Source organism: Narcine bancroftii, chromosome 2, assembly GCF_036971445.1.
Source record: "Narcine bancroftii isolate sNarBan1 chromosome 2, sNarBan1.hap1, whole genome shotgun sequence".
Lineage (NCBI taxonomy): Eukaryota > Metazoa > Chordata > Chondrichthyes > Torpediniformes > Narcinidae > Narcine > Narcine bancroftii.
In genome coordinates, this window is record NC_091470.1 from 358,775,526 (window position 1) to 358,847,614 (window position 72,089).

General features: G+C 44.1%; 1 long non-coding RNA gene across 2 annotated transcripts; it reads left to right on the forward strand.

Annotated features, from left to right (window-relative positions):
• The first annotated feature begins 21,109 nt into the window (after positions 1-21,109).
• Positions 21,110-55,336, forward strand: LOC138755795 (uncharacterized). 2 transcript variants are annotated; one of them, XR_011352564.1, is made up of 3 exons: positions 21,110-21,358; positions 31,747-32,009; positions 47,325-55,336. It is a non-coding gene; the product is annotated as an uncharacterized lncRNA (long non-coding RNA). The 2 variants fall into 2 exon arrangements; XR_011352565.1 differs by lacking the exon at positions 21,110-21,358 and adding an exon at positions 29,140-29,553.
• The last annotated feature ends 16,753 nt before the right edge of the window (positions 55,337-72,089 follow it).

Here is a 72,089-nt window from a genome sequence, read left to right on the forward strand (position 1 = left end):
GGACATACCTGATCAACATTTTCACTTATCAAATTTAGGTAAATTGTTGTAAATTTGTATTTCACCTATTGCCTTCTCTGGACTCTTTTCTGAGAGTAAGATGATTAGATCTTTGTCTATCTCTCTCCTCATTTCTCCCCTTAGGACAGCAGAAACCTATGTAATCTCAAACATACAATCTTAGCATCGGTAGGTTAACCATTAAATTCTTGCCTCGCTCTCCATCTTTCTCTCTGTTTAAATCTTCCAGTAAAATGATCCTAGTGGCAGTAAACATATTGAGAACTCTCAACACCAATTCAATTCTGCCATTAAAAGATTGGAAATCAGTGACAATACAAAAACGAGCTGGAGAAATTCAGCAGGTCACACGGCATCCAGAGGGAGTAAAGGGTAACCAATATTTCAGAGTTGGAGGAAATTTACCAAGTTGTGGCCTGGATTGGAAATTTTGTCTTATGGGCCAAGGTTAACAGAGCAAGGGCTCTTCTCTTTGGAGGGAATAAAGATGAGAGGTGACTTAATAGATGTCTATATTTTATGAGAGGTATCAATAAGGTAGACAGCCAGTGCCTATCTCCTAGGAAGGGAGTAGCAAACACCAGAGGACATCTGTACAAACGGAAGGGAGGAACGTTCAGGAGAGACATCAAGGATAAGTCTTTTATACAGAGCAATGGGCTCCTGGAATGCCAAGTCAAGTCACCTTTATTATCATTCATACCATGCTCGCACGGTAAAGACAAGATAGCATTTCTCCAGGATCACAGAGCATAGAGTACACAGTAAAATTCCACAGTACTATCCACTATCCACTTATGTTCTAGGAGCCTGATGGCTTTGGGGGAAAAGAATTGTTGCCCAATCTGGACGTAAGGGCCGAGTGCTCCAGCGCATCCTACCAGATAGTAGAAGGAAGAACTGTTTATATGAGGGGTGAGTGGAGTCCTTCACAATGTTTATTGCCTCTTGCCTGCACCGAGTGTGGTAGATGTCCTTCATGGCAGGAAGAGAGACCCCAATGATATTTTCCGCTGACTTCACTCTCCTCTGCAGGGTCTGGCGGTCTGAGAAGGAACAACTTCCGAACCAGGTGGTGATGCAGGTGCACAAGATGCTCTCGATACATCCTCTGTAAAACGTAGTGAGGACGGAGGGTGGGAGATGAACTTTCCTCAGCCTTCGCAGGAAGTAGAGTCGCTGCTGGGCTTTCTTGGCTATAGAGCTGATATTAAGGGACCAGGTGAGATTCTCCACCAAGTGCACACCAAGGAACTTGATACTCAAGACGACTTCAATGCTGGAGCCTCCAGTGGTCAGCGGAGCATGTTTCCCCCACCCCACCCCTCCTGAAGTCAACAACCATCTCTTTTGCTTTATTAACATTCAGATACAGGTTGTGGGCTCTGCACCAGTCCATTAGCGACTGGACCTCATCTCTGTACGCTGCCTCCTCATTCTTACTGACCACAGTCGTGTCGTCAGCAAACTTGATGATGTGGTTCGAGCTGTATTTAGCTACACAGTCATGGGTCAGCAGAGTGAACAGCAGTGGGCTAAGGACACAGCTCCGGGGAGGGAGGAGCCTGTGCTCAGTGTGATAGTCTTGGAAAAGCTGTTACTGCTTGAGGTCTCCCCAAATGCATTGCATGGGGTGGTGGTGGTGGAGGCTGGAAGAATAGGGGCATTGAAAAGACAGGCACATAGATGAAAGTAAAATAAAACTTACGAGGTAGGAAGGCTTTAGCTATTTTGGTATATATAGGTCGGCAGAACATCGTGGGCTGAAGGGCCTGTACTGTGCTGTAGTGTTCTATGTTCAATAAGATCAGTAGCCTTTGTTTCTGCCATCAGGAAACTGCATGATTTAGATACTGTTTATCCAAAACAAATTCCTTATATTTCATTGCACATCTGAATTCTTCTTTGAAAGGCAATTCCAGAGAACATATTTCTGAGCAGCTACAAAATCACTGAATTATTTCACAATGGCAATGGAATAGTAGGCCAGTTCGCAGCCATTTGCACAGGATGAAATGCATTTTAGTGGGATGCATAAAAATCACATCACTGCAATTATTCAGAAATTCTACTGGGATGAATGTATCGTATCTCAATGAATAAATTGTATTTCAGCGATTAATATCCGTGATTTCCTTATCAGAGAAACAGCAGGCATTTACATCGAAACTAGTGAATGATTTTATTTTCTTTAAAACACTGCTCAGGTCATAACTTCCATCGGAAGTCCACAGTTTCTGCAGGAACTCAACGTTTAACAGTTGATCTGACTGAAATGCTTGCATGAAAAATAAATCCCTTGCCCAAAAATGTATATTTTTTTAACCAGGCGTCCGAAGCCGATTCCGACTTTTGAGACCCGTACTGCACAATTACACCCAATTAACCTACAGCCCCCGTATAGTTTAGAGGGTGGGAGGAAACTGGAGCCCCCGGAGGAAACCCAAGTAGACATGGAGAGAACGTACAAACTCCTTACAGATTTGAATGCAGGTGGCTGGCGCTGTAACGGCATTACACTAACCGCTATGCTGGCTGGTGCCACCCAGTCTTCATGCAATAAAGTGCAGTCTCGACTTCCCCCCCCCTCGCCCCAACAATTTCATTTTACTTTCAATATATATCAGATGAAGGAGCAACACTGCAACCCGAAACGTTCTCACTGACGCAATTCCACGAGGTTCTGGGTGCTGGGGACTAAATCACATCTCGTAAATTTTTTAAATGTTTAAAAGCACCAAAAACATTCATTAGGTCAAATATTTTCTGTCCCTGAGAATTCCATCTGGTTACATAATGTGCTCCACTGGCATGATGAACAGAGGTCAGATCTGGTCCTCATTTATTTCGATTGTAATGGATGGCTTAGTATTGAATCTGTGACATCTGTTGGCAACTGATTTCAGAAAGGAACTTGGTGAACTACAGCTGCTTCTCTGGGTAGAAACTGCTTCTCCCTGGGATAAGCAGATCCTCATTCAGATTTATTGTCAGTGTACATACATGACATCAAATGCAACCCTGTGGTTCTTTTCCCTGCGAGCCAGGCAGAATTTCGACTTATCGATCATGCAAAAACTGTATTCAAGGAAAGATACGTATACAAAAGAGAGAATGTAAACAAAGAAGGAAGTGCAAACAAACTGACTGTGCAATACAGAAAATAAATATTCAATGATAAATAATGCATAAATCAAGTATTCCAAATCTACTCCCACAAATCTAGTTCTAGTCTCACCTGCCAGTGGAAACAACCTCACTGGAGGAATCGTACAGGAGGGAGATAGATCAGCTCGTCGAATGGGGTAATGGCAACAACCTTGCACTCGATGTCAGCAAAACCAAGGAGATGATTGTGGACTTCAGGAAGAAGTCAGGAGGACCTCATCGAGGTCCCAGTGGAGGAGAGGGTCAAGAACTTCAAATTGCTGGGTGTCAACATCTCCAAGGATCTGTCCTGGAGCCTCCATGTTGACGCAATCACAAAGAAGGCTCGCCTGCGGCTATACTTTGTGAAATGTCTGAGGAGATTCGGTAAGCCACCGAAGACTCTCGTAAACTTCTGCTGGTGTACCGAGGAGAGCATTCTGGCTGGTTGCATCACTGCCTGGTATGGAGGCGCCAACCCTCAGGACAAGAATAAACTCCAGAGGGTTATTAACTTGGATTGGGACATCACAGGCACCAGAATTCACTCCATCGAGGACATCTACATGAGGCGGTGTCTTAAAAAAGCAGTCTCTATCCTCAAAGATGCCCACCACCCAGGCCCTGCCTCTTCACTCTGCCTCCATCAGGAAAGAGGTACAGGGACCTAAAGATGAGTACTTAGTGGCACAAGGACAGCTTCTTCCCCGTTGCCATCAGATTCCTGAATAATCAATGAACCAAAGACATGGCCTCACTTTTCATGCACTTATATTGTTATTTTATTTTATATTGTAATGTCGTAAGATGGTCGAAGTTATATGTCTTTGCGGGCAGCAACCTCCTTTGAAGAAGACCGCAGAGCCCACCTCACTGACAAAAGGCAAAGGAGGAAAAACCCAACACCCAACCCCAACCAACCAATTTTCCCCTGCAGCCGCTGCAACCGTGTCTGCCTGTCCCGCATCGGACTTGTCAGCCACAAACGAGCCTGCAGCAGACGTGGACTTTTACCCCCTCCATAAATCTTCATCCACGAAGCCAAGCCAAAGATAAAGTTTGTCCTGCTGTGTTTCCCCAGCATTGAGTTTTTCTTCAATCACAGTGTGTGCAAACTTTTGTGCTTTACTCCTGAATCTCCTCCAAAGCCAGCTTATCCCTCCTGAATATTGGATGGATTCTGGTGGTCTCCGACCTGAAGCGTTTGTGCTGTTTCTCTTTCCACAGACACTGCCTGAATAGCTGGATATTTTCAGCATTTTGGGTTTTGTTTTCAATTTCAGATTTTCTGCATCTGCTGCTTGTTTGAAATTCCCATAAATCGCAAAGCCTGGATCAAGGCAAAGGTTAAGAAATGACAACTCAGGGCACAATAAAGAAGCAAAAGGCAGATCAAGAGGAGCTGTGAAAGGTCGGAGAAAAGTTGCGCTTGCACAAGCTGTGGAATATACCAGACATAGATGAGAAGTGAAGGCTCCAACCCATTCTGCTCCCTCTCAAGCGGTGGTCTTGGCAATGGGTGAGCGTCCTCTATAATAAATAGCTCCCCATGCTCATCTGACTGAGCCACCCATCTCAACTGCATACAAAATTATGAGGGACATGGATAAGTGTAAATGCAAGCTGATCTTTTTTTCACTGAGAACTAGAGGACGACAGCATCGAGTCCACGCTGCTGAAGATCCAGCTGTGGGTCACGTCTCCAGAATGGAGGACCATCGCCTTCCCAAGATCGTGTTATATGGCGAGCTCTCCACTGGCCACCATGACAGAGGTGCACCAAAGAAAAGGTACAAGGACTGCCTAAAGAAATCTCTTGGTGCCTGCCCCATTGACCACCGCCAGTGGGCTGGTATCGCCTCAAATCGTGCATCTTGGCGCCTCACAGTTTGGGGGGCAGCAACCTCCTTTGAAGAAGACCGCAGAGCCCACCTCACTGACAAAAGGCAAAGGAGGAAAAACCCAACACCCAACCCCAACCCACCAATTTTCCCCTGCAGCCGCTGCAACCGTGTCTGCCTGTCCCGCATCGGACTTGTCAGCCACAAACGAGCCTGCAGCTGACGTGGACTTTTTACCCCCTCCATAAATCTTCGTCCGCGAAGCCAAGCCAAAGAAGAAAAAGAAAGAAGAGGACGAGGGTTACTGGTGGAAGGTGGACAGTTTAAAGGAAACTTCATGTGCAACATTATGTGGGAGTGGTGAATGGGGGCACGATTTCTACAAGAGGAATTAGAACAGGTATATGGATGGGACGGAGAGAGATGGACTGAGTGGAGGTCAGACTTTTGTGAGTATTTTTTTTGAGGATTCTTGTTGGTGAGATAAACGAAGGCAGCAGCATTTAAATCCTTCTTTTAAAGCAAAGAGCCAGCTGCCCGTTGCTGCTATGAAGTAGTGCAATCAAACCTGCAATATTGGTGGAAAGGGAAGCAGTAATGTCAGCACTTGTCACACACATGATGCCAGACCACTTGAGTATTGCATTTTTAATTATGTTTTCTATCTAATTAATTTTTCATTAATTTAGAAGCATGGCGCCCACGCTGCCCAATTACAAAAATGTGTCCGATTAACTGACTCTCCCTGCATGTCAGTGGAATGTGGAAGTAAGCACAGGGAGAACTCTTTACAGACAGCAGTGGACCTGGGGGGGGGATGGGTGGGGTCGCTGGCATTGTATCAGCATTGTGCTAACTGCCACGCTAACCGTGCCACCCCAAGAGAACGTGCGTCTGGGTTATTTTAGAGGTACAACATGGTAATGTGCCCTTCCAGCCCATGAGCCCGTGCCGTCCAAATACATCAATTAACCTACAACTCTTGAAATATGGGAGAAAACCACGCAGGTCACAGGGAGAACTTACAAACTCCTGACAGACAGTGCTAGATTTGAACCGGGGTGTAATAGAGATGCGCTAAGTGTCCTTTTATTTTATTTGAGCAATTGAACCTTCAGAGATAAATATTTAAAAAGCATTGAAATGCATCTGTCCAATTGCATCGTGGTTTTACCGAGTCATATTATAGAAGGAAAGGATTATTCACCCTATCTTCCATGCTTGAGGAAGTGCAGATTTTAGAAGTTAGATGATCCAAATACAAGCAGCAACAGGCATGGATTAGAAAATAATTTACGATTTAGGTTCCTGACCGAGGCTCCAATGGAGAGTAGGACTGACGGGAGCACAGAAGGAATCTTCTGCTTAATTAGCTCTCTGTCCCCAGCAGACAGCATTGGTGAAGGTTGGTTGTTTCTGGATGGATGGTGAGATTTTGTCCTTCAGCAGAATGAAGAGCATTGAAACACAGGGCCAGAAACGTGAGAAACTTATGCAAACTGAACAGAGAGGGCTTCAGATTCAGAATTGGAACACGTCATGACGTTCGGCGTTTTGAGGCAATCATAGCACAAACCTTCATATTATGAACCATCTTATGAAATTACTATATAAAAAAAATAGTGCAGACTATTCAGGAATCTGGTGGCTGTGGGGAAGAAGCTGTCCTTGTGCTGCTGAGTTCTCGTCTTTAGGCTTACACATCGACACTTTTGTGAATCAGTGATTAATTATTGTTTTCAGGTCGAGTTTTTTTTAATCGCGATCATGTTTCACGTTTTGAAACATTCAGCAGTTTTGTAATGGCACAGTCATTAACTTAATACAAGGATGGGGGAAATATAAGATGCATCATAATGTACCAATCTAACAATGTCTTGGATATTCTTGCTCAAAAATAAAGAGACCTCACAAGTGGGTAGGGTGGCAAAGAATGCGGAGGGTGGTGCGCTGGCCTTCATTAGTCAGAGTCCAAGATCCATGAGGTAATGTTGCACCTCTATAAACCTCTGGCTAGACCAAAGTTGGAACACTGCATTCAGTCCTGGATGCTTCATTACAGCAAGGACACCGAGGAGATTTATCAGGATGTTGCCTGAATTGGAGAACATGTCACATGAAGTAAGGTGTCTCTCTTTTGAGTGACGAAGGATGAAAGGTGACTTCCTAGAGATACACAAGATGATGAGGAGTCCAGATAGGATGGACAACCAGAACCTTTTCCTGGGGAGACAGTAGTAAATACCAAAGGATATCTCTTTAAGGTGAGTGATCTATAACCTATGCCCTATAACCTATATAACAAGATGAGGGGCACAAATAAGGCAGATTGCAGGACTATTTTAAAACTCAGGGTAAGGGGTTAGAGATTTACTAGGGATCTGAGGGGTACTTTTTTCTCCCAGGGAGTGGTGGAAACAGAGCTGCTGACAGCAGCTGAGTGGTGTCTAGATGAGCACCAAAGTGTTGAAGCCCATGGACTCAGTGCTGGAAGGTGAGTGCCCGCTAGTGGAAATGAATAAAATGGGCCGAATGACCTCGTTTCCGTGCTGCATGGCTCTGTGTCTCCAATGACAGGTATTCTAGGATGCCATGATCTGCGCTCCCTTGGATTGTACCCAAAGGAGCTATGCATGGGGAGTGACATCAACTCTGATGAGGAGATCAACCAAGGATGAGTTGCGAGAAGAATTCTAGAGTGATACAATCCCAGAGAGAAATAATCGTGCATCGTCTGCTTCCATTGCGGGAATCTCCCAGTGGCAACCCATTTCATTTCCCCATCCCTTTCCCCATTCCCATGCTGACATGTCTGTCTATGGTCTCATGCACTGCCAGACTGAGGCCACCCTAAAATTTAAGGAACAACATCTCATAATCCAATTAGATGGCATTACATCAACCTCCAGTTTCCATTAGCTCCCCTGCCCTTTGTCTCTCCCGTTCCCCTATCCCTATTTCTCATTTCCTCCAGCTGTCCTCTCTCTCTCTTCCCTTTTCCCTCTGTCTCCTTTCTTCGAGCTCTGCATTCACAGACCCGCCCCCTTCCCCGATCAATTTCTCACAAATCCTCTCTTGTCCTCCTATCCATGTCCAATGATGGCCTTTTGCCTGTTGGTCTGTGCTCCTCCCCCTGCCCCTTCTTCTCTAATCCCCACGCTTCTAATTCCAGAGTCTGTCTACTTTTTGCTCATAACTCAAAGGGTTCAGGCCCAAAAGGGAGAGATGGCGGCACATTCACATCATGAAGCTCAGAATCTGACAGGAATTTGTAAAATAAAGTTAAAGTACTTGTTTGTATTCAGATTTAACAGCACATATTACAGCTAGAGTAGTTGGACACTTCTGGAAATTTTTCAATGCTGAAGGTTTGATTCATTCATAGAGCTCATCTAAATTTGATCAAATCCCTCCGAAGTTGGAACAGACACCGTTGGCTTGCATTCGACTCACCCCGACTGGAAGGGTTCAGCGTCGGCGACGGGACCGTAAGCAACGACGGGGAAAGCGGGGAGGCCTGCATGCCAGGCTACAGCTAAAACCACTCAGGCCACTATTTTCCTTGTTAATGCTCGGTCTCTGGTGAACAAAATGGATGAGGTGAAGACCTGGGTCCTCACACAAGAAAGGCTCACAAACTGTAATGCAATGGTTATAGCGGAGTCATGGCTCAATAGCGAGATAACGGATAATGTGGTGGAATTGGAAGGTCGATCGATTTTCCGGACTGACAGAATAGGGGCAGCGATGGGAAAAAGTAAGGGAGGTGGGTGTGCATCTATGGAAATACACAGTGGTGCACGAACTTTAACAGTGTTGACACTCAATTGCAATGCAGATTGGAAGTATCTGGTTATCAAGTACAGGCCATTTTATCTACCGAGAGAATTTACTTGTACCATCACTGCAGCAGTTAAAATACCTCCGGATGCGAATGCTAATGCAGCCTTGAAAGTCCTTAGTGCTGCTATAGGCAAGTTGAAGACATTACATCCAGATGGTGCTTTTATTGTGTCTAGAGGTTTTAATCATTGTTATTGTAATTTACATTCTGTGCTCCGAAGATTTCATCTAAATGTGACATACAAGAAGGAATAAAACCTTGGATCAGGTTGACACAAATGTGGCTGACGCGTACTAAACTACTAGCCTCCCTCTCTTGGGTCATTCTGACCAGCTTTCACTATTTATGATTCCCAAGTACGGCCCAGTCATCAAACAGGTTAAATCCGTAACTAAGACTGTTAAGATCTGGCTGGAGGGGATGACTCTGTTCTTAAGCACATTTTCAAAATACAGACTGCAATGTGTTTGCCACTTGTGCCACAGTCGACTCTTAGGTCGATGCATACGCCAACTTTGTTATTGTTAGGTCGATGCATACGCCAACTTTGTTACTGTTAGGTCGATGCATACGCCAACTTTGTTACTGTTAGGTCGATGCATACGCCGTCTTTGTTACTGTTAGGTCGATGCATACGCCAACTTTGTTACTGTTAGGTCGATGCATACGGCAACTTTGTTACTGTTAGGTCGATGCATACGCCGTCTTTGTTACTGTTAGGCCGATGCATACGCCAACTTTGTTACTGTTAGGTCGATGCATACGCCAACTTTGTTACTGTTAGGTCGATGCATACGCCAACTTTGTTACTGTTAGGCCGATGCATACGCCATCTTTGTTACTGTTAGGCCGATGCATACGCCAACTTTGTTACTGTTAGGCCGATGCATACGCCAACTTTGTTACTGTTAGGCCGATGCATACGCCAACTTTGTTACTGTTAGGTCGATGCATACGCCAACTTTGTTACTGTTAGGTCGATGCATACGCCAACTTTGTTACTGTTAGGTCGATGCATACGCCAACTTTGTTACTGTTAGGCCGATGCATACGCCAACTTTGTTACTGTTAGGCCGATGCATACGCCAACTTTGTTACTGTTAGGCCGATGCATACGCCATCTATGTTACTGTTAGGCCGATTCATACGCCAACTTTGTTACTGTTAGGCCGATGCATACGCCATCTTTGTTACTGTTAGGCCGATGCATACGCCAACTTTGTTACTGTTAGGCCGATGCATACGCCAACTTTGTTACTGTTAGGCCGATGCATACGCCAACTTTGTTACTGTTAGGCCGATGCATACGCCAACTTTGTTACTGTTAGGCCGATGCATACGCCAACTTTGTTACTGTTAGGCCGATGCATACGCCAACTTTGTTACTGTTAGGCCGATGCATACGCCAACTTTGTTACTGTTAGGCCGATGCATACGCCATCTTTGTTACTGTTAGGCCGATGCATACGCCAACTTTGTTACTGTTAGGCCGATGCATACGCCAACTTTGTTACTGTTAGGCCGATGCATACGCCAACTTTGTTACTGTTAGGCCGATGCATACGCCAACTTTGTTACTGTTAGGTCGATGCATACGCCAACTTTATTATTGCGTATATAAAAAGGTGTGTGGACAGAGTAACATCACAGGACAAAACTAAAATATTTGCAAACCAGAAACCATGGGTGAACAGTGAGGTTCGCCATTTGATCAAGAGCCTCAGATCTGGAGACCGGGAGTTAGATGGATCAGCCAGGACCAACTTAAACAGGGGAATCTCCCGGGCTAGACATAAATACAAACAGAAGATTGTATCCTCGGACTCACGGCACACGTGGCAGGGAATGCAGATGATCACGAATTATAAATCATATGGTAATAGAGCCTTTCTCTAGCTGCGACCCCCTAGAATTCTCTGAGGTGCTTCATTATTTTTATGTTCATTTTGTGAATGGACAGAAGGTGGTTGGACCAGATGGCATACCTGGTTGTGTGCTTAGAGCCTGCTTAGATCAGCTAGCTGGGGTCTTTACGGACATTTTCAATCGGTCCCTGGCCAAGGCTGTTGTTCCAACAAGCCTGTGCTGAAGTGTTCTATCACCATGAGTCTAAATGACTACCATCCAGTTGCACTCGCCCACATCATTGCAAAGTGTTTTGAGAAGCTGGTTCTATCTCACTCGAAATCTTGTTTGCCTTCCACTATGAATGAACATCAATTCGCCTATCATACCAACGGGTCAACAGAGGATGCCATTTCAACAGTGCTACACTCTGATTCATCTTGATAGCCCTAACTCTTATGTTAGAATGCTACTCATTGATTACAATTTGGCTTTCAACCCTGTTGTACCATGAAAGCTGATAACCAAACTTTGATTGTACGGTATCAGCTCATCCCCTTGTAACTGGATGCCGGATTTCCTTACTAACAGACTTCATTCTGTCAGACTGGGCAATATTTTTTCCCCCCAATCTCACTTTGAATACCGGAATGCCCCAGGGTTGTGCGCTGACCCCCTTTTGTATTCCGTCTTTACCTCCGATTGCGTTCCTATGTATAGAAAAAATTTAATTATAAAATACGCAGATGAGACCACGGTAGTAGGCCTGATCACAGGGGACGATGAAATGGCCCATAGGGGTGAGGTTCAGCACCTAACTTTGTGGTGCGCCGAGAACAATCTGTTACTCAATACACAAAAGACCAAGGAGATCATTGTGGATTTTAGATGTGCAGGAAGCCACATTCACGCCCAGATTTACATCAATGGAGTGGTGACAGAGTGTTCATAGAGCTTTAAATTCCTTGGGTCCATATCTCTGCTGATCTCGCTTGGTCCTCGAATTCATCAATTTTGATCAAAAAGGCACAACAACGTTTTTATTTTTTGAGATGCATGAGAAAGATACGGTCTGCCCAAGACTACTGTTGGATTTCTATAGACGCACAAAGTGTCCTGGCAAACAGTATTTCGATGTGGAGCGGGAATTGTACTTGACAAGATCGTAAGGCACTCCAGTGTGCAGTGAAAACTGCCCAACGGATGGTTGGAATGCAATTGCCTCCCATCAAATCTATCTGTAGGGGACGATGTTCGGACAGGGCAAGAAATTTTATCAAAGACGCAACGCACCCTAACCATGAACTAGTTATTCTCCTACCTTCGGGCTGGCACGATAGGAGCTTTCGCTCGTGCACCACTAGGCTTAAAAAGAGCTTTTTTAATGAAGCCGTAACAACGTTCAACACCACTTCACAGCACTGAGTGGTGCTGCCCTTGTATTTTATAATCAGTAATTTTTAACAGTTCATTTTAGAATAGTGTGGTTTTAATTGTGTATGGTTTTATTGTATGTTTTTTTATTGTAATGTGTGTAACTCTATATTGAATTCTGGTTGATTCCGGTTGTGTTTCATAGGCTGGTCTACCAGCTCAATGACAAAAAAGTGTATTGTCATACTCATCCAAACACTTTCCGTAGATGCTGCGTGATCTGCTGAGATCCTCCAGCAATTTTGTGTTCTTACAGAAATAGTCATTATTGTGTTTTGAACTGAAAATAATCAATTATATGCTGTATAAAGGTGAAAAGATGATGAAATTGAATTTCCAAGCCAATGAGTGGATATTGAGGAGGTTGTCCTGCACCACCAAATGTTCCTGGAGTGTGCAGGAGAGCCATGGGTATTGATATTGAAAATTCCTATGACTAAGGATGTCGAATATCTTCACCGACCCACTCAATACTTCCAACAACAGCAATCCACCGTGAACAGGTCATCAGTTGTGGACAGTGCTTCTTGCTTTCTGAAACACCAAAGAACCATAGAACACCAGAGCACAGAAATGGACCCTTCGGCCCTTCTAGTCTGTGTTGTGCTCCCGGATCGTCCCCCTCCCATTCAGGTACCTATTCGATTTTTTCCTGACTATGAAAATTGAGCCCAATTCAGCTGGCAGCTCTCACCACACTCTGTGTGAAGAAACTGAAGCCTGAGCAACATGTTTAGGATTGAAAACACCAACAAAGGTCGTTAATTAAACTTGGTGCCTTCCACTTGGTGAATAATTCAATTGTCTGCATGCTTATTGGCCAGGAGTCAAACTCAGAACTGATTCTGAAGGAGCGTACACACAGCTAAAAACAGCAAACAGAAGAAAAATAAATGACAAACCACTTGCCGTTATTCTGAAAGAATGTCAGACACAGAAGAATTCAATTGGCACCCATTGGATTAATGGGACTATCCCATAAAATGGTGAAATCACACAAATGAATAACGGCAATTCACTCTGCACCAACACGTAACAGCCAGATGTGCCCGGTAGAACTATACCCTGTCATCATCACTTGGAAGCAGAAGATACAGGCCATTGTGTTTCTGCTGGATCCTTGAAGAAGTTTTCCAATTAATCTACTTTCTGCAGAGTCCCGCCATTCTCTCACCTTTTCATTTTTAGCAGTTCCTTTCTGAAATTTATCACTGGATCTCCACTCTTCAATATTTAGGTCATAAATTCCAGATCACAACCACTTCTATTCTCTGTTTTAAGGGAATTTTATTTTAAAGGGACTCATTATTTTAAATCTATCACTGATTGTTATAGATAACAACTTACAGTTAGTGGTTTCATTTCCAGAAGGATCCATGAATTTGAACATCTCAATTAGATCTCTCCCTGTTTATTTGGATAACCCCAACCTCTCTCAACTTCCAGAGGAAGTTAAGGCTCCATCCCTGAAACCACTGAAGTAAATCTCATCTGCACACTGCCTAAAACTTTGAACTCCTTTTGAGAGTTTGCAGCTTGAATAAGATACAATTATCCAGGTAACATCGGACTAGTGATTTATATCCGAGTCTCAACATGGACAAGATGAAGGAGATGATTGAGGATTTCAGGAGGACCAGGAACAATCACCCTCCCCCTCCACTACACATCAATAATTCTGTAGTGGACAGAGTGGTGTTACGATCCCAGAGACCCCCAAAACCCAGCAGCAATAGATATCCAGCAAGACAAATGGTTACTTAAACAAAAGTTGCTTTTAATTATCTTTAAACATGAAGACAGATCACACTTTAACTTATCACTATTGACTTAACTCATCTAACTTAACCTCCCTTTTAATTCTAAGTGCAAGTGTATGTAATGTGTGTGTGTAAGTTCAGAAAAGTTATTTGATTCACAGTCCAATCTCACTCTCATTCCTCCAAGTTCACTGGTTGCAGGCAATTCTTATAATGAGCACAGAATTTGACATTTATAAAGTTCACCAGGCTTTGGTGCTTGAAAGGTAAATGGTTACCGCTCAGAAAGATTCTTGTAGCTTTTCAGAGAGAGATTTGTTGTTCACTGGACACCCACAACTGATTCCTTTTTAATCAGCCACTTCAGTGTCTTGCAGATGAAACTTGCCCCCTCAGGGTTCTCCAGATGATAACCTCTTTCTTTCAGGTCACCACAGAGTTCCTCTTTGTTTCCTTTATTTCAACTGAAACATTATACAGCCAGTCCTCTCTTCTTGCATGATCGACAAGGGCTTTGTCCAGGCTGAACTAAGCACTCACAACCCATCTTCCAAATGGGGTTTTCCACAAGCTTGCCAGCTTGTCCTGTTCCAGTCCCAGCTGCTGCTGCTGAACTGTAGAACTGAATTCTCTCTCTCTCTCTCTCTCTCTCTCTCTCACACACACACACACACACACACACACACACACACACACACACACACACACACACACACACACACACACACACACACATACAGAGAGAAAATCTGTTTGGCTCTCTCTGCTTGCAAATCCACATGACCCTCCCAGAACAGCAAGTTCCCCTCCAGACAGTCTGTAGCTCTGACAAGTTCCTTCATCTGTATCCTTTTTGTAAACAACAATCCATTAATGAAGTCTTAGGCACTCTCCAAAGCCTCTGCAAAGGCTCTCGGTGCCGACATGTCTAGCATGAGCAGAGATCCAGTATTTTAAATAAGATCTGTTCTAAAGTGTTTGTATGTGACCTACACTAAAAAACCTGCCCCATTTATCTCCCAAAAACATATCTATATACAATACAAACACAACATAATCTGTCACAGTGAACAGCATTAAGTTCCTTGGAGTTCACCTAACTAGTGACCTATTCTGGACACTCAACATCTCACTTGTCAGGAAGGTGCAACAGTGACTGCATTTCCTGAGAAGACCGAAGCGGGCAAGGCCTCTGGCCAACATCATGTCAGCCTTCTTCAGAAGCTTTATTGAGAGTGTCCTGGCCGGCTCCATCACAGTGTAGTATGGTGCCTGCAGAGAAATGGATCAGAGGTCAATCCACAGGTCCATAAGAGTGGCAGAGAAGATCACTGGGGTCTCCCTCCCCCCACCCCCCCACTCCCGCCATCGACATGATCTATCGGTATCTTTGTCTGAAGGTGGCACGCAAAATTATTAATGACCCTTTCCACCCTGCATACAGCATCTTTCAGCTGCTCCTATCGGGAAAGAGATACGGGAGGATCAGAGCCAGCACCACCAGGCTGAGGAACAGCTTCTTCCCACAGGCAGTGAGAAGGCTGAACGGCCAAAGGGACTGCTCACACTGACCATCTGAGACTCTCATATGTAGAAAACAATATTTATTGATTGAGTTGTATATATGAATACAAGTCCACGTTATGTCTGGTTTGTGTGTACGTGTGTTATGTCTGGTCGTGTGTCTGCATGTTTTGCACCATCAACCGAAGAATGCTGTTTCGTCAGGTTATACTTGTGCATAACCACAATTAGGGCAAACATTCATTGGCTCGAGGACATAAGAAAATGGGAGCAAGAATAAGCCAGCGACTTCCTGAAGCTTGCCTGCCATTCAGTTAGATCAATGCCTTAGGTGCTCTGTGGTTAGTAAGGGATGACTTAAGATGGTAGGTGAGTGTTAAAAAAAAAAGGTTGAGACCCACTGAGTTAGATCTAAACAGGCCTCAACTCACCTCCTGTTCCTCTTGACCTTCAATACCATCATCTTTTACCCTCCCATCTGAATCCACCTCTTACCTATTAGCCTGTGCTCCTCCCCTTGCCCCGTCCTCCTCCCACCTCCCTCCACCTGCTAGTTTGTGCTTACACCTGGCGAAGGTCTCCGCCCCAAACAATTGGTTACTCTTTATTTCCTTCGTCGGCTGCACAGCCCACTGAACTTCTCCAGTATGCTTGTGTATTCCAATGCCTTCATACGTCAAAGAATTTTTCCCTCCCCACTTTAATTATTTCTAATAATCCAGCCTTTGCAACCCTCAGGGGTAGAGGACACCAGTGGTCCACCACACTCAGTGTAATGATGCTTCTTCTTTAAATGCCCATCCCCTTTTCTTGTAACTGTGTCTTCTCTTTGAGACTAACCCCTGGTTAAATAAAATATCTCAACATTGACCCTGTCATTCCCTCTTAGGATAAAAACACACCGAAATGGTGGAGGAACTCAGCTGGTCTTTCAGCATCTATTAAAAGCCAAGATATTTTGCCAACGTTTCGGGAATAAGCAGAATGAGCCAGAAGCAGGAAATTTCAGAAAAATCACCGAATTTAGACAGTGGCGGCTGGGGGAGGAATCCAGACCAACAAAAGGAGTTAATCGGACGTGATAAGGGGAGAGGTGAGAATTGATCGTGTCTGTGTGACAGCAGGCCAGGGAAGGGAGAGACAGAACTGGGGGAAGGTGACGGGGGAAGAAGAAAGGTGGGGGTGGGGAGGCAGTGAAGGGGATGTTAATGCCATTCGGATGGAAGGTGCCCAGTCAGAAGATGTTCCTCCATTTTGCAGGTGGTTTCAGTCTGGCAAGGCATGGGCAGACATGGGAATGGGGTGGGGAATTGAAAATCATTTCAATTTCGGGGTGATTTTGCTACCATCACGCCATCTGCAGACTCTCATGTTTCACTATGTCTGCTTAGGACATTTACTACCTCAGTAAGGTCACCCCTACTTCTTCATTCTGAAGAATACAGAGCTGATGGTTGAGCATCCACCCCTCTCCATTGCTTCTGCCTCTTGCAACATTATGGATTCTTATTCACACTGTAAACCCAAGAGTTTCAATTTACTCATCTGAATACAAGAAATAGGACAGAAATTGGCCAACTGGCTTAGCAATCCTGCTCCATTATTTAATGTTTATGGCTGATCTGGAAGTACAGTCCATAACTTTTAATTTCTCTAACATGAAAATGTCTTTTACACAATGTAGAAATGCACCTCATTCTTGCTTGCTGCAGCTTCAGAGCTACGTAAAGCACACAGCAAGCAGTAAGTAGAAAATAACAAAAGGAAAAAGACACTGGTGGTGAAAGATGTTTGGGTGCCTGCCTACATTTTGCTCACACCTCGATGAAGGGCTCAAGCCTGAAACGTTGGCTGTGTATCTTTATGAGAATAAAATACAAAAGTCTGCAGGCACCGTGATTGAAGTAACTACACAACGCTGGAGAAACTCGGCAGGTCAGTGCCCTCGTACAGCAAAGATAAAGATGAAGGGCTCAAGCCCAAAGCATTGGTAATGTACACTGTTTGATCAACTGAGTTTCTCCAGCATTGTATTTTTACTTCAGTCACGGCATCTGTAGACTTTCGTGTTTTCCCTCAGTAGAGAATATAAACTGAATACCAGCATTAATTGAATCCAGTGGAAATCTGTACAGGTGTGTTGAAGGGAAGTCGGCAGATTCTGACTTTTACCTTCCTTTCTTCTTCACAAAGACAATGTTTATTGCCCATCCCTAATTAAAGAAGGTGGGCCTTGTTTCAGGCAGATTCCTGATGGCACCCACACACGTCTTGGCCCAACCAAGTGACATTCTGTGACGGGTTGAGGAACTCTGGGTCCTGTTTGTCTTCAAGATGCTGCCCAAAAACTGTTGGAAAGTTTGAAGTTGTCTTATTTTTTTTTTCCCTCGACGGGCGATGAAGGAAAATCAGCTCCAGCTGGTTGGCTTCCGCTTCACGTGACACTTTCAAACTAACTCTTTCCATACAATGCAGGACTTCCAAAGTGTTAACAAAGTTCATTAATTTTGCCCAGATATAAATAGACTCCCTTTCTCAATCAACTCCAGAAAATAACAGCACAAGAGAGCTATTAAATTGTTATAGGTAATACAATCATCTGCCCTTTAATCTAACATTTGAACTAATCGATACAAAGTAGAGGATAATATTGTTCATGCTCGAATGCTCATTCAGAGCAGAGACAGCCTGACGACATTAATTGGGCTCTGTGTTTGGATTCCAGATTTGCTGCCTCTCTATCTAAAAATCATGCTGAACTATCACCATGCCACCTGGAAACTATTAGTTCCATGGCTTCAGACTTTTTCCTTGGAGAAGAGTGTGAAGCAATGGAAGGATCTTCAGGCTGATTGATATTTGGCCTTCTGCTGTGGCCATTGCTATTCCATCCAAGTAAAACATGAAAGTCTGCAGACTCCGTGATTGAGGAAAAAAAACACAACACTGGAGAAACTCCTCTGGTCAAACGGTGTCCTTGATGTAGCCCGATATTTCAGGCTTGATCTCTTCATCAAGGTATGAGAAAAAATGTAGACGGGCACCCGAACAAAATGGGAGGGGGAAGGGTGAGGGGGGCGGCAGAAGATAAAATGTGGATAGAGGAATAGAAGGCATACAAGCAATTGGGGAAGGAGGGAAAGGGGTGAAGACCTGAAGGAAAGAAGACAAAGGGAAAGGGAAAGGAGAGAGAACAGAGAGTAAGCGAGCAGAAACTGGAGAAGTCGATATGAATGCCATCTGGTTGGATGGTATTAACATTGATTGTATTCCACTCAATAAGGTTGACTTGTCATACATAGCCAGTTACAATGCTTCCAGTCATCGGGTGTGCAGTGTCCTTAGGCTCTGTTGTGATGCTATTTAATTCTAGATGCCCATACCTATGTTGTTAGAATGGAGTGTAGGGATTGAATGTGAGATCTTACTGAACGTCCAGCAAAGAATTTGGAGAGCGTCTTTATAAAACCATAGAGCAATAAAATATTACAGCACAGAAACAGGCCCTTCAGCCTAGTCCCACTGACCTGCACCCCATGCGTAGCCTTTCACACTCCTCCCGTCCATGTGCCTGTCCAAATTCTTCTTAAATTTTAAAATCGAGCCCAGATTCACCACTTTAACTGGCAGCTCATTAAAAACTCCCATCACAATGAGTGTGAGGAAGTTCTTCCTAATGTTCCCCTGTTATGCACTAAACCAGAAACAATGGGAATTCACCACAGACAATGGTATTTTCAAAACAATCATTTTTATTATTAATTATTAATAACTTTAAACTTAACTCTAACATAACCCCACTATACACAAATGTATATATGTGTATATGTTAAACCCCAAAGTATTACAATTTAAGCTAAATTTTGAAGAGATCATTTTAATGTTTCGTCTCAGAGAGCTTTTGTGTTGAAGCTCAAAGTCTTTACTGCTGTTCAAAAGCAATTATGGATTAAGTGTGAGGCATCAGATTTCTTTAAATTGGCACTCAAAAGCAATTGTGAGGTATTTTGAAACATCAAGTCATGAGAACTTAAAACTCACGAATTCCTTGTTGAGTTGTTTTCAGCGCAATGTTTCTTCATATGAGCAATATTTCCTCTCTTGCACGGAGGTTTCTGCATCTATGTTCCACAGGATGAATCTGTCCTCTTTTCGGCGACATTGAAGTGGCTCCTTTTCTTTCATGATGATTTCACAAACCCAAGCAAGGGCTGAATCAAATAACCATCAAAAAATGGTTATGTTTCAAATGCAGGATCACTTTTGCTTTCTTAATCATAAATGGCTATTTCCATGGTCCATAATGAGGCTGCCCTCTCTCTTTTAATGAGACAGTCGGTAATGGCTGTTCTCTTCAAAGCCACTTTTTTGTTGTTCCTCCTTTTCATAAGGAAAACACAAGCAGCTTTTCAACCGTGTCTTACTCACTGGATGGCCAAGCAACTGCTTCAGTCCTGCGTTACCTACAGGATGGCCTTCTAGTTTCAAAATGTCCCTGCTTTCAGTAATATCTTCTCCGAAATGTCTTTAGTCACGTGACATGTCATCATTATTGTCTTTGAAGTTTAAATTCCAAAGGTTTATGAGTCTCCAATCAGTCTGCTGACCACAAGCAAAATCCTGTCTTTGTTTAAATAGATGCCATCTGAGTCTCCATTCTAACAACTTCGGTAAGCAAGAAAAGAGCTTTTTGTTTAATTAGATATCCTCCTACTGGTATATTGGGCTTCATAATTCAAGGTATGGAGTACAGGAGTTGGATGTGATGGTGAAGTGGTATCAGACATTGGTGAGGCCAAATGTGGTGTACTGTTTGCAGTTTTAGTCACCTATCTATAGGGAAGATCTCAATAAAATTGAAAGAGTGCGGAGAAGATTTTAAAAGATTTTGCCTGGTCTTGAGGAACTGAGTTAGAGGAAAAGGTTAAACAGGTTAGGACTTTATTCCCTGGGGAGTAGAAGAATGAGGGGGGGGATTTGATAGAAGTATATAAAATTATGAGGGGTCTAGTCAGAGTAAATGCAGGCTTTTTTTTTCCCTGAGGTGGGGTGAGACAAGAACTAGAGGATATGGGTTAAGGGTGAAAGGTGAGGTGTTTAAGGGGAATATCAGTGGGAACTTTTACACGCGGAGAGTGGTGAGAGTGTGGGTCGTGCTGCCAGCTAAAGTGGTGAATGCAGGCTCCATTTTCACATTCAAAAAAATTTGGATGGTGGGGTGAGGAGGGGGAAGGGGGAAGGTCCGTGTGCTGGATAACAGCATTAGGCAGAATAATTGTTTGGTGTGGACTAGATGGGCTGAAGGGCTTGTTTCTGTGCTTTAGTGTTCTATGGCTATTTAGTGGAGTTCTTTGAGAATACAGCAAGTGCTGTGGATAGAGGAGAGCAAGTTGTGGTGGTGTACTTGGATTTCGAGGTGTTTGTCAAGGTGCCACATGTAAGACGTACATAAGATAAGGATGCATGACGTTGTAGGTAATATAGTGTAATGGCATGGATGGGGGATTGGTTAACCAATAGGTCACAGGGAATTGGGATAAATGGATGCTTCCCTTCTTGGCAATCAGTAGCGAGCAGAGTGCCACAGGGGTCAGTACTGGGGCCGCAAATTTTCGCAATATACATTAACAGTTTGGAGGAAGGAACCAAGTGTTTGCTAATAACCCTGAACTGAGTCAAAATGCAAATTGCATACACAGCCGGAATACAGATATTTTAAGTGAGTGGGCAAGTGTCTGGCAGATGGAGTACAAACTTGAGGCCATCCCCTCTAGAAAGAAATATAGTGGATCAGGTCATTACATAAATGGCGAAAGATTGCAGCAGGCTGTCGTGCAGAGGGACTTGGGACCTCCTTTGCAAAAGATCGCTTTGCAGGTGCAACAGGTGGTTTGAGCTTTTTGGCAACTTGGTTGACAAGGGTGGAGCTGCAGACGTTATAGGTATGGATTTCAGCAAGACTTTTGATAAGGTTTCACACAGAAGACTGTTCTGGGAGGTTAAATCGCGAGGGATTCCAGGTGAGATGGCAAACTGGATAGAAAATTGGCTTCATGTAAGAAAGTAGAGGGTGCTGATGGAAGGTTGTATGTCAGATTGGAGAACTGTGACGAGTGGTGTACCACAGGATTCAGTGCTGAAGCCATTGCTGTTTGTCATCTGTATCAATAATTTAGATGAAAACGTTCAGAACATGATGAGCAAGTTGGTGAATGACACTGAAGTGTCTGGTATTATAAACAGTGGAGTCACCAAAGATTGTAGCAGGAGCTTGGACAGGTGGGCAGAGGAATGGTTGATGGAATTTAATTTAAAGAAATGTGGGGTGTTGCATTTTGGGAAGTCGAAAATGGCTGGAACCTCCTCAGTGAGTGGTAAGGGTCTGGGAAATGTTGTAGACCAGTGGGGTCTATGAGTACAGGTACATAGTACCATGAAAGTATTGTCACAGGTAGATCAGATGGTCAAAAAGGCTTTCAGCACACTGGCCTTCATCAGCTAGGGCATTGAGTATGGACATTGAGAAGTCATGTGGCAGTTGTATAAGACATTGATGAAGCCCCATATTGTGTTCAATATTGGTGACTGCTGCAGGAAAGATATTGTCAAGCTGAAGAAGGTGCAGAGAAGAATTATGAGAATATTGATGGGACTCGGGGGGCTGATCTTTAGGGAGAGGGTCAGCAGACTAGGACTTTATTCCTTGGAGCACAGGAGGATGAAGAATGATTTCATAGACGTGTATGAAATGAGAGGAATAGATTGGGTGAATACAGAGAATCTTTTGCCCAGGGTAGGGGGGGATCCATACCCAGAGGACAGAGGTTCAAAGAGAGAGGGTGAGAGTTACATGGTGGGTGGTGGGTGTGTGCAATTGGCTGCTTGGAGAGGGTGGTTGAGGCAGATACTATTTGTAATGTTTAAGAAAAAATTGGATGGATACATGGATAGGATGGATATGGCCAAATGCAGATAGGTGGGACAAGTGTGCGTGGGACATTTCTGTCGGCATTGGCAAGTTAGGTTGAAAAGTCTGCTTCCGTGCTATGATCCCACTTATTGGAGTTTCAAAGAATGAGGGAGTTTGGATGCATTATAGAAACAGGTGAGATCATGAAAGATAAGAGGTTGTTTCGACTGGGAAGTGATACTAGAATTCACAGGCTCAGCCTCAAAGTTCAGAGGAATGAGTCTCTGGTTGACACTTCTGTTTAGGAATCTTGGTGGCAACCTGGTGGTAAGAAATCCTGTGGCACCTGTGCTTCTTTCTTGACGGCAGCAGCAAGAACAGAGCATGTCCTGGATGGTGTGGATCCTTGATCATTGCTGCTGCTCTCCGACGGCAATGTTCCACATAGGTGGGAGTTGGGGGCGTGGGGGACTTTTGCCTGTGTTGCACTGGGCTGAGTCCGCTACCTTTTGCAGGATTTTTGGCACAGAAGTTTTGGTTCCATCACCTGAACAGGTTTCTGTTGACAAATACAAAGACACTAAGGGTCAGTGGGCAAAGTAGAGTCGAGGCACAGAAGCAGCCACAATCATCTGGTATGGTGGAGCAAGGTGAAGAGGCCGTGCCGCCTGCTCCCACTCTATTTCTTAAAGCCTTTGGTATTCATTGATCAGTAAAGCCAATCGAAGCTGAGCTTTCACCGCAGTGCCCCAGTAAAGCGGTATGCTATCTTGGCCTGTCTTCATAGCTCAGAATGTGAAAATAGCAGTTCATTATATTTTCACGCATTTGGAAAAAGTTAGTCAAATTAAAATATAATGATTTACCTCTTCAGGGTAATCACTTACCAGTTTCTGTGAGTAATCATGTGGATAAAATAAACATTGCAATTATAAATTCATGAAAAGTTGCAAAATGCTGGTTGGCATTTGAGGAAGGGTTAGCATGGACATGATGGGTTAAAGAGCCGGTTTCTGTGCTGGATGACTCACTGTCACTTTTTTTTTAAATCAGTAGCTCTGTTTATGTTGCACAATGTTCCCTGGCAGTAATGACGCAGGGTAGAGATGAAGGCACTTGGAATGTTTGCCTTCATCAGTCAGGGCAGTGAGAGCAAGAGTTGGGACGTCATGTTGCAACTGCCCACGAAAGCACACATTGATGATTTCACATGGATCTCCCGGCAGTGGACAGCTTGACTTATAGGGAGAGATCAGATCAGCTTGGGCTTTCACCCCTTCTTCAGAGACGGAGAGATGCCTTTGCAGTGTAGAGGTATATAACCCTCTTGAGTGGCATTAATAAGATGAATGATTAGTATCTATTTACCACAGTAGGCAAATCTAAACATAGTCTAAGATGAAAAGAGAACAATTTACAGAGGAACTGAGGGGCAGGTTTTTCACCCAGAAGGTGGTGGGTCTATGGTACAAAATGCCAGAGGAAGTGGTGGAGGTCGGTCCAATTTTACAGGCATTTAGAAGGGTGCGTGATAAGAAAAGATTTCAAGACGTGGGAATGAAACACAACCAAATGAGACTGGTTCAGTTAGACAACTTGACCAGATGAATGAGGTTGGCTGAAAGTCAGCCGGTGACGTAGCATCAATAGAAAGTAAAGAGGACTGTCCATGTGGTGTCTGAGAGCAGATGTGTGGCAAATAGAGGGAGGAGATGCAGGTTCTTCAGCACAGCCCTTACTCACATCTCCTCAATTTCCCACACATCTGCCCTGGTCCCTCTGCCACAAGATGCAACAAGGTCAAGATTTTATTTTGTCATCACTTACCACCCCACTAGCCTCTGCATCCAACATAGTATCCATTTCCATTATACCCCTCCCCATCCTTCAGTCTCCTTTGCTCCTTTTCCCTTCCCTCTCCATTCAGAGTTACCCTGCCCACCACCACTCTCAGCTTTTGTATCTTCTGCCCTCCCACCTGTGTTCACTTGTGATTTCTTACCTGTTTGCCTGTACTCCTCCCTCTTCCTCTTCTTCCCTCCTCTCCTCTCTTCCCCCGACCTTTTATTCCGTTGCCTGCCCGCATTTTGCTCACACCTTGATGAAGGGCTCAAGCCGCCCAAAACATTGGCTACCCTTTACTTCCTATAGATGCTGTCTGATCTGTTGAGTTTCTCCAGCACTTTTCTGTATTACCCCGCAATCACGACTGCAGACATACAGCGCCGGAACAGGTTCTTTTGACCCATGAGCCTGTGCCACCCATTTAACCTACACCCCTGGTATGTTTCAAACTGTGGGAGGAAACCGGAACCCTGGCAGAAAACCCACGCAGACACGGGGAGAACGTACTGTGACAGATTATGTTGTTTTTTATATTGTATATAGATATGTTTTAAAGGAGATAAATTGTGGCAGGTTTTTTTTAATGTAGGTGACCTATAAACACTTCAAAACAGAACTCATTTAAAATGCCAGAGCTCTACTCAAGCTCAGCAGTTCAGCTGAGACTGTAACAAGACAAGCTGGCAAGCTTGTGAAAAACCCCATTTTGAAGATGAGTTGTGGGTGCTTAGTTCAGCCTGGTCCATACAAGAGGAGAGGACTGGCTGTCTAATGTTTCACTTCAAATAAAAGAAACAAAAAGGAACTCTGTGGTGTCCTGAAAGAAAGAGGTTATCATCTGGAGAACCGTGCAGGGGCAAGTTTCTTCGGCAAGACACTGAAGTGGCTGATTACAAGGAATCAGTTTGGGTCCAGCAAACAACAAATCTCTTTCTGAAAACTGACAAGAACTTTCCTGAGCAGTAACCATTTACCTTTCAAGTACCAAAGCCTTTCAAAGTTCATAAATGTTAAATTTTGTGCACAGTATAAGAATTTCCTGCAACTAGTGAACTTGGAGGAGTGAGAGTGAGATTGGACTGTGAATCAAGAACTTTTCTGAACTTACATACACATTACATGCACATGCGCTTAGATTTAGAAGGGGTTAAATTAGGTTAATAGTAATAAGTTAGAGATTGATCCTGTTTTCATGTTTATAGATCATTAAAAGCAACTTTTGTTTAAGTAACGATTTGTCTTGGTGAATTTCTGATGCTGCTGGGTTTTGGGGTCTTCTGGGCTCATAACAGTACAAACTCCTTACACTAGTCCAGATCGCTGACGCTGGTAAAGGCGTTGCGGTAACCGCTACCCTATGTTTAACAAAATTATTTTCTCAGCCAATTGTGGCTGTCACACTTGATGAGCGATGTAAACATTTTGGAGAGGGTGCAGAAAATATTTATCAGGAGATGTGAGATTTTTAAAGCAATATTTGACTGCAGAAGCTGGAGTTCAACTTAAAGTTCAAGTTTATTATTATATGACTGCACATCTACAACCAGACGAAAGAGTATTTCTCGCGACCACAGTACACACAAATACACATGGAATACACAGCACATAATCATCGCATGCATATGTAAAAAAAACCATAAACTATACGTGCGTAAATATTTCAGAGATTTTAATATTGGAGTAAAGAAGGTTGAGAGAAAATTTGATGAAGGTGTAAAAGATCATGACAGATTTCAATTGATGAATCACGGAGCAAATTTAAAATTTTGACACAAGTTTTAAATGGAATGTGTGGAAATGCAATTTTAACACAAGGTGGGGCAGAACTGGAATTCACTGCCTGTGTGACAACTGAAAACAGAATCAATCATAGCCTTTGAAAGGGAAGTGAACAAGAATTTTTTTTTTAGTGTAGACAATCAGAACAGTAACGGGTCCTTTCGAGCCTGTGCCATCCAATTACATCCAGTCGACCTACACCGCTGGTACATTTTGAAAGGTGGGAGGAAACCGGAGCACTTAGAGGAAACCGATGCAGACACGAGGAGAACATACAGAACAGCCTGAATATGCCTGAGATTGTCTGATCTCAGAAGCTAAGCAGGCTCAGGCCTGGTCAGGTCTTAAAGGGGAGACCACCTGGGAACACCAGGTGCTGACGGTTTCCATGAGGGGCGTTGGACAAAGTGGCAACTCTCTGTCTGCCTTACGGTAGACAAAAGTTAAAGAATTTCATGTATGTTACATTCTAAATGTAGTATTATATGACAATAATGAAACCTTTACTTTTGCAGGCAGCGTGGGATTCAAACACCTATCCTGTAAGAGTGTTGAGCTAACTGCTACACTAACTGTTTCACATCTTGTGTGAGAATCCTTTCGACATTTAAGGGGAAAGAGCATGGGCATGGAACTGACTGAGCTGCTTGAAGAAACGTTGACATAAACTCGATGGGCTGAACTGCCTCCCTCTGTATGATTTTTTTTAATTCAGATTTTTATCTGTACAACCTTGTTCCATGTCTGGGAGACCCTCACCACCCATTGGTTGAGAACCCCACAAGGCAATGCAAACTTGTTCTCAAGTTTTAGGCTATGTCTTAATCCTTTGGACTCCATGTCCTTGTTTTCAGGGACAACCAACAAGCGCATATACTCTGTGTCCCACTTTTCCTGGATTGGTTTGCGACCCAACCACCAGCAGGTTCGTACTGGTGTTTGGACTGTTTACCCATGGATCCAGTATGAAAGGTTAAAAATGGCCTGTCCAAGGGGTTAACATATGTGCAGAAGAAATAGTTTCACCATGTTTGGAAAGGGTTTTTAAATGGTTAAACATTACAAATGTATACATACCATTATGCAAAGATGGAGGGAAGAAACTGATCCATCTTTCTGAAAATTGGCCATTGGCCATCAGCCAAAAGTCATTATATGGGCAGAAAGTTTGCAGAATGAATTACCCAAAATTCCCAATCCTTCAACCGGCCTTCACAAATCTTTTCCTCCATGTCACTCTGCACCCTGCCCTCAAGTGACGTTTGCATAGTTCCCAACTCTGGAAATTGATTTTTCAGTCACCTTCTGGGTGTGCTCTGCGAGCAAGCCATCAGCAGTTCCTCTTCGTGTGTCCAGCAGAGTGACACAATGATCCAAAACCCTCACAGTGATGGTGGTCTTGAATCTCAACTGAAGTCCTGCTGCAGGTACTGCCAAACTGCAGATATATGCCTTAACCTGACCTAACAAGAGAGAGAGAGAGAAAATGAGAGAGAAGTAAAAACAAAATTAAACTCGAAAGTCTACAGACACCGTGAGTTAAGTAAAAACATAATGCCAAAACAGTGGACTTTATGTAGGACAGATAAAGATACGTAATCAACATTTTGGGCTTGAGCCCTTCATCGAGCGAGAGAGAGAGAGAGAGAGAGAGAGAGAGAGAGAGTGGGGAGGATAAGATACTAACATTTATAGATCATAAAACCATGCAGCATGGGAACTGGCCCTTCAGCCCAAGTGTCCAAGTGTCTGGACTGAATATGGTGCCCAAACTAATCCAAAACTCTGCTGCTTGCAAAGGATACATATCCCTCGATCCCCTGCATGTTCCTTTGTTAAGATTTGGAGTTATGTCTCTGTGTTACTTAGGAGGCTTCTTAAATAACTTAGAGATGCAAGATTCAAATAAAAAAGAGATTTTACTTCCACCATCTCAGGAAACTGTTCACACATACCTATGCATACACCCACAGTGGGGCACTACAGTTACTACAGTGAGAAGAGTTCATCCTTATACAGTTATAAAATAGTTCTCATTATCCTGACTATATAACACCCTATATTCTTGCACTTCCTGTGTTGAACTGCAGGTCTCCTTTCAACTGCTCCTCACTCCGTTGGTCTCTTCTGGTCCCCTCCCTACTGGTTTCTACTGGTTCTCTTCCTGCTGGTTACTCTCCCCACTGGTCTCTACTCATCTCCTCCCTGCTGATCTCTACTTGTTGGTCCCTGCTGGTCGCCACTCATTTCCTCTCCGCTAGTTACTTCTGGCCCCCTCCCTGCTGCTTCCATCTCTTCAGTTCCTTCACTATTTTCCCCTCCCTGTTGGACCCCTCCCTGCTGGTCTCTCATGCCATGACTGGTCTGAAGCCTGCAGGCTAATGATGCTAAAAATCCCAGAGTGCACCTTTGGAGCTCCAAACTGAGGGAACAAGCCCATCATGGGGTGACAGAACAGAGTGTGGAAATGAAGTTCTCAGCAAAGACACAGTGAACAAAACTTTCCCTCCAAAAGCAGCAACCACTTCCAATTAACACTGGTCCGGTTTCCGTTCCCTTCTATCCCCCTTTCATTGTACCCGATGCACTCAGGTCTGCCATGAAACACAACCCTGCGTGTAACTAGCACTCGGTTTGTGTGATTAGTAGGTTAATGTGGAGCTCACCGCTACCGAAACCATTCCACACACACACACAGATAACCTCACTTGGAACATTGTGAGCAGTTTTGCATCCTCATCTAAGAAAGGACGGGCTGATGTTAGAGAGGGTTCAGAGGAGATTCACAAGGATGATTCCAGGAGTGAAAGGGTTATCATGAGACGAATGTTTGATGACTTTTGCCCTGTACTCATTGGAATTTAGGAGAATGAGGGGGGAATCTCATTGAAACATTTCGAATGTTAAAAGGCATGGACAGAGTAGATGTAGAAAGGTTGTTTACCTTGGTGGGAGAGTCTAGGGCAAGAGGAAAAAACTTTAGGATTGAACAGAGATGCGGAGGGATTTCTTTCATCGGAGGGGTGGTAAATCAATGAAGTTTGTTGCCACAATTGGTTGAGAAGGCTAGGTCATTGGGTGTATTTGAGGCACAGGTTCCTGATTATGGGGAGAAGGGCAGGCAGTGGGGGCTGAGTGGGGAAATGGGTCAGCTCATGTTTAAATGGCGAGGCCGTCTCAATGGGCTGAATAGCCCATGTCTTATGGTCTTTTAAACCTAGCCAAGTGGCGTACAAAAGTCGGTGGGTTATAAAACCGTCCATCTCTGCTTTTTCAGCTGTTCCCCATTTGCAACCAAACTCACCCATCTTAAAACTATTGTTTCAATTCCTATCCTAAAGGAGTGTGCATATCCTCCAACCCCACATAAGAAAAAAAAATGCTCCAACTAATTGCTTTTCTCAATGGAATTGATCGTTCAATATTTATTTTGAGACAGTTCTGTAAGAAGTGATGGGGCTCCAATGAACAGGAGTTATCGTATTTCTGCTCTGTCGCAGACAGAAAAAAAAAACATTCATCCTCTTGGCCTGGACAAGATTTAAACTCAGTCCCCGTGGTCAATCATTGTGAATTCATCTTTTACACGACAATATTTTAATTGTAAGAGAAAAAAATCTATAATCTATTGTTACCATATAACAAACACATCATCAATGCAATTGATTAACTTCAGGACAAATGGTGGGATTTGTTTCAGCTCTGAGTACAAATATTAAGGTTAAAAGCTGAATGAACATGCTTTTGATTATTCTTGACTGGATGGAAGATCTTTCTGGGGTTGGGCTGGCTCTGAATTACGATGAAAGTATAGAATTTCTTTGTTTTTTGGTTAGAACTGTGTTATGAATATTAATTCTGTCCACCAAATCAGGTTCATTGATAAGAATGTCCCACATGCATTCAAGTTTGTTTATTGTTACATGTTTGGAGGTACAGTGAAAAGGTTTGTTTTGAGTGCTATCCAGGAAGTTAACCCGTACAGAAGTACAGGTGGCGAGCTGTTGATGACTCAAGGAGGGGAATCCGTGCAGGCTGTGGGCTGCTAGCAACTGTGGAAGGCAGTGAACCCTGCAGGCATTGAGAAGGAGGACCCTTGCAATGACTCTCCTTGCCCCTGACAACAGAGAGATCCCTCTGTAATCACCAAAATCAAACTTGTCTCTTTTCTTGATCACGATTATAGCATCTCTGAATCCTATGGCAGACCTTCCCCTTCCCAGATGCTGAAGATGAGGCCAGTTTATCTAGAAACATCTCCTTATCAAATGTTGGACTCGGCAAGGATGTCATCTACTATGGAGATCTTATTGCTGTTCACTTTCCTTTTGTCCTATCAAACAACTCCCTTTCTGTTGGAGTTGAGCTACCACATAGCTAGTTCCACTTGACTGTTCTTTGGCCAATGTTCCTCTAAACTTTTTTTCTGTCTGTGGACCTGCCTAAATATCTTTCTAACATTGTAATTGTACCCACATTTAAAACTTCCTATGGTGAATCATAGCTCTCTGAGCAATAAAGTAACCCCTCAGATCCATATTAAACCTTTTCCCCTTCATGTTAATCCCATGCCCTCCCTTTGTAGCCTCTTCCACCCTGACAAAAAAGACTGTAATTCTTATCCTTCATGATTTTAAATAATTTCACCCCTTGCCCTCCTACACTCCAGGAATATAGTCCCAGCCTGTCCAGCCTCTCCTAGTAACTCAATTCCTCCAGTCCAATAACAGCCCTGAGAATTGTTTCCAATTTAATATCCACTTTTCTGCAGCTAGAAAACAGAGAGCACACAGTATTCCAAACGAAGCCTTACCAGTGTAAAAAGAGCTTTTGGCATATTGACCTTCATAAATCAAAGTATTGAGTGTAGGATTTGGATTGTTGTGTTAAAGTTATATAAGACATTGATTAAGCCAAATTTGGAGGATTGTGTGAAGTTTTGGCCACCTAACTACAGGAAAGATATCAATAAGATTGAAAGAGTGTTGAGAAGATTTACTAGGATGTTGCTGGGCCTTGAGTTATAGGGAAAGGTTAAACTGTTTAAAGCAGTGGTTCTCAACCTTTTTCTTTCCACTCACCTTCCACTTTAAGTAATACCTATGCCATTGGTGCTCTGTGATTAGTAAGGTGGTAGGTGGTAGGTGGGTGGAAAGAAAAAAGGTTGCAAACCACTGTTTTATTTGTACCAAATTGACTCATTATGTGGACGGTTTCATAACTCAAAAGGAAATGGGCCAATTACAATTTTTCTCAGGCAAAATATTTCATTAACAATTGGGTTGAGAGCAGGGATTCTCAACCTTCCCTTCCCACTCACATCCCACCTTAAGCAACCCCTTAGAGCACTGATGGCACAGGGACGGGAAGGTTGAGAATCACTGATTTAGAACTTTATTCCCTGAAGCATAGAGGGTGTAGATATATTTGATAGAGGTATACAAAATTATGAGGGGTATAGGTAGAGTAAATGCAGGTAAATTGAGGTTAGGTGAGATACAAACCAGAGGACATGGGCTAAGGGTAAAAGGGGAAAAGTTTTGGGAGAATATTAAGGGGAGCTTCTTCACGCAGAGAGTGATGGGAGTATGAACTGAGTTGCCATCTGAATGGGTGAATGCAGGCTCAATTTTCACATTTAAGAAGAATTTTAACACATACATGGATAGGAGGGATACGGAGGACTATGGTCTGGGTGCAGGTCTGGGGGACTAGGCAGAATAGTAGTTCAGTATATTCTAGAAGGACCAAAGGGTCTGCTTTCTTTGGCTTTATGGTTCTATGTTTCACCTGTAGGTCAATTCAACTCATGGCAGATAGACAAGTGGCTCCCATGGACTGAGACTTCATTCATCTGAAGGGTATAACAGGATCCAACCAATTGACCACAGCACAGCAGGACACTGCACTCACCCAGCCTCTCACCTTGCAAAAGCCTAATGCCCAGGAGACCCCCAGCAAGCCTGGGGGAGAGCGTAGTAACATGGATGGATTATGTTAGCTTCAGATCAAGGTTTCTCGTGGCTTGGTTTGGAACAGAGGGTCATCCTTGTCAAAAGGTACGGCCACTATTATACCATCAATTTAATCTTTTTTTTGAACTGAATTATAAATGAAACACTGTAATTTTCATTAGTCACATAGGAAACAATTAACTGAATATTATCCTGACAAATTATTTGAAGCCATAGTGGGGAAATGATTACCATGAAAGATGTTATTGGACATCATGAATTTTTAAAGTGCAAAAATGTTGATTGCATTACCAAGGTCAATGAACATTATCTGGAAGTGATTACCAACTACTATGAGCAAGGGGATGAATTAAGCATTCTGTTCTTATAAAAGGCAGTGGGCAGTAATGCGATTGTATGCTTATAAATTCTCTTCTCTTGCGCATAGCATCTTCTCCAAGTTTGGTGCGAGAAATCAAATCTCCATCCTAAACGTTATAGAGAAATTCAGTGGGGTAAAACAGTTAGTGACATGACCAGCACCCAAGATAATTCAGTAGACTGATTTACACATTGTCTGATTTTCTCCAGCAGTGAAATATTTGATTCAAATTTCCTTTATTGTCATGTAATTAAAAAAAACGTGTAATATTACATGAAGTAGAAAGCAATGCTGGAGAAACTCAGCAGGCCAAGAAGTGTCCTTTATATAGTAAAGGTTGATGCATGATCAGTTAACCAAAAAACTGAAGTCCTGCAACTGAAGGCTTTTATTAGCTAGAGATGGACAGTTGGCTCACACTGTCCTGGGCTCGAACTGGGGGCAGGGTGGTGGCATGACAGCCTTTATGGGGAATAAAGGGGAGGAGTCACGAGCTGGCCAGTGAGAGCAGGGTCATCATTTTGGGTAGATGAGATTGGAACGGTGGGTCATGAGTTAAAGGTTAGGGGGCAAAAGTTTAGAAGTAACATGAGAGGGAGCTTCTTCACTCAGAGAGTGCTGGCTGAGTGGAGTTTCCTTCCGGAAGAGATGGTTGTGGCAAAGTCAATTTTGTCATTTAAAAAAAAGTTGGATAGGTGCATGGATGTGAGTGGATTGGAGGGTTCTGGGCAGGGTGCAGGCAAGTGGGACTAGAGGAGATCACTTAAATCGGTATGGGCTAGAGGGGCCGAGATGGCCTGTTTCCATACGGTAATTGTTATATGGTTATATGGCTTTGGCTTGGCTTCGCAGACGAAGATTTATGGAGGGGGTAAAAGTCCACGTCAGCTGCAGGCTCGTTTGTGGCTGACAAGTCCGATGCGGGACAGGCAGACACGGTTGCAGCGGCTGCAGGGGAAAATTGGTTGGTTGGGGTTGGGTGTTGGGTTTTTCCTCCTTTGCCTTTTGTCAGTGAGGTGGGCTCTGCGGTCTTCTTCAAAGGAGGTTGCTGCCCGCCAAACTGTGAGGCGCCAAGATGCACGGTTTGAGGCGATATCAGCCCACTGGCGGTGGTCAATGTGGCAGGCACCAAGAGATTTCTTAAGGCAGTCCTTGTACCTTTTCTTTGGTGCACCTCTGTCACGGTGGCCAGTGGAGAGCTCGCCATATAACATGATCTTGGGAAGGCGATGGTCCTCCATTCTGGAGACGTGACCCATCCAGCGCAGCTGGATCTTCAGCAGCGTGGACTCGATGCTGTCGACCTCTGCCATCTCGAGTACTTCGACGTTAGGGATGAAAGCGCTCCAATGGATGTTGAAGATGGAGCGGAGACAACGCTGGTGGAAGCGTTCTAGGAGATCAAAGGTATTTACATAAACAAGCGGTTTCACCACAAAGGTAAAAATACATAACCAACATTTCAGGCTGAGCGCTTCATCAAGGTAAGGAAAAAAATGTTGGTAGACATCTGAAAAAAAGAGTTTGAGGAGAGGAGGGATGGTCGCAAAGGCAGGAAGTGATAGGTGGAGAAGGGAGGGAGGGGACAGCAGCAATCAAGGGGAGGAGGGATGGCTGGGTGAAAGGAGGGAGGAGAACTGGAAAGGGGAAGGGAGAAGAGGATCACAGGTTAGCAGAAACCGGAAAAGTCGATGTTGGAAGACCAGATGGAAAATCAGGTGTTGTTCCTCCAATTTGCGGATGGTCTTGGTGGCTCAGTACGTAAGGCCATGGACAGGCTTGTGAGTGTGAGCGTGTGACACAGAACTGAAATGGTTGGCTACTGGGAGGTCCCTGTCACTGGGGAGGATGGAGCGAAGGTGCTTGGTGAAGCGATATCCCAATCTGCGCCCTGTCTCTCCAATGTAGAGAAGGCCATAAAGGAAGCATCAGATGCAGTAAATCAGTCCTGCAGGTGTACCAGTGAGGCATTGCTACACTTTAAAGGCCTGTTTGGGGCCATGGACTGTGGTGAAGAAGTAGGTGTAGGCCCAAGTGTGGCACCACCTGCGGCCACAGGGAAAGGTGTTGGGGTGAGTGGGAATTGGTGGGGAGGGATGAGTTTACAAGAGAGTCATGAAGGGAGAGGTCCCTGTGGAAGGCAGAGAGAGGAGGAGATGGGAAGATGTATCTGGTGGTGGGATCCTGTTGTAAATGCCAGAAATTCCAGAGGATAATGTGTTGGATGCGGAGGCTGGTGAGGTGGTAGGTGAGGATAAGGGGAAGGGGTTTTATTTTTGTTGCATCTGGGGGCAGAGTTTGCCTTCAGTAGAAATTTGCCATCAGCAGAAATTGCTCGACACCTCTTACAGTTAGAGTAAAAGAAGCAAAAGAGAGGTGTTTCACCCCCCACCCCCCTAGTGACCGAGTGCCCATGGATTCGCCTCCAGTGTTTCCACGGCCTCTGCAGCCACACAAATTCCAGTCCAATCCATCGGCAATCCAAGCTACAGATCAAAGCCTCTGACTCAATCTGAAAGCCTTCAGTACACTTTGCACCATTTCACATCCTGGTTCCGATACCTAGTACCCCTTCAGCCAGTCCGCAGCCTGGTGTGGTATCCTTGCCTCATGTCACCACAGCCACCTGTGCCTTCTTCAGCCACACAACCCCATTCCCCCCCACCCCCCGACCCCTGCTGGTCTGCTGGCATGGTCACCATCCTGTGGGTTTCCTCCTCTGCTTCTCCTTCTTAAATGGGGAGTGGTCATCCTGTTTTCTAGTCTTCAACTTCCCTGGAGTCTTCACCTCCTTGAAGTCGGGCAGCATCCGTGGATAGAGAGAAAATACTGACTGAAAGCTGGAGGAGGGGTCATCAACCTGAAGAGCCAGTTCTGGCAAACGCACACAGAATGCTGGAGGAACTCAAGTGGGTCAGGCACCATCCATGGAAAACAATCCATGTTCCGGGCCGAAAACCCTTCATTGGAAAGCTGCGCCATTTCCCTTTTCCAGCATCTGCTGACATCCTGTTCATTCCATTGTCTCTTTTCACAGATACTGTCTGATCCACCAAGTGTCCCCACCATTTTATTTCAGATATCCAGCACCTATTTTAAGTTTCTCCCCATTGAGAAATTGATTAGGCTAGAGACCAGCACGACTAGGAAATTTAAATCCAACCCAAATCGTAACTTAGGTTTAGCCAATCCAAACCCAGCCCAAGCCACGATAATTGACATATGACCATCAGGAAGGGGGTACTGGAACATCAAAATCAGGACTGGCAGCTTCTTCCCACAGACAGTGAGATTGTTGAATGGTATCCTGTCACTGAGCATATCACTCCATATAACCGTATAACAATTACAGCACAGAAACAGGCCAATTTGGCCCTTCTAGTCCAAAGTATTTCAATCTTTTTATTTAAAATTATATCTTTATGTACAGTATATATGAGGTTAAGGGTGTAGGGAGCTCTGAGGAGAAGGAGTACCTTTGGTGTTGATAGCTGCACCTCACTAAGGTGGGGATGGTAGGCATCACTGGACCTCACTCATCTCCTAACTCTCTCACTTGTTCGCTTCTTGTGCCACACCCTGGAAACCGCTTCAGCTAGCAGCGAAAACAAGTGAGGGGTGGTGTCATTACTACACCACAAGGTGATCATCCCAACGGCGGAGCAGGCGGAAGAGGGGACATCTCCCAACGGCTGCAAAGGTGGATAAGGATGCCCAACAAGGGTAGGGAGGCTTGTGAGCATGCCGCAAGAACTGCCGTGGACCCACAATACTCAGGGCCTGTCTATCTAGCATGTGAAGCCTGGATTCGGCGGACTGTGTGGAAGAAACCATTACTGGTTCGACAGGCGGAAAGGCGAATCTCAGCAATGAATCATGCAGCGCTAAGAGGGCGCAGTGAGGCACACTCAGAACACTGCTGGCCATCCTCTGCATCCTGACCCATCTCCAGCCATCTCGACTATGTCTTGCCACTGGGGTCCAAATAGGCTGGGGCAAGAGAGTGAGGCTGACGACCTGAGCAACTCTCCCTCACTTTAATCCAAGTCAAGCGCAAGTCATGACTTAAACCCAATTTGATCTTGAAGTCAAGGTCATCTTCGACTATGAAGGACGAACAATATGAAGTTATTAGATGATATGTGTTCTGTGCATTTATGTGTGGGCACCGTGATTCAGATGTTAAAAACGTTGAGCTTGAACACGACTTATATCCCAGAAGCATTGGCAGAAAAGTAGCAAAAGGGATTTATTTTGCTGAGTCTAAATTGCTTTTGGTCATAGAACAGAGGGTGAATGCAGTAATGCTAAGCAAATAAAAATGGAGCCACCCCAACCCAACGTGAAGCTGACTACGTGCACAAGTCAGCCTGAAGCTCTCACATTGTCAGGTCCTGCCCTGTTCAGTGCTGTACTATCAGATGAAGGTAAATAGTTGAGGGAGATACTGTAGCGAATTGAATTACTATCCAGCACCTATCGGGAACCGGCAAAGTGACCAGAAGTAGAATGGTGTCAACTTCCAGTTCAAGTGTGGTTGAGTATAATTTGAGTTCAATGAAAACTTGTTCTCCAACCTAGCATTTGCAGATGGGCCCTTAAATTTGAAATGTTTCCTTCTGCTGTCAGTGTCCCATTTCCGAGAATACAGGCTACTAACTAGTCACTTCCAAGGGTTCACTTCTCCTGCTTGATTCTTGGATTATTTTTAATATAGTGAATATTAAACAGAATACGACCTATATTTACTCCCTCCCCCATCCCCTTGCCAAAGTAATCCTTTATACAGAAGCTTCCAGCGCTTTATGACATTTGAAGTGGGTGCTGAATGGCCGATAAAACTGATGTGATTTATTATTTTTATTTTATGACACATTGATAGGGTCGTCAAAGAATGGCTATAGAACTCTAATCTTAGAGATTTGTACAGTACTGCCTTATTATGTCTTGTATAATTGTTTAAGATGCTTTAGAGTGTGCATTAAAAGGAAAAATAATTACCAAATATGCGATATGGTAAGAGAAACTGACGCTAAATAAGGGCTGTATGTACTTGTTCCAACTTAAATACAAATTTGAGTTAAAGACAACCCTCGGTAATGGAAATCGTATTTAACCCGGGGACTGCCCGTATTTATTTTCCATAATTTTATTTTTCCATTTGCTTGAAGTTTCCAGTTGCTTTAATTCTGGATAACGGAGATTTTACTGTACATAGTATAAAGAAAAAGAAATAGATGGGATGGGATGAAAGAGGAGATAGAAAGCACATGTGAAATATGGGTTGATTGGACCAAATTACATCTTGTTTTAAAACAACTAATGCTTGTTGAAATTCATGTGACTTTCGCAGTAATTTCAGGTGGGTGAAATCCCTCAGTCCAGTTAGCCAATCATTCCACAATATTTTCCTGTATGTTTTTCTAATGGCCTTCAATCCCTTTTGTTGATAATACCTACAAATTCCTTCTTGATACTTATTAATGTTACTTTAGCCACTGCTTATGTTGGCAAATACTCTTCCGACTAACTCTCCTTTCAGGGTGAAGTTTCCTCGTCCACGTTCCATTTTTTTCTCTCAAGTTGCTCACCTTGCTTTGTAAAACATTTCGTTGGGATTCTAAAGACAACAGTATTCCTTGCTTGCATTGCATTTATCCAAACTTTCCATAATTTAAACCAATTTTACAAAATTACATGTCCTGTGGCGGTACACCATTAGGCAGGCAAACTGGCCTCGCTTGTCACGCACGTGGCGGGGCAGCCGGCCAAAATGGCGCCTTCGGGGGTTTCCTCCTGACCTCGGCACCGGGCTCAGAAGCCAACACTTGGCAACCCACGTGATGCCCCAGTGACATCGGGGGCCCCCCGGCGCGGTTCTCACCCAGGTCCGGGCTGGGAGTACAAGACCAGCCAGACAGCCTGCAATAAATCGGTTTTGCTCACTGAATTCAACCCATCTGGTTGTGCAATCCGTCAGTTAGCAGTGTAGCTGCCGCTACAATTGCTGACCCCGATAGGTTCAAACGTCTTTGAACCTGACATGATCATCCCTTCAATCAACGCTATAGCCATCAAGCTTCCTGACTTCTGGGTTCAGGAGCCAGAGACCTGGTTCAGCCATGCAGAGGCTCAGTTTCACCTCTGCCAGATTTCATCGGGTTTGACCAAGTTTTACCATGTTGTTGCCGCCCTGGACCAGGCCACCGCCAAACAAGTGCTGCACCTCATTCAGCACCCACTCGCGGAAGATAAATACAGGACCATCAAGCGGGTGCTCACTGGCTCCCTCGGCCTCGCCAACATGCCACTTGGATGCTGCGCTTTGATGCCTTGGGGGACAGAACTCCAATCGAGTTGATGGACAAGATGCTCGCGCTCATGGGCGATCACACCAACTGCCCAACCTTCGAGCACATCTTCCTCGACCATCTGCCTGAAGACATCCGGCCGTAACTGTCCCAGGAGAGCTTCGTCAACCCTAGGAAGGTCACTCAAAAGGGTCAGGAGCTATGGCTCGAATGATTCCCGGAGGGCTCAGCAGTCCAGTAGGTTACAAGTCACGGGGATGACCACGCCAAGCCTTCCTCAAGTGCAGCAGGGGCCTCAAAAAGCATAGCCAGAAGCAAGTCATCCACTTCAGGCCTCTGATTCTTCCACCAGAGCTGGGGAACCAAGGCTCAGAAATGTCATCAGCCTTGCTCATTCCAGGGAAACGAGCAGGCCGACCTCTGCTAATGGCTGCAGTGGCTGACGAACAACACAGCTTTCTCTACCTGCAGGATTCAGTCAGCGGCCGACGCTTCCTCGTCGACACCGGGGTCCAGATTAGCGTCATCACAGCCACAGCCATCGAGTCCCAGAACTGGCCTCAATGACCTCCCCTTCGTGCAGCCAATTCGACGGAGATTCGAACGAATGGAGACAAGACCGTCCATTCCCAGATCGGCTAGTAGAAGTTCTCTTGGAGGTTCACCATTTCGTCCCTCCCAACTGCCATCCTGGGTGTTGACTTCCTCCTCGCCCATGGACTCCTGGTCGACATTCAAGTTAGGCGATTGGCAGATGCCCGTACCTTCCAATTTGTTCGGCTCAACGCCTCCCATAAGGCACAACCACAGATGGCCACAGTCAACACGCCCAAGGATGAGTTCCAGTGTATCCTGGACGAGTTCCCGTCCCTCCTCAAGCCGCAGTTCTCTGCCGCCTCACCACGCCATGGGGTGTTTCATTACATCCCCACCCAAGGCCCGTCGGTTCATGCCAAGGCACGTCGGCTCCCACCGGATAAGCTCCAGATAGTGAATGAAGAGTTCTCACATCTTCAGGAGCTGGGGATCATTCAACGCTCTGACAGTCCTTGGACCTCACTACTCCACCTGGTCCCAAAGGCCTCTGGTGGCTGACGCCCCTGCAGAGATTATCGATGGCTTAACGACACGAAAGTACATGACCGTTACCCGATCCCTCACATCCAGGACTTTACAGCCAACCTGCATGGCGCGAGGGTATTCTTCAAGGTCGACCTGGTGTGCGGGTATCACCAAATCCCGGTGTACCCCGAGGACATACCCAAAATTGCCATCATCACCTCCTTCAGCTTGTTCGAGTACCTACGCATGCCGTTCGGGCTCAAGAAGGCTGCCCAGACCTTCCAGGGCCTCATGGACACAATGGGCAGGGATTTGAATTTCGTATTCATTTACCTGGATGACATCCTGGTTGCCAGCTGAGACTGGGCACAACGCAAGTCTCACCTGCGCACTCTCTTCTCCCGACTGGCTGACTTCGGCCTAACGATCAATCCAGCCAAATGCCATTTCAGGAAAGTGTCCATGCAGTTCCTGGGCCATACCATCACGGCCAAAGGAGCTACACCTGCTGCTATGAAGATCGCTGCAGTCAGGGAGTTCCCACAATCGGACAACCTCAAGGGGTTACAGGAGTTTGCGGGTATAGTCAATTTCTATAACCGCTTCATTCCAGGCGCTGCACGCATCATGCGCATCATGCAGTCTCATTGTGGCCAAAGACAAGACACTCGCTTTGACTCCATAGGCCAGCAGGGCATTCGAAGACACAAAGATACCCTCACGAAGGCTACCCTGCTCGTCCACCCATGCATTGACATGCATATGGTGCTCTCCGTTGATGCCTCTGCCATGGCCGTCGGTGCCATCCTGGAGCAGCAGGTGAACAGACAGTGGAAACCACTGGCATTCTTTAGCTAATTTCTTCACCCGCCAGAGTGCAAGTATATTGCTTTCGATCGTGAGTTGCTGGGCATGTACTTGACAGTGAGTCATTTCTGCTATTACCGACCACAAACCCCTCACTCAAGTGCTTGCTATGGCAAGAGATCCCTGGTCGGCCCACCAACAGCATCACCTCTCTTTCAGGTCAGAGTTCACCACCGACATTCGACACAAGGCAGGGAAAGACAATGTAGTTGCCGACGCACTCTCACGACTGGCCATTTGAGCGCTGACACCCAGCCTCGACTTCGACCAGCTCACCCTGGACAAGAAGTCCGATGAGGAGGCGTGGGCCTTCAGGACTGCCATCACGGACCTGCAGTTCCAGGACCTCATGACTCCTCACGGTGAGGGCACCGTCTTGTGCGATGTCTCCATGGGCACCCCGCGACCAGTGGTTCTCCAGCAGTGGCGCAGGCAAGTCTTTCACCATATCCATGGCCTTTCCCACCCTTCCATCAGGTCCACGGTCCGTATTGTGGCAAAATGTTTTGTCTGGCACGGGCTTCGGAAGCAGATTGTGGACTGGGGCAGAACTTGCACCCATTGCCAGCTTTCCAAGGTACACAGGCACACCAGAGTGCCCATACAAGATTTTGAACACATCCGGGAATGGTTCAACCAATGTGGACGTCATCAGACCCTTACCCGCTTCCTGAGGTAACTATTACCTTTTCACAGTGGTAGACCGCACCACTCATTGGCCCGAGGCGATGTTTCCATGGACTCCTACTCCCGAGCGTTTCTGAATGATTGGGTTGCCTGGTTCGGCATCCCGAACCACCTCACCAGCGATCAGGTCACCCAGTTCACCTCTGCGCTCTGGGCACAGCTCGCCAACAGGCTGGGGATCGAGCTACATCACACCACAGCCTATCATCCACAGGCCAATAGGCTAGTTGAGCGATTTCAACGCCACCTTAAATCAGCACTTATGGCCTCCCTCATCGGTCCTGACTGGGTTGGCGAGCTGCCTTGAGTCCTCCTGGACATCCGCTCAACACCCAAAGAAGTCCTACAGGCATCATCAGCCGAGATTATCTACGGTGCACCGCTAGCCCTACCCGGTCTATGGTGCACTGCTAGCCCTACCCGGTGAGTTCATCAATGCACTACACAATCCCCAGCAGTCACCATACGGTCTACTACCCTCCCTCCAGGCCCAGTTGGACTCCTTCACACCCTCACCGCTGCCCAGACATGGCACACGGGCCTCTTACATCCCCAGTGAGCTGTACGCCACAGAGTACATTTTTATATGGCAGGGCCTGTCCACAGCACCTTTACAAATACCACACAAAGGGCCGTACAAAGTCATCCAGCATTCAGGATCCACTTTCACACTGAACATCGGGGTAAGAGGGAGCTGTTTACGGTGGACAGGTTAAAGCCAGCCCACCTCGACCCCGCCAAGCCAGTTGTTGTGACCCAACCCAAGAAGCGAGGCCGCCCGGCAAGAAAGGACATTGGTGCCAGTTCTGGGGGGGGGTCCGTGAGGCGATATGCCATTAGGCAGGTGAACCAGCCCCGCTTGTCATGCACACAGCGGGGCAACCAGCCAAAATGGCCCCTTCGGGGGTTTCCTCCCGACCTCAGCACCAGGCTCAGAAGCCCGCGCTTGGCAACCCAAGTGATGCCCGGTGATGTCGGGGGCCCCCAGGGCAGTTCTCAGCCAGGTCCAGGATGGGAGTATAAGACCAGCCAGGCAGCCTGCAATAAATCAGTTTTGCTCACTGAACTCAACCCGTCTGGTTGTGTGATCCTTCAGTTAACAGTGTAGCCGCCGCTATAGCCCTTCTTTTAAAGAGTCGGGGTAGTTAATCTTTCCTCAAACGTCATCCTCTTGAGTCCTAGGAACAACTTTATAGTCCTGATCAATGCAGCTGCCAAGGTATGAATATCCTTTTGAAAGGAGAAGCCCAAAACTGCCAGATGTGCTTTCACTGGGCCAAATTCAAACTTGAAGTCAACTCTTTAGATTCATATACTAATCCTCCTGCATTTCACGCCAACATTTGTTGCTCTCTTAGCAGCAGGATATGTCGTACAGTGGTTGAAATACTGGATTATAATCCAAAAGTATGCAGACAAGACAAAAATTGGAGACAGTAATAGACTGAAGGGAGATAGAGGCCCAATGGGTGAATGGATAAATAGCAGGCAGATGAACTTTAATGCCAAGAAACGGGGAGTGCTTCTGTTTGGAAGGAGGGAATATAAATTGGAGGGCTCAATCCTTAAAACAATGGTTTTCAAACGTTTTCTTTCCTCTTACGTATCGCCTGAAGTAACCCTTTACTAATCACAGAGCACCGATGGCATAGGGATTACTTAAGGTGGCATGTGAGTGGAAAGAAAGTGTTTGAAAACCACTGTTTTAATTGTACCTAATTGACTCGTTATGTGCACAGATTCATAACTCTAAAGGAAAGGGGCCAATGGCAATTATTCTCAAGCAAAGTATTTCAGTGACAATTGGGTCTTGAACAGTGATTCTCAACCTTCCCTTCCCACCCATTTACCAATGCCTCACTAATCACAGAGCACCGATGGCATAAGAGATGACTTAGGGGTGACATGTGAGTGGAAATAAAAAGTTTGAAAACCACTCCCTTAAAAGAAGAAGCAAGATGAAAATGTGCACAGCTGATGGAAAGTAGCAAGGCAGGTTGAGACAGAGATTTACAAAGTACATGGGATTCTGGGCTGAATAAATAAAACCAGTAAAGTCAGTGCCTCAGGAAAGCAGCTTCTATTACCAAGTACCTCCACCACTCAGGCCATGCCCTCTTCTCGCTGCTACAATTGGGAAGGAGGTACAGGGACCTGAAGATGAACACCCAATGGTATAAAAACAGCCTCTTCCCCTCTGTCATCAGATTTCTGAACAGACAATAAACCACAGACACTGCTTCAGTTTTCTTCTCTTCTTTTCCACAAATTTATTTATTTGTTTTTTTGTTGAAAATGCAATTTTTTGCACCAGTGACGCTGGCGCAAAACAATTAATTTTATGACACGTTCATGGCAATAAATTCTGATTCTGGTTTTGAAGTCAGGAAGACTAGTTCTGAGTGCCATGCATTAGGAAAAGTTTAAATGGATTATTTTTTTTAACGTGGCCAAATACTTCAACACATACTTCAGCAAGGACCTTTAAATTTCATGCTGGATATTACAAAATAATGATTTTAATGTTCCAATAATATTTGTCATCAGCACATAATTATGGATCCATATCACTTTATTTAAGTGTTCCAAAGATTAGATTACATGGCTCTGCCAATTCAAAGCAGTTGTTTCAGCCAGTTCAGGACTAATCTGCGTAGATAATTACTGTAAGTTGATGAGGTCAAACATCATTTAGCCTGTGTATTCGTCATCATTTCTGATGTTCAAGATCAGTGCTGTCCGAGTCAGGACATCTGAACATCTCTCCATTGTACACACCTCAAAGAATAACACAAAGTGTCATTATTTGAAACAAGCAAAAGTTTAAAAAAAATGTTTGCTGGAATGTCTTAATTTCAATCTGTGCAAGAACTCGGTGGTTTGCTCTTAATAGTCTAGAAGGAGCCCAATAAACTCTCCAGATCAGCCAGCCAATCTGTTTCATTCCATTCCCTCATTTAATTTTTAATGTAACTTAGGAATACAGGCTCTTCCGGCCCACGAGCCCATGCCATCCAATTATACCAATCAAATCAACGCAATCATGAAGAAAGCTCACCAGCGGTGAGGAGTTTTGAGGAGATTTGCTATGTCACCAAAGATGCTTGCAAATTTCTACAGGTGTAACATGGAGAGCATTCTGACCGGTTGCACCACTGTCTGGTATTGGAGGGGCCAAAGCACAGGACGGGAAGAGGCCACAAAAAGTTGTGAACTTGGCCAGCACCATCATGGGGCATCAGTCTTCACTCCATCTGCAAGAGTCGGGGTCTCGAGAAAGCAACCTCTCTCCTCAAGGCCCCTCATCAGCCAGGCCATGCCCTCTTCACACTGCTACCATCAGGAAGGACGTACAAGAGCTTGAAAATGAACACCCAGCGGCCAAAAATAAAAGCTTTCTCGGCCATCAGGTTTCTGAACGGACAATGAACCATAGATTCTACCTCACTTTTTATCTTCTTTTGCATTAATTTATTTATTTTCAAAAAATGTAATTTATAGCAACTTTTGTACCTGTTGCTGCAAAACAATGAATTTCGTGACACATGGTCATGACAATAAATTCTGATTCTGATTCTAACCTACAAAGCCTGTACATTTTTGGAAGATAGGAGAAAATCCACGTAGATCACAGGGAGAACAGGCAAACGCTTTATCGACAGCAGTGGGTCGCTGATGCTGTTAAAGCATTGCACTAACTGCTATGCTGTTCATGTCATCCATTATTATTAATCTAAGCCCTGACATAGACTTGATGGACTGGATGGCCTATTTCAATGTTAATTTAATAATGTTAGAAATATGAGTGAATAGGTTCTCCTTGCATCTTTCCTGTATGTTCAGTCCAAAACTTTAAATCTGTATTCCATGACTTTGGGGAAAGTTTCTTTTTGCATGTTACATCTCAAAACATTTCCTAACCTGGGCCGGCAAACAGTTTTTGAGCAAATAATTGCAATAAAGCTGCTCAATCCTCTCCTCCACAGATTGAAAGAGAAACTCAATGTGTCCAAATAATGGTATTCAAGAGCACATTGGTGTATGTAGACATTTCTGGTTGCAGAAAAACCTGAGGAGACTTGCCTCTGTAGGTTAGAAAAATGGATTGTTCCCCATATCCAAAGAAAGTACAGGCATAGCTAGGTCCCAAATGAGTTCCAACGGAATATTCATGAGACTGATAGGCGTTGGAAGGAAACTGTTCTTGAACTCAGAGGTGCTGGTCTTTAGACATCTGTACCCTATGCCCGAAGGTAGCAGCGAGAAGAGGTTGTGACCACGGTGACAGGAGTCCTTTATGATGTTGGCTGCCTTCATGAGGCAGTGCCTCACATGCATGCATTCTCAATGGATGGGAGGTCAAAGTCCATGATGGATTTGACTGTTTTTGTTCTGTTTTGGAGCCTTCAGCATTCCTGGCAAGCCAAATTCCCAAACCAGGCTGCTTAAGTGCAAGCAGTCACTATACATTCCACGATGTACCTGTAGAAGTTTAACGGAGGATCCGATCTCATGACAAATCACCTCAGAAAGTAGAGGTGTTGATGTGCCTTCTTCATGATCGCCTCCATGTGCTGGCTCGAGGAGAGGTCTTCTGAAATGTGGACTCAGAGGACCTTGAAGGCTCCAACTTGAAGATGCAACGCAATCTAGTGTAAGACAGTATGTTTGGCATAACAATTAGTGCATAGCTATTACACCAGCAACCTGGGTTCGAATCCACAGCTGATGGTAAGGGGTTTGTACATTCACCTTGTGACCACATGGACTTCCTCTGGGTGCTCTAGTTTACTCCCACATTCCAAAGACGCACAGTGCTGGTGGCAGTGGCGAATTAACTGCCACCTAGATCCCTAGGCTGAGCTTTAGTAAGGCTCCCCCTGACCTTGCACCCCTGCCCCACCCTTTATCGAATAGAATAAAGTGATGTTAAGTTACGATAAATATCTTGTATCGTTGTACTATGTATAATGTAAATTTAATTGTAGCAACAACCCTTTCCAGAAGTGCTTTCATGTAATCACGTTCTGACAGGTATTGTCAAGTAATCAAGCCTGGTCTTCACTTGAAAACAGTTTGCAGTTAAAACAGAATACCTTACCTGTGCTTGGAGAATAGCACAGCCAACTTCTCTTTATTTCCTCGCTGTCAGTAGGGGAGCAGTAAAACATGAACTTACTAAGGTAACATTTCTGTTTACCATCATACTTTATAGATTTCACAATACTGGTATTTACGTTCCAACAAGCTTTGCTCCCTGACTTTAACCAGCATATGTGCGTGTTAACGTCAACTCATGATGTAATAACATCGTCATAGAACATAGAACAGGAAGGCACAGTACAGGCCCTTTGGCCTCAGTGTTGTGTAGACTCATATATCCCTTCCTAACAAAAAGTACTAAACCCCCCCCTACCCCATAACCCTCTATTTTCCTTTCATCCATGTACTTAAGAGTCTCTTAAATGCCCCCAGTGTTTCAGCTTCCCACCACAATCCCCAACAAGACTTACCCCTGATGCCTCCCCTTAACTTCCCTCCCTTCACTTTGTCCATGTGTCCTCAGGTGTTTGCTGATCCTGCCCTAGGAAACAGGTGCTGGTTGTCCACCCTACCTATGGCTCTCATAATCTTGTAGACCTCTATCATGTCTCCTCTCATCCTTCTCATCCTTTATCAGGTCTCCTCTCATCCTTTCCAAAGTGAGAAGTCCCAGCTCTGCTAACCTTGCCTCATAAGACTTGTTTCCCAATCCAGGCAACATCCTGGTAAATCTCTTCTGCACCCTCTCCATAGCTTCCGCATCCTTCCTGTAATTAGGCAACCAGAACTGAACACAATATTCTAAGTGTGGTCTCACTGAAGATTTGTAGTTGTAACATGACCTCTCTAATCCTGAACTCAATCCCCTTATTAATGAATCCCAGCATCCCATAGGCCATCTTAACTATCCTATCAACCTGTGCAGCGACCTTGAGAGATGTATGGATTTGCACCCCAAGGTCCCTCTGTTCATCCACATGTTAAATAACTGACCATTAGCCCTGTACACAGCCTTCTGGTGAGTTCTTCCGTCACGCTAAATTTGCTGTTTTATACTTCTTCATGCAGAAGATGGTGACGGTTTGGATCTCGCTGCTTGAATGGGTGGTCGAAGCAGAAACCTCATCCTTTGGTTCTGAGCTTGAAGTCTACAAGTCCAGAGCTTTAAGGTGTGATTACATTGGCTAGCTCCTTCTCAGCCTATCACAGATGGTTTGAGCTGAATGGCTTCCTTCTCTATTATTAACTTTAGAACTTCACAGAGGTCTTGGAGCAAGGTGAGAACTCAAAACCATTCTTCCTCCAAGGTCAAGATGCCAAGATCAAAAACAAATTTGTTGGGCCCAGCTGCACCAGTTCTTATTCCTGAATAAACCATCCCGGTGGATCCTTCTATCATGTCCATGGGAACATTGCCAGATTATAAAAGGGAAAAATGGAACAAAGACATTCAGAGCGACCTTGATACAGACAACTCTTCAAACTTTGGATTTTCTCCCAAACCCAACCTGTGGGTTTGTCATAATTATTCAAGTTGAGGAAACAGCAGAAATACAAGTGGATGTGCAATTACAGCTGCAATGTGAAGGAGATGATAGTGGCAGGTTAATTTGGGGATGCAGTGGAACTATCAAGAACACTGTTTAGTTGTAGTTAATTCACCACATCATCAATTAACCGGCCACAATATGGGAAAGCATCAAATTAACCAAAGCAAAGTCGCCAGAGGGATGGAGGGAATATTCAGAGGAAGATAACATTGGCTCCTCCTAATAGTGGGAGTGTTTCTGGACCTCGGCTAACAACATGGAGACAAGACTCAAGTGCCACAATTTGAAGAATTTAACATTAAATAATTAAGCATACCTGTGTAAATAAATATAAATAACGGTGTGTGTGAAAGCACGGGTTCATCTCATTAAGAATCCATCTGGTTATTTTTAATATTTACATGGTCAAAGCTGATGCCTGCCATTGAAACCAGTGCTGCCCAACTGCATCCAAATTAAACCCATTCATTTTGGAGGGTGGGAGGAAACCGGACATCCAGAGGACACCCACATAGGCCTTAGAGAGAACATAAAAACTCCTTTCAGACAGCGCTGAATTCAAACCCAGGTGGATGGTGTAACAACTACTTAAACTGTGCAACCCATATAGAACTCATCTAAATTGATATACATGGAAAGGTTGCTTTATGTTCTGTTAACAGTGACCCATGACCTTCAGGCATTGAGGCATCAAAATTTTAGAACATAGAACGTAGAACAATACAGCACATTACAGGCCCTTCAACCCTTGATGTTGTGCTGCCCCATGCATCCCTTCCCCAAAAAAAGTGCCAAACCCTCCCTACCCCATAACCATCTATTTTCCTTTCATCCATTTGTCTGTCTAAGAGTCTCTTTAATGCCCCCAATGTTTCAGCCTCCATCACCATCCCCGGCAATGCATTCCAGGCACCCACAACTCTCGGTGTTAAAAAAAACTTACCCCTGATGACTCCCCTAAACCACCCTCCCTTAACTTTGTACATATGTCCCCTGGTGTTTGCTGATCCTGCCCTGTCCACCCTATCTATGCCTCTCAAGATCTTGTAGACCTCTATCAAGTCTCCTCTCATCCTTTTTGTTCCAGAGAGAAGTGTCCCAGCTCTGCTAACCTTGCCTCATAAGACTTGTTTCCCAATCCAGGCAAATCCTGGTAAATCTCCTCTGCACCCTCTCCATAGCTTCCACATCCTTCCTATAATGAGGTGTCCAGAACTGAACATAATACTCTCAGTGTGGTCTTACCAAAGATTTGTAGAGTTGTAACACGATCCCTCTACTTCTGAATTCAATTCCCCTATTAATGAAGCCCAGCATCCCATAGTAATCTGTGCAGCAACTTTGAGGGATGTATGGATTTGAACCCCAAGATCCCTCGGTTCATCCACACTCTTAAGTAACCGACCATTAACCCTGTATTCAGCCTGTTGGTTAGTCCTTCCAAATTGCATCAACTCACACTTAACCGCATTGAAATCGATCTGCCACTCTTCTGCCCATCTCTGCATCCTGTCTATATAATCTTGTAACCTTCGACAGCCTTCAGCTCCCTCCACAACTCCTCCAACCTTCATATCATCTGCAAACTTATTGAACCATCTTTACACATCTTCATCCAGGTTATTTATAAAAATCACAAGGAGCAGGGGACCCAGAACAGATCCCTACAGCACCCCACTAGTCTCCGACCTCCAGGCAGAATATTTTCCTTCCATTACTTCTCTCTGCTTTCATCCTACAAGCCAATGTTTTACCTATACAGCTAATTTTTCACTGATCCTGTGATTCATAACTTTCTAGATGAGTCTCTCATGGGAGACCTTGCCAAATACTTTGCTAAAATCCACCTAGACCACACCCTATCCTCAACAATTTCTTTTGTTACCTTTTCAAAAAACTCAAATAGACTTGGGAGGCACAACCTTCCCTTCACAAAACCATGCTGACCATCCTTAAGTCGGCGGTACTTCTCCAAATGCTCATAGATTCTATGCTTAAGAATCCTCTCCATTCGTTTGCACACCACTGATGTAAGACTCACTGGTCTATAATTCCCAGGATTCTCCCTATTACCTTTTTTTAAACAAGGGGACCATATTTGCCATTCTCCAATCCTCCGGCACCTCCCCTGTGGCCAAAGAGGATTCAAAGATCATAGCTACTACCCCCAGCTATCTCTTCTCTCACTTCCCACAGCAGCCTGAGGCATATCGCATCCAGCCCCAGGGACAATTTTCATGTTTTTAAGAAGATCCAACACTTTTTCTTCCTTAATCTCCACCTTTTCCAGCACACAAGCCTGTGCAATTTCAACCTCACCATGATCAAGGTCCTTTTCTCTTGTGGATACTGACACAAAGTATTCATTTAGGACCTCCCCAATCTCCTCCGCCTCCAGGCACATGTTGCCTCCTTTATCCTTTGGTGGCCCCATTTTCATTCTTGTCATCATTCTGTTCTTCACATACTCATAGAACCCCTTGGGATTCTCCTTAATCCTACAGGCCAAGGCCTTCTCATGGCTCCTTCGAGCTCTCCTAAATCCTTTTCCTAAGTTCTTTCCTGGCTACCATTGTGTCCATCTCAGGGTTGCCGAATCTTGGTGGTCAGTGGTGATAGTCAATACTTCAGCAGAAGCCTTGGTGTTTCTTAAATATCCGTGCTTTTGAGGGGACAAGTGGGGGCTAGAAGGATAGGATCGGAAGGTGAAAGGGAAGGTTTGGCAGAAAAAGAGGAAGAGTATAATTGAAAAGATGAGGAAGCAGAGGGAGAATTTGGAGAAAAGAAATGGCAGGTGAACATGAGGTGGGAATACAGGTAAAGGAAAGACTCCGGCTGTCTACCTTAGCTGTGCCTCTCATAACTTTACGTGATTTTAACTTTGCATGTCACTTTCACATCACCACCTCCTCTGAAGGCTCACTAATCGTGCTGGATCTGGACCTCAGGTTGCCCATGAATCGAACAGGAGACTGTGTAGCTGCAGAGACTGCAGGACTGCTGGAGACAAACCGAAGGGCACATCGAAGAGCCTCTCCTTTGCTTCAATTTCTCTCATGCTGAAAGCAGCGCTGGGCATCACTAATCGTGATTCTTTGACTGTCCTACACCTGGCAGAAGGAAATTTTGTGTAATATTACATTTACATGAACAATAAAGGAATCCTGAATCTTTTATTCGAGGGAAAATAGACATAGCCTGCCCAATCAAATGTAACGTGTTAAATAGATTGTAGCCACAATCTATAATCCGAACATTTTATTTTTCACCATATTCAGAGTAAATATTCCTTCGGAACTCTACACAAATTCGCAGGTTGTGTAGAGAGAACATATCACCCAAAGGCAACAGTTCACCTCGACTGATTAATGGGACATTCAAATACTTCCATTAACAAGTCAATGTAATACAAGGCCATCTTGATCAATCAAAATGACTCATCAACTCTTTTAAATTATTCACCATGAAGTTGTTTGCTCTGGCCAAAATCTATCTCCACAACATAAGATGGCATCTCAATTTCCCATGGTCAGAATTTATCAATGATAAAACTTTTGTGGAATTTGCCACGTTCTGGTGCTTTCCTTTCTCCTCTTCAGGTACATCCATCATCCCCAAAGCACAAGGAAGCTAAAAGCAGATGATATCTTCTAGCCCTACCCTGTTGTCATAGGCAATGTGATAAATCTGTTCGCCCCCGTTTCCCAGAGGCTTTGGAGAGGATACTGTGGTGATATGTAATTACACCACTATATAAAGCAGTCCAGAGCTACTGTCTAGCCTTCCAGGTTCGTCTTGCAGAGAGACAAGACCTCTTAGTGTACATATTAGTTCATTAAAGCTGTCTTATACTCGCACTGCTGGTGTGGTTATTGTCAGTACAGATACAGAGCAAATGGAGCTTGGATCGGGACTACAAGCTGTGGTGAGAGCTTGGACAAACTTGAGTTGTTTTCTTGGAACATCAAGTTGGGGCGGGGGGTGGTGGAGGGTGAGAGAGGTTTATAAAATCACAAAAGGTAGAGATTTATAAAACTATGAGAGGTGCAGATGAGGTAGACTGTATGAATCCTTTTCCCCAGGATAAAAATATCATATACGAGAGAATATGTTTAAGGGAAGTGGGGGAGTGTCGAGTAGATGTGCATGGCAGGATTTTACACAGTGCCTGAAATAGGCAGTCAGGAGTGCTGGGGGAAGCAGATATATCCGTAGCTTTCAAGAGGTTTTCGAGAGAGACACCTGAATTTTCAGGGATGGAGAGGATTTGCGTCATGTGCAAGCATCGGAGTTTTAATATGGGTGTCCTGTTCAGTGCAGAAGAGCCAGTTCCTGTGATGTAGTTCTAGGTTCTAAACGCCAGTCTTAATTATACCATCACTCCCACTATGTATCGGTTCTCTTCAGCTTCTTCCTTCTATTATCTAGTCCTCTTTCCTCCAGTATTTTCCTTAGCCCTCATAAACTACCGGAGAGCAGGAATTGAGGAGCAAATTTGTACAGGGATAGCCGATAATTGCAAGAAACATAAGGTTGTGATAGTAGGTGATTCTAACTTTCCACACATTGACTGGGTCTCCCACACTGTGAGATTTTGTCAAATACATTCAGGAAAGTTTCTTTAAGGGCAGCACAGTTGGCATAGCGCTTATCACAACACCTATACAGCTCCAGCGATTGGGACCGGGGTTCGAATCCCGTGCTGTCTGTAAGGAGTTAGTACATTCTCCCGGTGTCTGCATGGGTTCCCCGGGAGCTCCGGTTTCCTCCTATCTTTTAAAACGTACCAGGGGTGTAGGTTAATAACCGCTGCAACCGTGTCTGCCTGTCCCGCATCGGACTTGTCAGCCACAAACGAGCCTGCAGCTGACGTGGACATTACCCCTCCATAAATCTTCGTCCGCGAAGCCAAGCCAAAGAAAGAATAGAGGGGCCGACAAGCGGGAGTGCAATACTGGATCTCCTATTAAGGAACGAGTCAGGGCAGGTGATGGAAGTGTGTGTAAGGGAACGTTTTGGATCTAGTGATCATAATGCCATTATGGCAAGGGATCGGTCTGGTCCTCAGGATGAGATTTTAAATCGAAAAGGGTTAATTTTGATGGTGGATTAGGACAGACTGCTCAATGTTAAGGTCAGAGTAGCACTATTACAGCGCCACCCACCAAGATTCAAATCTGCCACTGTTTGTAAGGAGTTTATACATTCTACTCGGGTCTGCGTGGGTTTAATCCTGGTGGTCTGGTTTCCTCCCAAAGATATACATGGTTAAGAACATAAGAACATAAGAAATAGAAGCAGGAGTTGGCAATTTGGCCCATCAAGCCTGCTCTGACATTAAATAAGATCATGGGTGATCTGATCGTTGACTCAACTCCACCCACCTGCCTTTACCCCATTATCCCTTAATTCCTTTTTTATGTAAAAATCTATCTAACTGAACCTTAAATATGTTTAATGAAGGAACCCCAACCACTTCCCTGGGCAGAAAATTCCACAGATTCACTACTCTCTGGGAAAACACTTTTTCCTCATTTCCGTCTTAAATCTACTCCCCTGAATCTTGAGGCCGTGTCCCCGAGTTATGATCTCACCTAGCAGTGAAAGCAATTTTCCTACTTCTACCTTATCTATCCCTTTCATAATTTTAAATGTTTCTATAGGATCTCTCATTCTTCTGAATTCGAGTGAGTATAATCCCAGGCAATTTAGTCTCTGCTCCTAGGTCAACCCCCTCATCTCTGGAATCAGCCTGGTGAACCTCCTCTGGATTGCCTCCAAGGCCAGTATATCCTTCCTCAAGTATGGAGACCAGAATTGTAAACGGTACTCCAGGTGCGGCCTCACCAGTACCTTGTACAGTTGCAGCATTACCTCCCCGCTGTTGAATTAATTCCTTTAGCGATGAAGGCCATCATTCAACTTGCCTTCTTAATAACCTGTTATACCTGCAACCCAACTTTTTGGAGTTCATGCCATTGGTGCTCTATGAATAGTAAGGGATTACTTAAGGTGGGATGTGTGTGGGAAGGGAAGGTTGAGAATCACTGATCTGGACCTAATTATTACTGAAATATTTTGCTTGTGAAAAATTGTCATTGGTCCATTTCCTTTTGAGTTATGAAACCGTGAACTAATTAGTCAATTAGAGACAATTAAAATATTAGTTTCCAAACCTTTTTCTTTCCACTCACATACCACCTTAAGTAAACCCTTACTAATCACATAGGGATTACTTAAAGTGGAATGTGAGTTTTGGGGGGCTGTTTGAAAACCACTGCTTTAAACCTTTCTCCTCCATGTCATGATGTCTTTTAAATGTTACAGTTTTTCCCACCTCTACCACTTCCTCAGGCAACTTGCTCCACAACCCCACCACCCTCTGTGTGAAAATGGTGCCCCTCCAGCCCTTTTTAAATCTTTGCCCTCTCACCATGAATCCAGGCCCTCTAGTTTGGGATTTCCCTACCCTGGGAAAAAGGCTCTGATGAATTACCTTCATGTTTTTATGAACTTTTATAAGGTTCTCTCTTAGCCTCCTGCGCCCCAGGGACAAATGTCCCAGCGTTTCCAGCTTCTTTTTTTATTATGAAGCCTGTCAATTCAGGTCACTTTTTGTTGAAGCCTCACTCTCCCACATCAACTGTATGGATGAGGGGAGCTTTGCTGAAATAGGACTCAGAAAATTATTGAGGACCCTTTCCATCAAGCACACAGGATCTCATCAAGAAGGAGGTACAGGAGCATCAAAATCAGCATTGCCAGGCTGGGAAATAGCTTCTTCCCACAGACTGGGACATAGATGAATGGTCTCCTGTAACCTTAGGTATCTTCTAAATGAAGCTGAGTAAATTATTCAGGAGTATTTATGCATATTTATTTTATGGTATATTTCTATGTATGTATGTAATTTTTATGTGCTGCTTGTAAAGATTAAAACCTTGTGTTTTTGATTCTTAGTTAATTTTATGCCTGCCTCTTTCAGAGAACTATTGTTTGTAGTGTTACCATAGTGACTATGATGTCATATGTCGTAATATCCACCCAGACTAGCAGTTTGCTCTTCATTCTACAAGATGTGAAGGAAGCGTGAGCACAAGAAAATTTTCTTTGAATTTTTGTATCTCTTTAAAAACCATTAAATATCTCTTTAAAGTTTTTGCATCATTTGTATCTTTGAATACTTTTTATATCTCGATCATACAGTAAATACTTTATTCATTGTTACAAAATTCTTAATGCAAAGCCATGAAAAATGTTTATCTGTTTATCAATGAAATAAAAGTACTTAGAGCAACAGCCACAGAGTTTGATTTGTTGGATAAAGAGATTAAAATTTGGAATATCACAGCTCACTCTTTGGAAGATGATAGTTTGAAATTAGGATATCTTAGAATAAGGAAAGTGTTGTCTATTCTGTGTGAGAAATGTATTTTGTGTCTGTATGTTTATGCACCATGGTCTGGAGAAATGCTGTTTTGTTGGGTTGTATATGTACAGTCAGATGATAATAAAATTGAACTTGGACAACTTTTCCATAAGTTTGAGTTTATTCTAACTCCTATACTTGGATCTAAATCTAAATTAACAATCAAGGAATCAAGGACTGACCCCAGACTCAAACACAGTCTTCAATTATGATCCTTTCCTTCCTGCTACTAAGCCATCATTGGATCCAATGTGCTGCTAGTTAATGGATCCCAGAGCCTTTTACCATTTTTGACTGATTGTCTGCGAGAGACATCAAAAGCCTTGCTAAAATTAACGTTAATTGCATTATTGATCTTCTTTGTCACCACATTAAAGAATTCTGTGACCACAGGAGCTGCTAAAAGGGTCCCCCCCCTTGTCCACTTCTCCCCCCCCCAACCAATCGTCTTCTTGGCACCTACCCTGTGACCGCTGGAGATGCTCTCTCTCTCTCTCTCTCACCTCCTCCCTCACCATCATTCAGGGCCCCAAACAGTACTCCAAGTGAAGCAGCATTTCTCGTGAAACTGTGGGGGTTATCTACTGCATCCAGTGCTCCCATTGTAGATTCCTCTTCATCAGAGAGATTGGGCACAGACTGGGAGATTGCTTTGTTGAGCACCTTGGCTCTATCTGCTACAATAGGGTGGATCTCCCAGCAGCCACCCATTTCAATTCTCTGTCCCATTACCTTGTTGAAATGTCTGGCCAAGGTCTCATGCACTGCCAAACTGAGACCACCTGCAAATTGGAGGAACAACACCTCATCTTATGTCTTGGCACCCTCCAACCAGATGGCATTAACATCAACTTCTCCATTTTCTGTTAAACCAATCCCAGTTGCCTTTCCCCCAGCTCACTTTCTCTCTCTCTCTCTCTCTCTCTCTCTCTCTCTCTCTCTCTCTCTCTTCTCTTTTCCCTCTGTCTCCTTTCACTGAGCCAAAAATCAATTCTCACCTCTCCTCTTATCATATCCAATCAACACTTTTTGTTGGTCTGGGCTCCTTCAATCTTTATTCTTTTGACTTCCTGTCCCTTGCTTATACCTTGAAGAAGAGCTCAGGCATGAAGCATCAGTAATATACCTTTACGGCTTACAGACCCTGGGAGAACAGCTGAGTCAGTGAGTTTTTACAAACTTCCCTTCACCAATCTATGCAGACTCTCCCTGATTAACTTGTACCTTTCCAGATTAACCTTTACTTTCCGCATTCGGGTGGCTTCTAAATGTGAAGCCTTGTGGCTTCTTGATGTCTCTATTTCATGGCCCTGAACAAATCCGGCCAGAGATGAGCATGAAGGTCTGGAACACACTGACCTGAACATTGTGGTAGGACAGGCCATCAGCACCTTGCAGCCCTTAATTCTCCACAACCTGGCCTGTTGAGTATTTCCAGCATTCACTTTTATTTCAAATTTCCAGTCATAGAGAAATAGACACTTCGCCCAATCAAGAAAGAAATAGACCCTTCGCCCAATCAAATCCATGTTGACCCCTTTGTCCGCCTACACCAGTTCCATTTGCAGTTGGGGTTTTGTTTGCTTCTGAATTGGTGTGCCTGGAAAGAACAATTTTCTATCCTTGATTGTGCATTTAAGTAGCAAACATACTCCTCCATATCCCAGGAGGAAACCTTGAGCTTCCTGTTCCCGGGCTTCAAGGACCACCACCACCATCCCAGCCTCCAATTCCTACCGCAGGAGCGGAAAGATCTCACTTTCTCAGCATTCTTTCTGTACGTTTTCACTCTAAACCCTATACAATTTGATTAGCCCAGAGATTATGAACTTGCTCTCGTGGATCTGTATGATACATTTTCATTGTTATAGCATTGGTAGGTAAATAATTAATGAGGCAAATGGTAGTTCAAGCAGTTAGTCAAAGGACTGGTAATTTAATTGTCTCTGATATAAAACTGCACAACACTATAAAATCAATGTTGTCCATTTTCCCCACTATAGTCTATTTGTCAGTAGCCAGACTGTGACAACGAGATCTTGTATTTTAGTTTATTGTGTCGCCAAACATTTTCATTTCTTGGTAGGCACGATGAAAGTTATTGTTCATGGGGAGTGAGAAAAATTACAAACTCTAATAAGGAAATATCATGGAGGTCATTAACATTAATGTTAAAATTAGGCCTTTCTGGAATTCAGCTGGTGGAACGAACAAGTGGTCAATGCTCACCACATCCAGCCTTTTTTAGAGGATCTGCACTAGGCCATCTTGCTGAGACTATGCACCCATTTACACAAGTGGTCCCCAAACTTTATCAGTCTGCCGCCCCCTTAGCCTCCAGAGCGCATTCGAGCGCCATCCCCCCACCCCATACAATGCCGTTGGTGGGGGGGCATAGTGGCGGTGCCGAAGAGGTGTAGTGGCAGCACTGAGTGGGGTTAGGGGGGTTTAGTGGTGGCGCTGAGTGGGGTGAGATGGTTAGTGGTGGTGCTGCGTTGGTGTTCGGGTGGGTAGTGGTGGCGCTGAGAGGAAGGGACAGATGGGTAGTGGCAGCACTGAGTGGGGTAGGGGGTTAGTGGCAGTGCTGAGATGGGAGTTGTGGTGGCACTGGGGGGTTGTGCTGAGATGGGGGTGAGTGACCCCAATACAACATGGAGGCCATCGAGACCAGCTCTCACAAAAATGCTTTGTCACCATTTATTTTGCTCACTACTGCCCCAAGTCTGAGCAGAAAATTTCTGCACTGGCTCCTTCATTAAACATTGCAGCAGACTGAATAATAAGACAGAAGGATTGGACCATCCCCTTTTCCCTCCCTACCCCCTTTCCCTCACCACCACCTTGGATCTTTCCACTGCCCAGTGTTGGTGGGGGCAGCAGCACCCACTTTGGCATTCACTAATTTACACCTATTCTACACACATACCATTCTGTTCTCCTCATATCCTTGGAATCCCTGAGATACACCATGGGCAACTTACAGACTAATTACCCAAACTACCCGTGCCTTTTTAGGATTTGAAAGGAAACAGGATTACTCAGAGGAAACCATTGCAGTCAGAGAAAGGTAGTGAAAACACCCCGCAGCCATCACTCAACCTGGGTCACTGAAATTGTGAGTTGGCACCTCGAAGAGCTGCCCTGCTGTGCCTCCATCTGAATTTGCTTTTGGAATGTGCTGAGGATATTAGAACATAGAACACTACAGCACAGTACAGGCCTTCGACTCTCAATGTTTTCTGACCCACGTATATATGTCTAAGTGTCTATTAAATGCCCCAATGTTTCAGCCTCCACCACCATCCCCACCAAGGCATTCCAGGCACCCACCTCTCTGTGTAAAAAATACACCCCTGATGTCTTCTCTAAACCACCCTCCCTTAACTTTGTGCATATGTCCTCTGGTGTTTTCTGATCCTCCCCTGGGAAACAGGTGCTGGCAGTTCACTCTAGCTATGCCTCTCATAATCTTGTAGATGTCTATCAAGCTTCATCTCATCCTTCTATGCTCAAAAGTGAAAAGTCCCAGTTCTGCTAACCTTGCTCATAAGACTTGTTTTCCAATCCAGGCAACATCTTGGTAAATCTCCTCTGCACCCTCTCCGTAGCTTCCACATCCTTCCTATAATGAGGTGTCCAGAACTGAACACAATACTGGGTCTTACCAAAGATTTGTAGAGTTGTAACATGATCCCTCTATTCCTGAATGTAATCCCCCTTATTATTGAATCCCAGCATTCCATAGGCCTTTTTGACTATCCTATCAACAGGTGCGGTGACCTTGAGGGATGTATGGATTTGGACCACAAAGTCCCTCTGTTTATCCACACTCTTAAGCAACTGACCATTAACCCTGTACTTAGCCTTCTGGTCAGTCCTTCAAAAATGCATCACCTCACACTTATCCGGATTGATGACAACCCTCAGTTCCAACCTTCAGGTCATCCTCAACTTACTCTCCCATCCATCTGCCCCTTCATCCAGGTCATTTATAAAACTTACCAAGAGCAGGGGTCCCAGACAAATTCCTGCATCACTCCACTAGTCACTGGTCTCCAGGCAGAATACTTTCCTTCCACTACTACTCTCTGCTTTCTTCCCTCAAGCCAATTTTTTATCCACACAGCCAACGTTCCATTGTCCTGCGCTTCATGACTTTATGGATGAGCCTCTCATGGGGGCCTTGTCAAATTCTTTACTAAAATCCATGTAGACCACATCTACCACCCTACCCTCAACAATTTCTTTTGTTACTTCCTCAACAAACTCAATTAGATTCATGAGGCATGATTTACCATTCACAAGGCCATGCTGGCTATTTTGAGTAGACTGTACTTCTCCAAATGCTCATAGATCCTATGCTTAAGAATCCTCTCCATTCGTTTACACACCACTGATGTAAGATTCACTGGTCTATAATTCCCAAGATTCTCCCCATTACTTTTTTTAAACAAGGGGACTACATTTGTCATTCTCCAATCCTCTGGCATCTCCCTGTGGCCAAAGAAGATTCAAAGATCATAGCTACTGCCCCACCTATCTCTTCTCTCATTTCCCACAGCACCCTGTCTGGCCCCTGGGGGCTTATCAATCTTCATGTTTTTAGGAAGATCCAACACTTCCTTAATCTCCACATTGTCCAGCACACAGGCCTGTTCAATTTCAACCTCACAATGATCAAGGTCCTTTTGTGAATATTGAGGCAAAGTATTTATTTAGAACCTCCCCAACCTCCTCTGCCTCCAGGCACATGTTGCCTCCTTTATCCTTTAGTGGCTCCACCTTCATTCTCGTCATCCTTCTGCTCTTCACATACGCATAGAATGCCTTGGGGATCTCCTTAACCCTACATGCCAAGGCCTTCTCATGCCCCCTTCGATCTCTCCTAAGTCCTTCCTTAAACTCCTTCCTGGCTACCCTATACTTTTCATGAATCCTTCCTAGTTTCCTGTTTCCTATATCTAATGTATGCTTCCTTCTTCCTCTTGATTTGTTCCCTGATCTGTTTTGTCAGCCACGATTCCCTTTTCCTTCCATTTTTTCCTTGTCCCAATGGGGCATATCTATCTTGAAGCCTGTGCATGTGGTCCTTAACTTCCTCCACATTATTTCTGTGCTTTCACCCTTAAACAACTGTTTCCAATTTATTCTTGCTAGTTCCTGCCTCTTTCCTTCATAATTCCTAATTTATTCCTAATACTCCTGGCATTGAAATAGACTCATTTCAAACCATCTAACTAGCTTTTAGCTTCAAGATGTTTTAAGAGATCTCCTTTTCCCCTTCCGCTCCCATCGACAGGATCATTGTCTCAAGAGGGTGCACAAAATCATTAAGGACCCCTACCAACCCGCACATAGCATCTTCCAACTACTCCCATCTGGAAAGAGATACATGTGTCAGAGCCAACAACACCAGACTGTGAAACAGTTTCTTTCTATGGGCAGTGAGGATGCTGAATGACTGATGAACTGCTCATGCTCATTCAAACCCTCCAAGACTACTATTTGATAAACAATATTTATTTATTTGTATGTATATATATATATACGTACTGTACCTGTATCGTATGTTTGTTATATCTGAATGCGTGTTTGCATGTTTTTGCACCAAGGACCGGCGAACACTGTTCAGTTAGTTGTACTTGTACAATCAGATGATAATAAACTTGAACATGAACTTGAACTTAACAGGAAAAATATCAATGTATAATATGCCCTGGTATATAATTCACTCACATCTTCTGGGAACTTTTGCATTAGGAATACACCATCCTTACATTGAATGCAATATATAAAAATGCTGGAAAATCTCAGCAGGTCACACAGTGTCCATCAGAAGTCAAGGCTAACAAATGTGACCCAGGACTTGACCCAGTGTCTACAAACTTTATTGTTTAAATCCTTACATTAACTTTGCCCCCATATAAGCAAAATCATTCATTTTAAAAGTTAATTCAAACTCAGTAATAATAGTTTTGATGAACCATACATTGAGTAAAATATGAATTCATGTGAATATATAAACAAGATGCCATTGAATCAGAGGAGATAGAGCTTGGAAACAGGCCCTTCAACCCATTGACTCCACACCAACCATTTACACTAATCCTGCAGTAATCCTATTTTATTTATTTTCGCCACATTCTCACAAACTTCCCACCCCCAACCCCCTCATTCCCAGATTCTACCATTCACCTGCACACCTGGGTCAATTTACAGCGTGCAATTAACCTGCTAACGTGAACATCCTTGGGATGTGGGATGAAAGAGGAGCACCCGGAAAAAGCCTATCCCAGGAGAACATGTAAACTCCACACAGATAGCTGTCATGGTCAGGATTGAACAGAGGTCTATGGCACTGTGAAGCAGAACCTCTATTACCTACACCAACATGTCATTCTACCAGTCCTGCTGCTGATCCCATTCTACCTCTTGTTCCCACCCAGTCGGAAGCAGATATGAAATGAACTCCCATCCCTACCCAATCACAATGAACTCCCGTCCCCACCCAATCACAATGAACTCCCGTCCCCCCCCAATCACAATGAACTCCCGTCCCCCCCCAATCACAATGAACTCCCGTCCCCACCCAATCACAATGAACTCCCGTCCCCACCCAATCACAATGAACTCCCGTCCCCACCCAATCACAATGAACTCCCGTCCCCCCACAATCACAATGAACTCCCGTCCCCCCACAATCACAATGAACTCCCGTCCCCCCACAATCACAATGAACTCCCGTCCCCCCCCAATCACAATGAACTCCCGTCCCCCCCAATCACAATGAACTCCCGTCCCCACCCAATCACAATGAACTCCCGTCCCCACCCAATCACAATGAACTCCCGTCCCCACCCAATCACAATGAGCTCTTGTCCCCACCCAATCACCATGAACTCCATCCCTATCCAATCACATTTTAGGCCTTTCAGACCTTTTTGGTGTGCTCGATTGTGACAAAGTATAGAGAGGTGGTTGGGAGATAAATTAGGAAAGGTTTGTTAGAGCAGATCACACACAAACACTTAAAACACAGAATTTTTGCAGGAGCTTTTGCAAGAGGCTCAGACTCATGACGGACTGACATTTGAAAAAGGCAACAAATGTAACATCAGGCAGTAGGAGCTTTGTCTGGAAAACAGAACCTACTGTCTAGAAGGTCATGTGATCTTTGCAGGCAGAGAGCAGAGGCTTTGCTCTCAGAGAGGAGGGAGTGAGAGAGAGGAGAGAGACAGACATCGGTTCCAGAGGGACAAACTGGCAAGCTTTGGAAGACAGCCTGGTCAAAGGAGAGGACTGGCTGTCCGGTGTTTCCTTTGGAATAGGAGAAACAGAAAGGAACTCTGTGGTGACCTGAAACAAGAAAAAACTCTCTCTCTGAAGACCAACAAGAACCTTCCTGAATGGTAACCATTTACCTTTCAAACACCAAAGCCTGGTGAACTTTATTAATCTTAACTTCTGTGCACAGTACAAGAATGGCCTGCAACCAGTGACATTGGACTTTGAACCAAAGAACTTTGCTAAACTTACACACACACACACACACACACACACACACACACACACACACACACACACACACGTGCTTTAAGAATTAGAAGGAGGTTAAGTGAGTCAATAAAGATGTTAAAGTTTGATTCTATTTTCATGTTCAAAGATAATTAAAAGCAACTTTTGACATGGTGCATATCTATTGCTGCTGGGTTTTGGGGTCCTCTGGGCTCATAACACGATTTAAAGTATCAAATAAAATGACTTTTATTTTAAAAACTAGTGAAAGGAATTAAAATGATACAGAGTCAAATTGAAACATAAAATAATTGGAACAAAGCTATCATTTCTTAAAAGTGAAAAGAGGTAGACCTGATATTATTAAACTCAACAATAAGTCACGGTGATTTTAACATGCCATTCCTTCATCTTAAAATGAGCGGTGTTGACAGAGGCAACAGGGTGGGAATTGATTGGAAATTGCAATGACATCTCAGGGTATACCATGGTACTGCATTATTATTACGGTGTTGCAGTGTACTGTGACTATCTGTTTATTTTTTTATTTACTGTCTTTAATGTTGTAAATACAGCACGGTAACACGTCCTTCCGGCCCACGAAGCAGTGCCGCCCAATTAACCTATCTAGCCATTTTGATGGGTGGGAGGAAAGTGGAGAACCCCAAGGAAACCCGCGCAGACATGGGGAAAGAACGTACAGACTCCTTATAGACAGCGCCAGATTCAAACCCGGGGCATTGGCGCTGTAACAGCGTTGCGCCAACGGCACTGCTGATGGTATTGCCACTTTTCTTTTTGCCATTTTTAAAGAACATTTTATGGGCATTCACATTGCAGAGCGCGCAGAAGCACCAGAATTCCTTTTTGCTGCAGTTGAACAGGTAAATTTGCAAAGTAAAACATGTCAAGAAGCAAAAAAAAAAGACAAATGCAATAGTTTAATCAATGGAATTAAAAATAGACAAAAAGTCGGCAAAGAAAGTTCAATAATAAATATTTACATCTATTCTAGTGCAAAAAATAACTTGAATTCTAAGTTTTGGGGATAGATTACGGCAAATGATGTGGTTAAATAAAGGTTGGTCTTGAACCGGGGTGAAGGTGAGAGGTGATGTTAAGTTCTATTGTCTTTGCAATAACTTTAAAGAAGCAGACCACCTGCAGGGCACCGTGGCCTTTCCTGCCATTTTCTATGATCATTTATCCCTGTTTATCTGGAAATCTTGAAGGACCATATAAATGCAAGCTTTTTTTTCCTCACAAGGCTACAGGGCTTTCTGGACTGCAAAAGGCATAAAGCATGTAGAAATCTCAACAGCGCTTTGTTGCTGTAAAAGTTAAAGATCAAAGCTGATTTTCAACATGATGGTCAAATCCTCCATCATTTTTCCAACAAAACATCCTCAGTATTTCATCTACTTTGTGTGTGTGTGTGTGTGTGTGTGTGTGTGTGTGTGTGTGTGATGTAGAAAAGTTGTTTGCCAAGGTGGGAGGGTCTAGAACAAGAGGGTGGAGTGATTTCTAGGGCCAGATGGCGGTATATTTGTGGAATTTGTTGCTACAGGGAGTTGTGAATGTGTGTATTTAAGGTGGAGATTGATAGGTTCTCGATTAGCCAGGGCTTTATTGTTAATGGGATGAATGCCGGGCAGTGGAACTGAGTGGAAAAATGGATCTGTTCACGATTGGATGGCAGAATAGCCCATTTCTGCTCATATACCTGCTAATAAACCAAGTCAAGTGACGGACAAAGTTTGGTGGGTAATAAAACCATTCATCGCTATGTCTTATGGCACTCAGAGAAAGCCCATCAATCCCACGTTTTTGACCTACTCCCTCTCACGTTAACACTGTCCTTACTCTTCTACAACCCACCACATTAGTTGATAACCTAGCAACTCACACAGTGTTGGGGGAAAGAGAATAAACCAGGGCACCTGCAGGAAATCCATGCATTGACAAGAAACTCATTATCATTTGCCTCTCTCAATAATGTCGGGTATATCCCCTCAGGCTCCTAAAAAAAAAACCCACACCATCTCCTTCTTGATCTCAGAATGCCCTAATTGAGCATTCTGCACGATATGCTTCCCATCGCTATCCATGATAGATATTTATTTACTAATCTAATTTTATCCAGAAATAATGTGGGTATCGTCCAATCATCCCGACAGACCCTCCTTCCTGACTATAATGGCAAGGTGTAAAATGTAATACCTACATAATCACATTGGTTTCAAGGCATTCCTGCAGGATGACTTCCTTCTGCTCCAGTTTGGTACGTTACAGTGTGGCCTGCTGAAGCCAATGTGAGAACTTGTGGACTCACAGAGAATAGGTGTTGGTGCAAGAGAAGGTTGCTCAGCCCTTTGAATCCACACCACCTCTTAATGAGATCTTGGAAGATGACCCTACTCCAGCTTTCACCCCTTGATCGATTTAGCCATACAGGCCACATCCAACTCCTGTTTGTGTGAATTTATTTTTCTTTAATATATGTTTGATTTTTACAGGCTCAATGGTATGTGTTAATACCATTCCCTTATTTCCTTACCTCCCTCCCTCCCTTTTTCAATTGATGAAGCAATCAATAAACTTATACTTGTGTGAATCTATTGAACTGTCCTCAACAACTCTCCGTAGGAGTTCCACAAGATCTCAACTCTCCGCGGGAAGAACTTTCTCTTCATCTTTGTGTTTAAATGAGTGTTTCCATTCAGTGCTTTGCTATATTTCAATAATTCAGCTCCTGAAACACGAGTTAGTCCTGAAGAGCATTATTAATAAAAATAGCCATTAATTTCCTGCAACAAATAACTAAGATCAGTCGATGGAAATAAAAATGCCTCAAAGTTCTGGGATAACAATACATGAGACATCTCAGATAAGAAAAACTCTCCAAGGAGACCATGTAGAGAAACAACTCATCTCACAGATTCTTGATGAAGGGCTCAGGCCCAAAACGTTGGTTCTATTTATCTTTACCTCTGGACACTGCGGGACCTGGTGAGTTCCTCTTGCACATTTGTGTTTTCACTCATCTTACAGTGCAGGTCAAACAAAATGGCCACGGATATTGATATAACTCTAAATTTGTGCCCTGAATTCCAAGTACTAACTAGAAGAGAGAGAGAGAAAGGCGGGGGGGGGGGGGGGGGGGGGGGAGGGAATAAAAGAGGGAGAGTGAGAGGAGGAGAGAGGGACAGAGAGAGAGGGGGTGAAAGAGAGCAGGAGGGAGAGAGAGAAAGATAAAAGAGAACAGATTGGATTTGTAATGTGCCCTATCACATTTCCCAGCTGCGTTCCAAAGTGCTTTAGATTTAATTCCAAGTGCTTTGAATTAAACTGGCTGCAATGATGTTGATGTAAGCACAGAAGTCAAGTACATCAAGTTCACAGAAACAGGATGAATAGTCAGTAAGTTTTGAGGGAATAATGTGGCCAAAATTGCAGAATACTCAGTTCTTTAATTAGTGGCATGGGATCTGTAAATGCACTTGAACCCTTGGAATAGGCTTACAAGCCATTTCAAATATAAAGATCTACAATTCGGTAGCATTATTCACAGGCTCAGTAGATCGCAAGTAGTTCTTAGGACTTGGTTGAGGCAAGTATCACCAAAAACGTGCTGGTCCAATCATGTCAATGTTACAACTGTTACGATCTAACAGCCCTCTTAATTTTATTAGGGACTAGTGAGACTTTGTTAGCATTAACAAAAGAACAGCAATGGAAAATTCACCAGACAATGGTAAATTCAAAATAATAGTTTTTATTAAACTATCAATAACATAGCATTTCTTACTTATCTCTAATTTAAACTTTAAATGCGCAAATGTAAATATGTGTGTGTGTGTGTGTGTGTGTGTGTGTGTGTGTGTGTGTGTGTGTGTGTGTGTGTGTGTGTGTGTGTGTGTGTTGTGCTATCAATAAACCACATTAGACAAGGATCTGGGATTAATAGGTTTTAATCACGTTTAGATATCAGCAGATCTTACATGTTGCTGGCCCGGTTCCAAGGCAGGTACTGAGGGAGGGGTTTGGGCATAACAGTCTTTATGGGGATATCTGGGAGGGAGGAGTCACAGGTTCAGGGTCAGGCAAATATTGGTCTAACATTATGTTTAAAAAAATTAATTCAGTGCAAAAATAAGAGAAAGTGAGATGGTATCTGTGGTTCATTGTCTGTTCAGAAATCTGATGGCAGAGGGATAGAAGCTGACCTTGTTCATCTTCAGGCTTCTCCTGTTGGTCACTGTGATCTCTAATGAAGAAGCGCAGTGTCATCCGACCTACGGAGCTCACATTGGAGGCCAAACAACCCATTGTTATCTGGAGGATTAAGAGGACAGACAGGAAACTGCTCTAAACGAGGGACAATGCATGTCCTTGCTCCTGGAGGGTCATCTGACCAGGCAGGTCAATAGTCATTTCCCCGTGTCAATCGAAGATTAGTCCACCCAAAGGTGAGGGCACACCTTACGATTGGCTCTCTTGAACACCTTGCCTAAGTGGGGCATACCTGAGCTGTCCCCTCCAGCCAGCTGCAGTATAAAGCCCGCCACATGGAGCAGCCCTTTCTTATTTTCCCCTGAGAATGAACCCTGGCTCTGCTCTTGGTTGCGAGCCTTGAGCGATGCTGGAGAGTTCGTTGAAAGATGTGTGTTGGTACAGGGTGGGGTGGTGGTACTGTTGTGCCATATTCATAATCGTTCTGTAGCTAAATGGGGTGCCGCGCCTGCTTGTGAGCAAGGGGTTTCAGGTACTGTTTGTTTCATCTTCGCGTTTAGTTGTGACAACCTCGATTAGTAGCGATCTGTCCGGAGTAGCAAGTATCAGTTGTTTAGTTGCTCACAAAGTGTATGCAGTTTCTTTGTGTGTGGTGATATGAATATGTAAATGTCGGTGAATAGCTGGCCCGTCCCCCCCGGTAACTCCTTCCTTTGTGACCCTGGAATAAAGGTCGATCTCCCTCTCCCTGTCCTCAGTCGAGCACTTGGAACTGGGCCAGCTACAAGTCTAAAGTATAATAAATTGATAGGCTCTATCAATAACTCCAAACCTTATCGTTCCTCACTCTACTGCTTTAGAGCTATTGATAGAGCGAGCCTATCAGTATGTAAGTGTGATCCCTGTTGCAACTTACCCCGCATCTAAAGATCCCTGTTTGTAGATAAACTAGTCACTTCTTCGATCCCCTGAACTTGTCTGCACATCACACCCATTAAGCTGACTTTTAAAAGAGTGATCCTGTTTGATATAATTCTGGGTTCTTTCTTAAAATCCAAATCCAATTCAATTTCTTTTTTCAAAAATGCTGTATATTCAATATCTTTTGCACTTTATGGTTGGTTTTTTAGTGAATGAATTCCAGTACTGAACTGCTTGTTAAGTAAAAATGTTTATCTTCGTTTCTCTTATATTTTAATTTGAAATTCACATTAATTAGCTGTCTTCTGCATTCTGGCCTGTCCACCAATTAGAGCAATTTATCATTTGTTATTTTGTCAAGTCCCTTAGTGGGTTTGAACACTTCCGTTGAGTAATCGCGCTGCCTTGTGCTGGCTGAATAATACTTCCATTCCCCTCATTTAATCTAGTAAATCATTTCTGTACCCTTTAAGGCCTCCATATCCTTCCTGGAGTTCAGTGCCCAGAAATGGAGACAACATTCTTGCTGTACCTGCACCAGGTTTTACACAGCTCAACATTGTTTTTTGTTTGGAGAGCTTCTGCATAACACAAACTATTGGCGAACTCCATTCATCAGGACACTTGCCCTTTCGAATTCCTGCTTTGTGAATTACGCAGATTAGTGTGGCCCACTTCCTTCGTATCTCAGTAAATGTCAACCAAATGCTCATTGTTTCCTTCCTCTGGATTCAAATGTTTTGCTTCTCATTTGCGGATCTCCCACTTGGAGCCAGTTCACTTGGATTAAACCGCAGCTCCAAAATTCCATCCCTTATCTTTCCTTCCCTCTTTTCCGAAAATTTATTGTTATGTTCCGACTACTCTAAACTGTAAAGGTTATGAGCTGAAACTTTGGGATTTAGTTTATCAGCGTTCACATCAATATCCTGAACTTTTTTCTCTACCTATCTACAGGAAGGGTTAACATCATAAAAGACATCGGAGCTGAAATAAGCTATTTAGCCCATTGAGTCGACCCCACCATTTAAACATGAGCTGATCCATTTTCCTACTCAACCCTATTTTCTCTCCATAATCTTTGATGCCCTAGGTAGTCAAGAACCCATCAATCTCTGCCTTAAATAAACCTTGGCCTTCACAACCACCTGTGGCAACAACCTCCACAGGGTTACCACCCTCTGACTGAAGAAATTCCTACGTACCTCTGCCCTAAGATTTTCATGCCTAAAGTTGTGCGCACTTGTCCTAGTCTCTCCCACCATGGTAAAGTAACCTTTCTACATCTACCGTGCCCACATCTTTCAACATTCAAAACATCTAGGAGACACACGGAGGCTGCGGACACTGGAATCCCGAGCAGCATACAATCTGCTGGAGGAACTCAGGGATCAAGCAGCATCAACGGGACAAAAGAATTGTCAATTTTGCAGCCCAGGATTCTTCACCAGAATGGGGTCCAATGAGGACAGGGATAGGACCAGGGTCAGTGGAGGGTTGGTGAGCTAGGCAGGGATGAAGGATGACAGACAGAGGCAGTTGATTGGCAGGTGGCAGACAAAGGGAGAGAAAAGCAGGAGAAGCAAACGATTGAAGCTGAGGAAGATAGGTCAGACAGAGTGGGGAGGGGATGATGGGAGGGACAAGAGCTGCCAGTTATGAATCTGATAAGATAGTGACAATAGTGGCACAAGAGACCAGGTGGAAATGAGTGGTGGTGGGTGGGGGGGGAACCCAAAGGAGGAAATAGGGGTGGAAGAAGAAGGAACCAAAGATCCAAAGAGGATGAAAATGGGGGCGGGAGGGGAAACACAATGTTTGGACAAAATTATTGAGTGTCTGTGTGTGTGTGTGTGTGTGTGTGTGTGTGTGTGTGTGTGTGTGTGTGTGTGTGTGTGTGTGTGTGTGTGTGTGTGTGTGTGTGTGTGTGTGTGTGTGTAGAGGGGGTGATGAGGGCATGGGGACTAGTGATATGTAAGCAGTTTGTGTTTCAAGGACATGAGAAATAATGCAGAAAATTACCATTTGGCGCTTCACTAACCTCATGACTGATGTTGTTCTGCTTGCTGCTTTCTGGCACTAATCCCATAACCCTCCATTCCTTTACTCAACAATGAACCAGTCCCCTTGGGAGAGAATTGCAAAGATTCATTTTTCTCAGGGAACATAGAAAATAATAACACAGTGCAGACCTTTCGGCCCACGATGTTGTACCAACCTATATTAACCTCCTCAATGATCCAACCCTTCCCTACCTCATACCCATAACCCTCTATTTTGCATAACCCTCTTGTATGCATGCGCCTATCTAAGAGTCTTTTAAATCCCCCTACTGTACTAGGCTCCATGACAACCTTTGGCAATGCATTCCAGGCACCCACTAATTTCTGGGTAAAAAAAAATTAACCTCTGATGTCTCCCCTAAACTTTCTTCCCCTCACCTTCTATTTGCCACTCCTATCCAGGGAAAAGGGTGCTGGCTGCCCACCCTATCTATGCCTCTCATTACCTTATAGACATTCTCCAATCCAGCCAACATCCTGGTAAATGTCCTCTGCCCTCTTTCCTAAGCTTCCACATTCTTCCTATAAGGAGAAGACCTGAGCTCAATGCAATACTCTCAATGTGGTCTAACAGAGAAGAAATTCCTTCTCTGTCTGTCCGAATGATAAATCCTTTTTTTAAGACCTCCTGGTTCTTGAGACCCAGCCAAGAAAACTCTGCTTCTACCCCATCAAGCCCAGTAGGTATTCTGTAAATTTCAATGAAATTACCTTTCATTCCTCTAAATTCCAAAGTATATGGTCCCAGTCTGTTTAATCTCTCTTTATGGAACAAAGTAGCAATCCCAAGAACCCATCTGGTTCATCTTTGCTGAACTCCTTTCATTGCACATTTACCTTTCCTCAGATAGGAGATGAGACCTCGACTCTGTATTCCAGATACAGTCTTATCAGGGATCTCTATAATTGAAACAAGTCCAACATGCAATATGCCTTCCTAAGTGCTTGCTATGCATTAACTGTATGTTAACTTCCAGTGATTCATGTATCAGGTTGTCCAGGTACTTCTGAACCTGGTCCATCACCCAAGAAATACCAGAGGCATTAACATGTAACATTCAGTGGCATCATAGCAGAGAGTTGAATGAGCAGATCCTGGAGATCCTGGAGGGGAATGGAATCAATGCAGGCATGGTTGTAACAGCGTTCATCTTTAATCCTGAAGAATTAGGTCACCACAATCACAGATGGATACACACACACACACACACACACGCACTTAGGCGATGGGCCAAAGGGCCTATTTTTATGCTAAATGACTATTTACACCAACATATTTCAATCACTCACCAGTTAAATGTACACCCACTTTTTTTTATGGTGTTTTCTGTGATGTGAATGTGTGCATGTATGTCTGCGAACATGCGTACATGCGCGCACGCGGGCGCGTGTGTGTGTGTGTGTGTGTGTGTGTGTGTGTGTGTATGTGTGTGTGTGTGTGTGTGATTAAGTGAGTGTAGTTGAGTGCACACACATGCATTTATGCGTACAAACACAGGCATTTTCTGTTAGTGCAATGAAAAGTTCTCTCGACACTGGCCAATGGCCAAAATATCTTTAAAATGGACGTTCAAAGTATCAAGTTTAGGCATAAACTATGAGGTGGCAAAGAACAGATCATGGGTTCCAGATCAATCCAAAGAACGTAATGGTCCACTGTTCCATTTGCATCTCTTCACGTTTATTTAAAGTACTCCTCATAAATAAAGTGAGAAGGCCAGAGAAGAAAAGGATTTGAAATTAGATCTTTTTGCAATTTCTTAACATAGGTTACGGATAATTGAGCAAACTTGAAGTGGTGTAATGTAGGGAACAGAGTGTGCAATTTGTTCCCACAAAGAGCACTGTAAATAATGACCGGATTATTTGTTTTAGTAACATTGATTGTGTGATAAATACTCTTCAGGTTACGGAAAGTTCTGCTAATGTCAGCTTGTGATGGACCTTTCCAGATCTCATCAATGTTTCTGGTCAATCAGCTGAATAAAGGCTAATGGGGAATCAACAAGCAGAACTCCTTGAAAAAAGTGGCATTAGGATCTTTTAGAATCATAAAAGTCATACAGGAACAAGCTCTTTGACCCACTAAACCTTCATCAGCCGTTAAGCACTAATTTACACT